The sequence below is a fragment of the Monodon monoceros genome, unplaced genomic scaffold (genome assembly GCF_005190385.1).
Source record: "Monodon monoceros isolate NGI ecotype Baffin Bay Population unplaced genomic scaffold, NGI_Narwhal_1 Super_Scaffold_22, whole genome shotgun sequence".
NCBI lineage: Eukaryota > Metazoa > Chordata > Mammalia > Artiodactyla > Monodontidae > Monodon > Monodon monoceros.
In genome coordinates, this window is record NW_021703779.1 from 115560798 (window position 1) to 115632886 (window position 72089).

General features: G+C 38.8%; 1 pseudogene; it reads left to right on the forward strand.

Annotated features, from left to right (window-relative positions):
- The first annotated feature begins 19732 nt into the window (after positions 1–19732).
- LOC114905902 lies at positions 19733–30760 on the forward strand (annotated as a pseudogene).
- Positions 30761–72089: the final 41329 nt, after the last annotated feature.

Genomic DNA, 72089 nt, shown 5'->3' on the forward strand with positions numbered 1-72089 from the left:
TGAGAATTTACAAGCTTTGTAAGCAGTGGAGCACAGTGCAAATTTAAGGGATGGTAGCCATGGCACAACAAACAAATTCCTTTACCTTGAGCTTTTCTTTATGAACAGAGCATAAATTTTCCTGGGAGAAATTCTAGTTTCTAAATGAATAAAACTTACAGCTCTACTGACTAAAATGTGTTCTTCTTTTCTTTTTTCTTTTTATTGAAGAAGTGTTGATTTACAGTGTTGTGTTGTTAGTTTCAGGTGTACAGAAAGTGATTCCGTTATATATATGTATTCTTTTTCAGATTCTTTTCCATTATAGGTTATTACAGAATACTGAGTATAGTTCCCTGTGCTCTACAGTAGGTCCTTGTTGGTTATCTATTTTATATACAGTAGTGTGTATATGTTAATCCCAAACTCCTAATTTATCTCTCCCCTGCCCTTTCCCCTTTGGTAACCATAAGTTTGTTTTCTATGTCAGTGGGTCTTTTTCTGAAAAATGTGTTCTTTGCATGGAAACATTGTCCAGCTGTCTCTAGAAATGTGTCTCTACCCCCTCTCTCTGACTTAGCTACCTTATTTCCAACTACTGCTCTCACCATGCAAATCCTCTCCATTCTTTCAGGCCCATTTAAAGCCTAGGTCTTCAGTGTTGATTCCACGCCACATTGATTTCTTCCTACAATGAGCTCCCAGAGATCTTATTATGGTCTAAACCATGTGATTAATGCCAGGTCCTCTAGCAATCCTTCCCTGACCGCCTCTACCAGGTCTAGGTTATGGGCCCTTTCTCTGTGTTCCCAGAGGCCCCTGGGCAAACCTCTTTTCTAGCACCTGTCACACTTCACGTTTTAAAGAGCATTATGCAATATATCTGACATGAAATTGAACAAAATGATATTTTGATTATTTATTTACTCATCATGCAGCTTAAGAAATAATGGCATTATCAATATACTGAAGCCTCCTAGGCACCCCTCCCAAACTGCGTCACCCTCCCTAACTCTCAGAGGTGGCTACTTCTTTGAACTGATGTCCATTATTCCATGCAATTCTATATCACTTAACGACAGCTAGATGTAGAACTATACACCATATAGTATTATTTGGCATATTTTAAAAACCTTATATGGAATTATACTGGAATGATCTTTCTGTGATGTTTGCTTCTGCTCAATATTGTTTGTGAGATCACTCCATGTTGTATCCTTGAGTAGACAACAATGTAGTCATCAGTTCTTCTAATTGGTAGACTATTTTTTCAAAAAATATTTTAAGATAATTATGCTATGAACTTTCTTAAACTTGTCTTTTGCTGCATGTGTATCTATTTTTCTGTAGAGCATATACATAGAAGTGAAACTGTTGAGTCATAAGGTATATATGAGGTAAGCTTTAATAAATATTGACAAATCACCCTCGAAAGTGGTTGTGTGAATTCACACTCCCATCAGAATTGTATGGGATTTGCCCTCAGTCTACATACTCTCCAACACTTCGTGTGGTTAGACTTGTAAAATCTGATGGATCTTGTGCCACTCCAGGTCCACACTTCATTCTTTTCTATCCTGCAGCGTGATCCAGGGGGTTGAACTCTATGCATGACCGCAAAGGGTTCCCTTGTCTTTGACTTCTATTTGGTTTCACATGGGGAACATCAGAAGGAAATTGAATGGAAGGTAGAATTTTCATTCCTTCAGTCCTCTCTCTGGGAGTCATCACATCATGAGCCAGAATTATACCTTCATAGCTTCTATTGAAGTGACATTTTCCTTACTGATTTGTAGGATTTCTTTACATATTCTGGATACTAATCCTGCTTTCAGTTATGTACACTGCAAATATTTTCTCCCAATATGTGGTATGTCTTTTTACTTAAAAAATATTTTTGTGCTAATTTTTTTTACAGTGGTTCTATTTATTAAGTTGTTCCCTTTATAGTGTATGTTTTCCTTGTCTTCTTAAAAAACTATTTCTCTACTCTAAAGTCATTAAGATATTGTCCTAAATTTTCTTCTAGAAGATTAATAAAAGTTTTGCTTTTCACATTAGACTTTTAAGCCACCTAGAACTGATTTTTGTATATACTATGGAACAGAAATCCACATTTACTTAATTTTCATGTGGGTAGCCAATTTTTCTAGAACAAAGTATTGAACTGCTATTCTTTCCCTACTATGAAACATTTCATGTTTCTGTTTCATGCTACCTTTCTCTTTGTCACTCCAGGTTTAGTATATGTGCTGATAAAGTGAGCACTCCCATTTCACTTTATTATCTGGTTCTGTGACTATCTCCCTGTAATAATTTTCCATTGCTGCTATAACAAATTACCACAAACTTGAAGCTTTAAAACAACACAGATGTATTCTCTGAACTGTATGTTCTGGAAGCCAGAAGAAGTCTAAAATCAATTTCACTAGGCTGAAACCAAGGTGTCAGCAGGGCCAAGCTCCCTCTGGAGGCTCTAGGGGACAATCCATTTCCTTTCCTTTTCCAGCCTTTAGAGGCCTTCTGAATTCCATAAATTCATTGGCTCATGACCCCTTCCTTCATGTTTCAAAGCCCAATAACTTCAAATATCTCTCTCTCTGCTGAGCTTGTCACATCGTCTTCTCTGTTCTGTAGTAGAATCTGCCTCTGCCTCCCTCTTGTAAGGACGTTTGTAGTTATATTCAGGGTCCATCTGGACAAACTAGGATGATCTCCCCATCTCAAGATTCTTAATCACATCTGCAAAGCCCCTGTTACTATATAAGGTAACATTCACAGGTTCCAGGGATTAGGACCTGGATATCTTTGGGGGCCATTATTCAGCCAATCACACTCTCCATGAATCCTATGATCTTCTTGAAGGCCTATACCCTTATTGGTCTTTAAACTCCTAGTGCATCAAAAGTAGCAAACGTTCAGCACACATTTTCTGAATAAATAAAATTTTGTTTCATCTCCATACTATTATTGTAAACTCCTTCAAGGAAGACTTTGTATCTTTAGCTTCTTTCATACCTTCCAATGTGTCTACAATAGCACAGATCCCTAATAAATTCAATACTCTTTTGAGGCAATATGGTAGAGTAGAAACAGATCTAGAATCCGGTCCTGGTTGTATCACTTATAAACAAGGAATTTTAAGGCAAATTCATTTTTCCTTCTCTGGAATTCTCTTTCTTCATTGATAAAATAAGACAAGGAAAGAGTAAGCCTAGATGATGAGGGCCCAAGCCCCCCACTTCTAATTCATTCAGAGCATTTCTGCTTTTATCTGTTTTATATAACTACTGAACATTTTTATACAAAATTTTGTTTGCAAAAATAAAAGGTTCTCTTCCTTTAAACCCTTTTGAAAATTACTGTCCTCATCACAGTCTACCATGGGAATACTGAAACTCAGGTGTACTCTTTGTCTCCTGAATTTATTTTCTGAAACCACTGCCTTGAAATTATTCTGTTGAAACCACTGCCTTGAAACCATTGTGTTGAAAAGACCACTAGGACAACTTGTGCCCTCGTCCTGGTGGTTGCTAACGTCGTCTCTTGTCTTAACATACAGATCCAACTGTGTAAGCTCTAAGATACCAAATGAATATGTGATCAGACACATATTTCCTACAGGAAAACCAAGATCTAAATCTGCTACACAGACTGATCAAATCGCAAACCACAGTGATCACTTGGGGAGAAGGGATAGAGGAACACCGAGTCAATCAATAGGCCAGGGAATTTACTGTATTCAGTGTAGAGGGGTATACAAAATGCTCCTTGAAAGTGAGAATGGTGTCTTATTCATATTCATCCGCACACATTTATACTGAACAGATGACACAGTATCTGCGCCCAAGGGACTTATATCTTAGTATCTTGCATCGTATGCACAACTTTAATCTACCTCCATCAGTAAGACTGCTAAGCTGATTAGATTGACTGTAGGCCAATATTTGCAGTTACTCAGATATGACTTACATTGTTTCTCTCTAAACTTCATCACAGAGCCCCTAGAGCACACTGCCATATATCCCAGTGATGGTCAATAAAATTACTGATAAGGAAGATCTTAGTTTTGTTGTTTTGGGTTTTTGTGTGTTTTTTTTTTTGCGGTACACGGGCCTCTCATTGTTGTGGCCTCTCCCGTTGCGGAGCACAGGCTCCCGACGCACAGGCTCAGCGGCCGTGGCTCACGGGCCCAGCCGCTCCGCGCGTGGCATGTGGGATCTTCCCGGACAGGGGCACGAACCCGTATCCCCTGCATCGGCAGGTGGACTCTCAACCACTGCGCCGCCAGGGAAGCCCGATCTTAGTTTTTTTTCATGTATTTCCATAGCTTTTCTGAAAAATAAAATAAAATCCCAGCCTCATTTTGTTATATGAGAAAGGATCATGTTTATGTATTCTGATAACTTACTATCTGTGTGACCTTAATCAGTCCCTTTCTACCCCTGTGCATCATTTTTTCCCATCTGAAAAAAATGAAATGAGAATATTCAGACTAAATGATCTCTGAATTCCTCTTCAGACTCAAGGCTTTACTATCTATTATTACAGGAGTAAATGTATCATTTTAACCCACTGAATTGGTTTTCTTAGCTGTCTGCACCATTCAATAGCTATTTATTTAATGCTTACTAGGTGCAAGAATTTCACTCAGAAAGAAAAAAGAGCAGCAGGAAAGTGTTGATTCTGTTAGTGATTGATAATATTATTCATTGGCACAAATTGTGGGGTTTCTGAATTTTGTTTTCAAGTCAAACAAGAGTAACCATGGCAAAATAGGTTAAGTTGACTATTGCCCTATGTTGAAGTGTCAAAGTCTTAAATTCCTCCTCTGCAGCAAAGGTAGGGAAATAAGAAACATGCCACTCTTTTCTGAAGCTCAATTAGTTAAAATTAATGCAGGAAGCTGGGTTATTTCAATCGACGTTTCAGAAATTCTGTGACAGATCATTTAAGGGTGGAAGTGCGATCCAACTACTACTGACAAAATTAGATTACTATTTTTTAACGCCCCGTTACAGCCATACAACTTAAAATCAATAGTCTGGGTTCTTGAGGAATGTGGTAATCAAGAAGAGATTAATATTGTAAGTTTTGTTATAAAAGTGAAGTCTGGTCAATTTTTTAAATGATTAAAATCAGGAAAGAATTTATATTTTAATTGCATCATAAATAGTATAAGAAAAGATGGATGGAAAAATCACATGATGTGTGAAAAAAAATGAAAAATAAACCAGGCATCATAAAAAAGAATTTTTTAAAAGGTAGAAAAATTTAGAAACACCACTCAAAAAAATCACTTGACATGTAAGTGAAATTAGTTACATTTGAACTGGTTATTTGTTTTTCTCTTGATTCTATCATTGTGTTATAGTGACTTTTTTCATTAGAAGATATATATTGGCAGTGTTTGTTAACAAGTTGCTTCCTAGATAAAGCTATTTGAATATTTCTTATCAGTTTCTTAGTATGACATGTTAGGAGTGATGACACTCTGCATGCTTTTCATGCAAAGAATTTTCTGAACATTTCCTACACAGGTCAAGTCCCTAATCCTTCCTTAGCTCTTCTTTACTCTCAATTCAAACTTTACAGAGAAGACTCAGGAAGATCAAAGCCATCTTTGGTGAGTTTCCTCGAGGTCCTTCCCTTCTACTTCTGAAGTCCTCTCTCTGTTCACTTACTCCCTCGTTTTCTTTTTGTATTTTAGAGAAAGAAACATCTCCTCACTATTTTAAGTCAAATTCATCCCTACAGTTTCTTTGATTCCATTACTCTCCACTGGTTCTTTCCTCCAAACATACTCATCTCTACTCTTCTGTATTCACTTCCTGTACTTCCATCTCTAGCACTCATCTTTCATCTAGGCTCCAGATCTAACCTTACCAACTGCTAGGTGGATATTTTCAGGTAAATGTTCCTTAGACTCTGTAAACTCAATGTTATTTTATTTTATTTTATTTTCCGCTAATACTGGCTTAGAATTTGTGCTTTTTTTTTTAAATTGGAGTGTAGTTGCTTTACACTGCTGTGTGCAGTTTCAGGTGTACAGCAAAGTGAATCAGTTATACATATACATATATCCCCACTTTTTTGGATTTCCTTCCTGTTTAGGTCACCACAGAGCACTGAGTAGAGTTCCCTGTGCTATACAGTAGGTTCTTATTAGTTATCTACTTTATACATAGCATGAATAGTTACTATAATTGCTCTCATTTTGCAAATTGGTTAAAAATACCTGAGGTCACACCACCTAGAGGGGTGGGATAGGGAGGGTGGGAGGGAGACACAAGAGGGAGGGGATATGGGGATATATATATACATATAGTTGATTCACTTTGTTATACAGCAGAAACTAACACACCATTGTAAAGCAATTATACTCCAATAAAGACGTTTAAAAAAAACCAAAAACTCAAGGCCAGTTCAACTCCTCCATGAAGACTTTTTCATCCTTCTGTTTGAAATCATTCCTTCTTGCTTTGCAATCCCTTCAAGTTCCACTTGTTCCTACGAGGCTTTCGTTCTAGTTGCTATGTTCCTACAAATCCTGGCATAGCATAGGCGCCTGTTTGAAGTGAATTGAATCAATACATAATTGATACAATACACTGAGCTATGATTATGGTAATATGTTATACCATGAGAAATCAGTTTCTCTTAGTAAAAAATGATTATCAGTTGCTTATTCCATATGGTTTAACCTAATACTTAGCTCTCTAATTGAATTTTCTACTATTAGTTCTTTTTTCTGGAAATGAATTTTTACAGTATAGATGGGTCGTGATTCAGTCTGAGTCCATGGTTCTCATAGTTAGAACAGAAAATGTCAGTTAGATCTTCTTATTTGTATTCCTGCCTTTTCAGCAGTCTCATTTTATTCCCTAGATCATGTCACCTAAGTCACAGCACTAAGGTCATGTACACTCAAGGCTAACAGCTAAACACAGTGTATGGCTGGAAAAAGGTCAGCACAGGCACTTAATGGAAAGCAGTCATTCTGGCCAAAAATAGTATGGCCAAACACCCTGAGTCATTGGAAAAGTTTAATTTTGCTCAGCTGATCTGGTTCCACCAAGAGGATCCTACCACATTTTTGCTGCACTTTACAAATGAACTGAATTCAAATTCCCTTCTTTAAATTCATGGTGATCTGTTCATAGGAATTACTAAAACCTTTTCACACATGCAAATTGAATACACTTGTAACCTCTCTATAATTCCCTCTACTCTGCGGAGCCCACCGAGGTAAATGATTTCCCGGAAATAGGTGGCTTCTCAGGATGCCAGTCCGTACATTTGAGTTACACTTTGCATTTCCCCAACTATCAAATATGTTATTTAGAAGTCAGCAATCAGTGGAAAGGATATAGTTTTATTCTCCTATATTTAAAGTATTCTATTTTTATTTTTCTGGTCAATTAATCTCTTTGATGGTTATAATCCATTTTTAACTATATCTCAGATGTTACATTGTTCTGGTCATTTTACATAGTAGCAAATTATGTTTTTGTTTTGTTTTGTTTTTTGTTTTTTGTTTTTTTTGTGGTACGCGGGCCTCTCACTGTTGTGGCCTCTCCCGTTGCGGAGCACAGGCTCCGGACGCGCAGGCTCAGCGGCCATGGCTCACGGGCCCAGCCGCTCCGCGGCATGTGGGATCTTCCCAGACCGGGGCATGAACCCGCGTCCCCTGCATTGGCAGGCGAACTCTCAACCACTGTGCCACCAGGGAAGCCCAGTAGCAAATTATGGAAAGGATAGAATGATTCTTTAAACTTGACTGGCTAATGTCCAATTAATTCTATACAAATGTTCAATACATTATAATTTGGAAATATATCGAGTTTTCTTATGTCATATATCCTTAAATACAATCAAGCATCTAATCACTGCCCCTTTGGAATCAATAAGGAAAGAAGTAGGTGCCTTGCCAGCTCGAATTCTGAAATAATTTCTAGGTTTAACCTATGTATCTGAGCCATCATGACACCCTTAAAAACTCTTTTCTCATTCATTGCCAAAGCTACCCGTGCACTGAAAAGAGGCTTAGTAAATTTCCCTAAGTTCTTCCTTCTACTCTCCATCATCCATTTTGCTCTGCTGCTACATTGCAGGTCCCTATCCCACTTCTTCACTCCTGGATTCTACCCATCTGCCTTACTCTCTTGTTTAGAATCCTTGTTTGAATTGTATGTTTTTCTGGCTTCAATTTGGATACTGTCATTCAGCACCCTATACACCACCAGCCAGATCCCTATGCCCTTGGGATTACAGCCCAGGTACAACACCCCAGGCTTCAACTTGTCCAAGAACAAAGTTCAGACACTCTGCCTGATCTAATATTGACAATTCTGCAGCCACAAAACCAAACCCACATACCAAATGCTTTTGAAAGTTTTCAAAATCCAGGAGTCAAGGCCAATGCATTTTGATAACTATATTAAAGATGTTAAAAAAACAAAAAAAAGAACAAGGGAGAAAGGAGCCAATCAACAAACTGATTTGGAGTCAGTGGATGTAAGTTTGAGTCCCTGCGCAGCCATATACTATAGCTGATGACACTGGACAAGTTCATAGTTTCTAGGGGCTTCTCTTCCTCATCTGTAAAATAGGGTAACACCTTTCCTGCCAATTTCTTAGGGCTGTCGTAAGGACTAAACAAGGTAACAGAAGCGGAAATGCTTTTCAAGCAAAGGAAAATTATCCTTACTGAAATAATAAGGACAAATAAGTAACATTTTGAAAGGCATAAAGCCTTTGACACTTTACAAAGTGGCTAAGAAAATAATTATCTAAAACATAAAGGTATCCCAGCAAATTCTAGTTTCCTGTGGCTCCTGGAGCGTCCTAGAAAAGTTAATTATTCATGCTAACTGGCTCTTGCCATTTTTTTACTAACAATTTCTCCCATTACTCCATCACTCTTGTTTATTACATGCAGAAATGGCTGCCTTTATATTTCATGTATTCTTTCCAATATCAAGACGAATACAGCACGGTGACATGAATAATAGCCAATCTGCCACAGCATACGCTACAGCTCATAACATGATTCAGTGATGCAGTTTTGGTCGTGCAATGTTCCTTGATTTGAAGTTCTGGAGGTCTATGGTTTCTCTCTATATTAACTTTGAGCATGTCCTGTCAGTATTCTAAAGCACAGTGGCTTTGGACTGAAGGGATGCTCTATTTTAAGGGACAAGGACTCTTAACATTTAGTATAGAACGTTTAGTCCGTAGACTAATTCAATCCTTTTCTTAGTTTTCATGCCCTTGTTTATATCAGAAATAACTTCCACACCACAGTTTACATAAATATTGGCTTCACAAAATCTTCCATTGCTTTTCCTTAATTTTCTTTTCCTAAAGAGTAAGGCTCAGTTAGTAGAGCTACCACCAAAAGCGTTTTAATTGAATGAGCAGTCTATAAAGTAATCAGTGGTCATGCTGAGGGCAGTCCCATTTATGGCTTGTCTGCTTGCTTGTAATTTAAAAAAAAAAAAACCAACAGCACTTTCTGGGAGATTCTTTCTTCAAGTCTCTGAGATATTCTCTTTGTTCTAGGACATCAACCATTTTCACATCCCCATACCTGTAAAGTCACGTATCTATAGAAGAGTCAATTCTCTATTTTTAGCGGTGCTAATGGTCAATTTTCACACAATAGAGCAACCTGACCAAACAGTGACCTGAAACAGCATGTTGAGACAGATGACATGCAGACTTTCTGTTACAATCCAAAATACTGGCTGTTAAAAGCTATATGTGGTAACAGTCAAATCCGGGCTGTTTAAAGATGGCAACCACAGCACAACTTTGGGAGAGTTATTTTCAGCTCAGCTTCAGATAGACATTGAATTCTTGCTCTGGGACAATGGAGCGAGCTCTTTTATGAGCCAAGGTTGACATTTCAACTGATTGATACATATTTCTTGAGCCCTTGCCATGGCTGTCAAAGTGACTGAATTGTTTGATTGAGTCAGAAGGCAAAAGCCAGGTTTTAAAGCACAAATTAAATTTATGAAGTGAAAAACTAAAATGAAAATGCCTGGGCGAACAAAGCTGAGATACCTTAAAAATTCCCCCAAACAGTGTGTCCAAAGAGCAGGCTGAAGGACAGCCAGCCACAGCAAGGGGCAGCGAGAGTCATGGTGCATATGGTCTCCAAAAGGGATGGGGAGATGTGGGCAGATCGCCAGGCATTCTGTCTGTTTTCTCCCGCAGCCACTGGCTCTCTTAGAGGGGAAAAATGGATACCTCTATTCTCTTTGGCAGACAGGCATTAATCAACTGGTAAATATGAAATGCCTACCGTGTATAGTATTCTCTAGGTGCTGTAAGAAGGGGATACAAAGAAATATGTAATACGAGCTCCAGGCTCTAGCTGCTTAGTTAGGGAGTGAAGATACCTCTGCATAACAATCCTACACTAAAAGTTTGTGCCATGTGCCAAATGAGAGGTATACCTTATGAAGGTTATGGAAGTTTGTAGTTCTCCATCTGTTTGGACCATTTCCACCTTCCTTCCCTGACTTCACAAGCTAAGGCAAGTCCTTTCAGTGTAGGCTTTCCCAGAACCTCCACTTTCCTTCCTAGTCCTTTTTTGGAGTAACTCTGTGATTATTTTGTTTCTTGCCACCTCCTTCTATAACTGTAATTAACATGAAAGACCAGGGCATTTTCCTGCTCAACATTTTCCTGTATCTTCAGTATTTAGCACATTGCTTAGTTTCCCTCTCATGTAACGTAGCATGTTTTTTGATATTTATTTTTAGTTAACTTTAATTGAATATGATTTACATACAATAAGCTAAATTCATTCAACGTACAGGTTTTGATAGATGCATACATCCACAACCAAGATACAGGCCATTTGCATCACCTCCAAAAGTTCCCTTGAGCCTCTTTGCAATCCAGCACTACCTCTGATCCTGGCTGCAGGCAACCACTAATGCTTTTGTCCACACTTTTTAGAATTTCTACAAAATTTCATTTTCTAGAATTTCGAGAGTTTCATATACATGAAATTATACAGCATGTACCCTTGTATCAAGCTTCTTTCATTCAGCATAATGATTTTTTAAAATAAAATTATTTATTTATTTTTGGCTGCGTTGGGTCTTCGTTGCTGCGTGCAGGCTTTCTCTAGTTGCGGCGAGCGGGGGCGACTCTTCGTTGCGGTGTGCGGGCTTCTCATTGCGGTGACTTCTCTTGTTGTGGAGCACAGGCTCTAGGTGCGTGGGCCTCAGTAGTTGCAGCACACAGGCTCAGTAGTTGCAGCTCACGGGCTCTAGAACACAGGCTCAGTAGTTGTGGCACACGGGCTTAGTTGCTCCGCAGCACGTGGGATCTTCCCGGACCAGGGATTGAACCTGTGTTCCCTGCATTGGCAGGCGGATTCTTAACCACTGTGCCAACAGGGAAGTCCCCAGCATAGTGATTTTTGAGAATCCTTCATGTTATTGTGTTGCCACAATAATTTTTATGCATCTTACAACAGTATTTTCTGACAAAGAATGCATTTCTGTTTTATTATCATGTTTCCCTCATATATTATTTCAGTCATTTTATCATGGCAAATGAACAAGTGTGTTCCAAGTAGTGTGTGAAATTTTGTAGTTTGTTAATAAGTGAGAATCCTCAACAAAGGCTGCACATTTTCATCATTGTTAAATGAACTTGGGTAAAGTATTGGAACGAGGATCACATGATTTTATACATTTGAAACTCTGGAGTTAACTTTTTTTTTTGGCTCTTTGTCATGTCTATGAGATGGTCATTGTTTTCACCTTGTAATATAGCTAAGCGCTTGTACCAGGACTAGGAAATGTGTCAGATCTGCCAATTATTTGTCATTCATTTCTGCTTATGTTATTTATATAAGCCCCAAAGCTGAGTTTCCTTGAAGGAATATTTTTAAGTGACTTATCAATTTTTCAAAAAGTTTCTTTATTTCCAGCTAGATTTTTGAAAATCCACAAGTTGACTTTTCCGGGCTCACAGAAACTGAAATTAGTTGGAATCAGGAGAAAGTGAAAGGATGAGCAAGGGCATCACCTTAAGGCCCTTTGTGGGGTGGAACGCCTTGCTTTCCTTGGGACACCTTGCCTCCCTTATGCAATAGATGGTCATGTAAATACCAAGGGAGGGTGCCAGTATATATGCATGTATTCAATGTCAATAGTTTTTTCTTTATTACTATTTGAGCTAAAATATATAAATAGAACATCCCTCATTTTGAAGACCATTGCTAGGCAGTGGAGAGTTATTGAGACTTGGTGAGCAGAGGAGTGACATAATAAAAACGGGTATTATCATTATATTAACTCAGTGCTACTATACAGAATGTGTCGCAAAGAGCAGTGACTGGTGGCAAGAGGAATAGTTAGAGGTTGTGTTTGTTTTTACTTCCATTTATTTATTTATTTTGGCTGCATAGGGTCTTTGTTGCTGTGCAGTCTTTCTCTAATTGCAGCGAGCAGGGGCTACCCTTCGTTGCGGTGCGCGGGCTTCTCATTGCGGTGGCTTCTCTTGTTGCTGAGCACGGGCTCTAGGGCGCATGGGCTTCAGTCGTTGTGGCATGCAGGCTCAGTAGTTGTGGCTCGCAGGCTCAGTAGTTGTGGCGCACAGGCTTAGTTGCTCCACGGCATGTGGGATCTTCCTGGACCAGGGCTCAAACCCATGTCCCCTGTAATAGCAGGCAGATTCTTAACCACTGCACTACCAGGGAAGTCCCTTCCATTTATTTTTTAGTTAATATATTTAAATAATATACACTCAAAGGACAATATATAAAGGAATAAAGAGGATAAAGTCCTCTTCCTCTCAACTTTCAGACCAACTCCTTAGCTAACTGTTAATAGTTTCTTGTGCATCCTTCTGGATGGTTTCTATGTGGATACAACATATGCACGCGTGCCTAGACTTGTCTATTTGCGTAAATGTGACTAACTGTTCACACTTTTGTGAACATTGATTTTTCATTTAACAATATACCTTAGACATCTTCCCACACGTGTAAATAGAGAACCACCTGATTCCTTTTCAGGGCTACTGAGTATTCCACTACATGGATATGCCATGGTTTGTAAAACAGCTCTCTTTTTTTCCCCTATTTTTATCCTTATTAGAAAAAACTCCAGTGGCCATATGTGTACATATGTCTTGCATAGGGTTATTTTTAGAAGCAAAATTTGCTGAGTAGAAGCACATATCGGTTCCTATTGTTGCATAACACACTGCTCAGTCAAACACTAGCTGTTTGTTCGTTCATGATTTCCTGGGTTGGCAACTTGGACAGGGCTCAGGGGGCGTGGCTTATCTCTGCTCCCCACGATGCCAGATGGACCCACTCACGCATTTTCAGTCTGTTTGTGGGTTGTCTGCTCCTAGATGTCCCTCTCCCCTGTCAGGGGCCTCAGCATTAAGGACTGGGATGCCTGGACCCCTCTTTCTCACCTCATGATCTCTCTCTCCGTGTGGTGTCTCATCCTCAGAATTCGCCCGGGATGATTCACAAGGTTGTAGTGATACAAGCGAGTGAGAACAGAAGCTGAAAAGCTTCTTAAGGCCTAGAGTTGGAAGTCACACAATTTTTTTTATACATTTATTTATTTGTTTGTTTGTTTGTTTTTGGCTGCATTGGGTCTTCGTTGCTGTGCGCGGGCATTCTCTAGTTGCAGCGAAGCGAGCAGGGGCTACTCTTCGTTGCGGTGCATGGGCTTCTCATTGCGGTGGCTTCTCTTATTGTGGAGCACGGGCTCTAGGTGCGTGGGCTTCAGTAGTTGTGGCACGCAGGCTCTAGAGCACAGGCTCAGTAGTTGCGGTGCACGGGCTTAGTTGCTCCACGGCATGTGGGATCTTCCTGGACCAGGGCTCAAACCCATGTCCCCTGCTTTGGCAGGCAGATTCTTAACCACTGCACCACTAGGGAAGTCCGGAAGTCACACAATATTAATTCTACCACATTCTATTGGTCAGAGAAAACTCATAGCATCCCAGACTAAAGGAGTGGGAAGATAAGTCACCTTTTGATGGAAGTTGCAACAATGTTACACGACAATGACACCTGTGTACAGAGATGGAAGAAGATGTTTAACCATCATTGTAAACAATTTTTGTAAACAATGCTCCCCAAAGAATGTGGACATTTTAATTTTGATATATCTTTTCAATTAGGAGAATATTGTAATATTCAGATCACTGTAGAATAATAATGCAAGAATGATACAAGACACATTGTAAAGGAACTCACTAACTGATTAGATATGAGGTGCTAGGCAAGAATAGAAGATTCTTTTAATGTTGTTCAGAACTAGGTCTCTAACGTCATTGACGAAGTTTAGAATATTAGGACTGGGGGAGACCATAGGACTAATTTGTTCCAACCCCATCTAATGTTGAGATTCCCTCTTCAAACACATTCCTAACGTACTTGAGCACCTCCATTTGTAGGCACATCTCTGTCTCCTAGGATAGCCCATTCCTTTTTTGAAGAGTCCTGCTAAATGGGTCTCTCCTGATTTGAGCCAAATATTGCTTCCCTCCTCAGTCCTGCTGTTAATCTGTAGAGGCCAGAGAATGATTGCATTCATCCTTTGCCATAAGGGCTTCAACAACTGAAGTTCACTACTGTGTCCTCCTTTAGTCTTTTCTTCTCTTGATTAAACTTGCCCAGGTCCTTCTCCCATTCCCCATATCACGTAACTTCCAGAATTGTCATCCTCTCTAAGGAGAGCAGAATTTGGATATGTTCCTCATCATCAATCTCTCTCAAACTACAGTGTCCAGAACAGAACACAGTTCACAAGGATGGCCTGACTAGCATATAACAAAGCAGAGCCATTAACTCTTTTTCTTGGACATGTCATTTTGGTTAATAAAACCAAGGCTGCACTAGCTTTTTGGGAAGCTACATCTTATACTTTACTCATTTATACTTTCAGTACTTTCAGTTTCTTTTTTTCCAAGTATACTCCTTTCAGTACTGTGCCAGGAGTCACTTGAAAAATCCTATCCTTCCAAGCCAGGAGCTTTCTGCTAATTTTCCATGCGACAATCCTTTATTTTTTAAAAAAAATAGGTTTAATAAACTCTCATTCATATTCCTACAGAGTGATATTACCAGTACTTGGCCATTCTTTTCCCAAATGATAATTTATGCATTGCACGCTTTACAAGGGAAGGGAACAAAACATGAGGTGCTCTGCAAAAAATGCTATATCTTGCTTTCTGTCCTGAGGCAATACGTATACTGGCTATTTTGTAATTTTTAAGTATAGAGGAAGCCCACTTCTCGCTGTCCCAAATGAGAAAGGAAAACTCCAATTAGACATTAAGACTAAGATGAAATAAACAGGTGATGCCAACGGAGCTTGGTTCTTCTGAGAGAGTGAAGAAGGGTGGGGTTTATACTTTTCAGCAAGAAACATTATAATTAGGATTGAAAAACCATCACAGGTCAAAACTAATTGCTCTTTAATATTATCTCTATTATCTTTTGTTGAAAAATTCTTTTTTTTTTGAGTTCAAAATCTTTCACTTGCTCCCTTATGAAAATAATCAGTTGATCAATTCAGAGCCTGGAAAGGAGAAGTATTCCCTCATCTTTGACTAAGAATTCCCCTAAAATAAGAACAGGCTTTTTCTCAACATAAATATAAAGTTTTATATTTATTTATATATCTGTATACATATAGCTGACTCACTTTGTTATACAGCAGAAACTAACACGCCATTGTAAAGCGTGTTAGACTCCAGTAAAGATGTTAAAAAATATATATTTATTTATATCAGTCAAGGTTCAGCTTTTAGATTCAGAGGAAGTGTTTAGCTTGGAAAGATCTTTAAGGCTCCTGATTATGTCACAAAAATACATTCACTGTCCTTACCAAGTTCTTGTGATGAGCAGATTTTATACATATGTTATGGATGTCCTCCTCCAAGTCATTAAAAAATTGTTGAACAGGTCAAGACCAAATTTTCAGCTCTGATGTATGACACTAGAAAGTTCCCTCCAGGATTGCAATGAGCCATAATCAGCATCTTTTGGCTACAGTAGATCGACCACAGCTGAATCCACCAAGCTCTACTGGGCATCCAGCCCATGCTTCTGTAACTCATCCAAAAGGACAACATGAAACACACCGATATCTGCTTTCCCAGTGCGATGCCATCTTTTTTCTTTCTCCCTGAATTCCTAGTTTTGAACTCAGCAAGTTTAAAGTTGTTCCACAGATTGGTGTTTATTTAACCCTTCATAAGGAAAGACATATCTAATGCAGAGATGTGTTTTTAAATGTCTGTAAAGTTCTCTAATTTAAAAATGCCAAATTCATCTATGCACCAAATAAAGTGAAGTAGCCCAATGCACACTATTCTTAGCTCAATCTGCCAAAGGACATTTGCATAATATCACAATGTACTGATTTCAGCTGTTTGTAATATCAGGCCCAGACGGAATAAGGCTAAGAAACAGAGTGGAAGTGGTGATAGATGCTACAATACTGCTTTTCATTAATGAGAAGTTTAAAGAATGACCTCTAAAAAAATAACACTTGTCAGAGCCTTAAATGGGTACTGTCCAAGGAGTATTGATTGATCTCGACTAGCCAGGAAATTAGAAAGAGGAGAGTCATAGTGGAACAATTCATCTTTGTCAATAAAAGGAATTTCTGTTTCTATTGGAAACCATCTCTCCCCTGGTTCATAGCATGCAGTCTTTAAGAACGGTATATTCTGTAGCAATTTTCATGTGTTACCTTGGAAAGTCCTCCAATTGCCATAATTACGTGTGCTTATACTTGTCACCTTAAACCACTCTTAATCACATTCACCTACCAACGTGAAGTGCCATAGAAGTGAAATGTTGACCCAATGCACCCAAGAGTTGTTTAGTATGGTAACATTGAAAATGGGGAAAAGTTGTCATTTATGTCAATGAAAAGTAAAAATTACATTCTGTTATGTTGTCTAGATGGTATTGTTTTCATTAGAATGTAAGTCCCATGAGAGCAGGGATGTTACTTTGCTCAATGACATGTCCTCAGCACCTGGCAGAGTGCCTGGCACATAGCAGACACTCAATAATATTCGTGAGATGAATAAATGGATTAATGGATAACTTCTTCAATACACATATCTACTGAATGTCTACTATGGGCAAGGCACCAGAAAACATGCTGTTGGAAGTAGTCGTTCATTTATTCAGCAAATATTGAATGCCGACTATGTCTCAGGCACTGAACTAGGTTCTAAGGGTATAACTATGGAGAAGATGGAGTGTGCCTTCTTCGGAGCTTATAGCCCAATGACAAGTAGCCAGGAGTAAAAGATAGATTCTCTGCTCTTGGGAGCTAGCTATTTAAAAAATCAAGTTGGGGAGGCAAGACATAAACATAAGAAAGTTAAATAATGAAGAATTTAACCTATATAACACAAAGACTATCATCCTTCGTTAATGTATGGTTCCAAGGCTTACAGACTCCACCTGCAACTAAGTTCATGTCCAGTTTTTTTTCTTTTCCTTTACGAGGGCTTCACACTATTTTATTTTCATTTATCATTTTTTCTTTCCTGCATACTATAAACCCCCGACCAAACAGGAAGCAAAATAAAGTGTGATACATCTTGTTTACTTTAAAACATCACAACCTTTCTGCCTACACCACCAAAAGCAATCATACTTCAAAGTCCGTTGGCTGTATCATCTCAGCACTTTTAATTTAGATGTAGTTACATTTGCATAACAGTTTAGCTGTGAATTTGGCAGGAAATCTCTGAAGAGTTATTTTGGTTCTACAGAGAGCGTGCCCAATGTCTAATAAGCAGATCTCCTGTGCAGTATTGCATTTTTATCTTCACAAAAAAAGTACCCTGGAGGCTCATACCTTGGCAAAAGCTTTTTTTGCTAACCAATAATATGATTAGCAGCATTGTTTTTCCTGAGAGTGATAATGTGGTAAAGCCTGTTGAGTTTTTGAAACCATAGTAACGATACAGGAGAAACTCAATGAAAGTGATATTTTAAAATTTTTGTACGGTTTACTTTTCTGATTATAAAAGAAATGCATATTCATAGTTATATATTTGGAAGATACAGAAAAATAGAGAGAGGATAAAAATCACTCATAATCCTACCACCTGAAGCTAAACAGTTTAATATATTGGAGTAAGTTGTTCTAGTTATTTTTTTTCGCTCTGTGTGTGTGTGTGTGTGTGTGTGTGTGTGTGTGTGTGACAAACTCAGAAGTGTATGCTACAGGCCAAGGGCAAAAAAACACGTTATCTCACATGTGCTTCTGACTGATTATTAGAGACTACTCATGGACTAAAGCGGATTCTAAGGCAAGGACACCGTGAGGATTAATAATGGCTGCCTTCTTTCCTTCATTCTTTCATCCTTTGTTTCCTTTTTAAAAATTTTTTTTTTAATTACAGAAAATTTCAAGCGTAAAACAGAATAAGCAAAATAATGGGAAACCCCATGTACCCATTACCTAGCTTCCACAACTATCAACATTCTGCCATTTTTGTTTCATCTATATCTCCCGCCCAATTCCCAAGCTACTTGATTATTACATTTGTACACTTCTTTTATTGGTAAGAATGGCATATGTTAAAATGTACGTATTTCAACTGCACAATTTTGAAAAATGGATACATCCATGTAATCTACACCCATGTCCAGAGTTCCCTTTGCAATCAATCCTGCCCCTCCTCCACGGGCAACCAGAATTCTGGCTCATCTAGAACTTCATATACATATCCAAATACATATACATAAACTTATACACAGACATAAACATATACATGTACATAAACATAAACATATACAGTATGTTCTCTTTTGTTCTTCATTCAGCATAGTACCTGTGAGATCCATCCATGTGATTGTGTGTTTCAGAAGTTCGTTTTGGTTTTTGCTGAATGTATGAAGATACAATGGTTTGTTTATCCATTTTTCTGAGCTATTTCCAGTTTGGGCTCTTATGAATAAAAGTGATGTAAACATTCTGGTGCACATTGTGTGTGTGCTTGTGTGTGTGGGTGGGTAGATATAATTTTATTTTTCTTGAATAAATACCCAGAAGAAGAATGGCTGGGTCACAAAGCAGGACTATGTTAGTTTTATAAGAAACGGTCAGACTTTTTTCCAAAGTGGTTGTAACCTTTTCCCACATCACCAACAATGTAGGAAAGTTCTAGTTGTTCTACATTCTCACACACATTACGTATTATCAACCATTCCAGAGAGTATGTTAGTGTTACATGCTGGTCCAGTCATCAGGATGACCTAACACCCACACTTCTAGGTTAAGGTCGCAATGTCTATGGTGTCGCGAGGGCTGCTTCCTGACCAGCTAGCGGCTGCGTTATGGAGACAGGGTTGGCGGGAATAAGCACCGGTGACGGTGTCTTGAAAGGCTCAGGCCAGCTGAACGATCAAGCTAGGTCTACAGAGCAAACCATCATGCTGGAAATAGAAGCTGTCAGAACTCTTGTGGGCTTAGGAAGCATGCACCCTCCTGCCGCACGGAAACCAAGCCACACTTCCCTGAGAGCCACGTGGACCACCGCGCGCACGAAAAGCGCTCTGCCCAGCACCTGAGCTTGTCCACGCAGGTTCTCCTCTCTGCCATTCTCTAATACATGAGCTCCAGCCACCAGCAACGGCAGGATTTGGAGGGCAGTGGCCGACAACTCGCAGCTCAGTCACCTCTTTGAAGATGACACCAATTCTCAGGTTCGTGAAATGTTGTATCGCAGGAAGGACAGCTGGTGCCTGGGCCCCAGCGCCCGGAAGGAGTCCCACATGGCCTCATCCAGCGCCAAAACCTCTCACGGCAGAAGAAGCCCTGTGCTGCTAACACCTGTCCAGGTTATTCAAGAATTTAAATCCGTGGGCGTGCTTGTGGCTCCTGTCACCTGTAATCCTACTAACTTGAAGGTGTGTGTGAGGCATCCAAGAGAAGATGATTCCACAGAGAGCTGGAGGGATAGAGGATGTGGTCAGTGGGGTGGGGGGGCTTGAATCAGGGGTTCCAGAGGAGCGGTTTCCAATGGTAACGGTGAGGGGAGTGACCCCGGCGGGGGGACTACCGGGTTGAGGTGGTGGGGAAAGAGGACTCCCTCATTGGCTCTGAGAAAGTAAGGGCTTGACACCAGGAAGTCGGCTGCGTGCATTGTAGGCACAGTTGACTTCCCAGAGTGATGGTGGTAGCTGAGGCGGAGCTGAACATGATGACTAGGCTACAGAAGGCCCCATTCGTAGTGGGCAAATGTCTACAGGTCAGAAGGGGACAGCAATGGGGATGGGGAGCAGAGGGCTGCACAGCAATTGGCATGAACTTGGGGCAGAGACTTACACAGGAAGATTGAGGAGTGATGGAAGAAATATTGGTTTGGCCAAAAAGTTTGTTTGGGTTTTTCTGTAACATCTTATGGTCATGCTGATTTCATTGATTATTTATACCCTGCCTCATTCCCAAAAAAGGGCTCGAAGCAGGGATTATTGGTTAGATAGTGCCATGATTCTTTCTGTGGAATATATCCTTCGGTCCTCTCTTGTGAAAACATAAATAGGAATATTACATATAAGCCACTCTCTGGCCTTAAGGCATGCAATTCAAGCAGTTCTTAATGATTATTAAATATTAATGAATGGATTTATTTCTTTTTCAAACTTTTTGCGTGCTGTCTGTCTTGCGGGATTTTAGTTCCCTGACCAGGGATTGAACCTGGTCATGGTGGTGAAAGAGCTGAGTACTAACCACTGGACCGCCAGGGAACTCCCCATGAATAGATTTATTTGTTAATGTATTCCATTGTAAATACAACGATTAATCTCATTCTCAGATGAAACACCAATAAGTCTAATGATCTTATATTTGATAGAGCACCATAGAATTATCGGTAGTTGAATAACTGTTTTAAAAAGTATAAGTATATTCTACGTAAATTCTGTTCCAAGTGGTGAACTCAAAAGAAAATACATAGGAGGGGTGGGGGAAGGAAGCATTGGGAGTTTGGGGTTAGCAGAAGCCAACTATTATATAGAGACTGCATAAACAACGAGGTCCTACTGTATAGCCCAGGGAGCTATATACAATATCCTGTGATAAACCGTAATGGAAAAAAATATAAAAAAGAATGCATGTATATGTATAACTGAATCACTGTGCTGTACAGCAGAAATTAACACAACATTGTAAATCAACTATACTTCAATTAAAAAAAAAGAAAATACAATTCTTAGAAACACTTTCATGCCCTGTATTAAGTTAAAAATAGCTGTCGAATTACATGGTGAGGAAATCTGAGATTCATTTTTATGAACAGTAACTATTCACCCTCCCCTGTGAGTGTCAACATTTGAGGTTTTCACTTGACCATCGGATGCTCAAAGACAACCCTCTGCTGCTTCTGGGCCTTTTCATAGAGGGCTGGTAAGAGGCTGTCCAGATAACCTGAATAACAGAATTAGATGGGCTGGGTTCAAGATAGCAGTTCACCACTTACTGGCCATGTGATCTTGGACATCCATTTATTCCCTCTAAACATGTTTCCTCATCTGTAAAATGGGAATAATAAGAGTTCCTTCATCTTTGGGTTTTCACAAGGATTAAGGCAATGTTTGCCTGTAAACTGCAGTTTAGCACAGTGCCTAGCACAGAGGACCCTTAACGAGTAGCTACATGCAGCTTCTTCCATAAATACTAGACGTTTAGGCGTGCTTCCCTAAGGTGCAGCTGGGTCCAGTTCTCACATGATGACTGGATGCTTGGGCCACTGGCTCTGAAAACCATACCCTGCTAAACGTCGTGGAGAGACAAAGGAGTGCGATGAAGGTAAGTCAGAGTTAGAACAGAGAACTAGACGGTCCAGACACAGGTCTCCTCTTGTCTCCCCACTGCCTGGTGATCTACTCTCTCTCTCTGCTTTCCACCACTTGTCCAAGCAGAAGGACCCATCTTGGCCTTTGCCTGCTACACAGCAGTCTCCTGAGAATAAAAGAAATAGTATTAGGATTGGCTTTACAGCTCTTTGCAATATGTGCTTGTTATAGAGCCAAGAAACCTTTCTTGCCACATAATTTCATTAAACACCATACTCATAGATCACTCATTGTCCAGATGTTCACACCACAAACTTGTGATTCGTTATAGGCACCCATGAAGCCCTCCTAGCATTAGCCAAGCCCAACCCTTACTCTGCTCTTCGTTGCAGTTGACAAGCAGGCCTGTGCCCAATAACTGCCTGTGGAGATTCACCTTCAAGACTGCTACCACCACCCCATCCCAAAATGAAGTATCTGTTTGTCCAGGGCATTGGTTTCTCATATTATGGTGCCCTTCAGCCTACAGTGAATGCCTCTATGGTGGGTAATGCCAGGAAATTAATCATTATACTAAGAACATAGCATGTTGGCTAAATAGCTAATTTTTTAAAACTGCTTTTTTGACCTATAGTTGTTGCTTGTAGCACAAAACATAATCTCCTGGATATGTCACTGAGCAACACAACAAAGGATATTAATGGTGTCAAGAAGCCATAGCTGGTGGGTAAACCATGTCAAGGTTAGCGATTCTCTGTGGCCAGGTCATCAGTCCTTACAGTCCATGAAGCGGCCAAGAAGTACTCCTGTAAGGAGGCAGGCTTCTGAGGTCTTTCAGACACCCTTTGATTTCTGTGGTGAAGCTTGGAAGCTGAGCATTTAGGAGCTCATGTTGGAAAGCCCTCTGGGGAGTCACATAGGTGTGGGAGAATCAGCAATACTACCATGCCTTTAAGGAATTATGTTTCAGCTATGCTTGTGGTTTTTACAGGAAACCTGGAGACCATGAGAAACATAGCATCTGGCCTAGAGCCTGCCTATTCATTTCCTAAATGGTATCTTGTGAGGAGGAGAACTTTTTAATTTTTATGAAATATAATTTTTCAATATTTAATCTTACTTTCTGTTAATATGGTGAATTATGTAGAATATTTTTACCTTATATTGCTAGGATAATTCCACTCAGTCATGAAGTAATTTATATTTTACATATTGCTAGATACAATTGCTAATACTTGATACAATATTTTTGGATTTGTGCTTCCCTTATTGGAATGCCTTTGACAAGTTTTAGTATCAGGGTTATTCTATTTTCTGAAAGACCTTGTGTAAAATTGTTATTATTTCTTTTTGAGATGTTCAATAGAATTTACCAGTGAAATAATTTGAGCCTGGGGTTTTGTTTGCATAGATGTTTCTAATAATAATTTCAATTACTTTGACACATATAAGGCTATTCAGATTTTCTATTTCATCTTGTATCAGTTTTGACTGTTTTGTTTTTCAAGTGCATTTTATCTCGTTTGTCTAATGTATTGGCATAATATTTCCCTTTTGACATCTGTAGAATCTATAGGGATATCTGCTCCTTCATTCCTAATACTGGTTGTTTGGTTTTATTCTCTCTCTCTTTTTTTTTTTTTTGGTCTGTCTTGCTAGGGTTTCATCGATTTTATTAACCTCTTAAAAAAACCAACATTTGACTTAGTACGATTTTTATGTTGTTTTTATATTTTTCATTTCATTGATGTCTGGTCTTATCTTGATAATTTCCTTTCTACTAACTTTGGATTCAGTTTGGTATTATTTTTTCTAGGATCATAAGATAGAAATGTAACAATTATTTTTACCCATTCTTTTTCTGTAATATAAGCATTTATTATGAATTAATTCCAAGCATGCTTTAGCTGCCAATAACAAAGTTTGCTATTTCGTATTTCCATTTTCTTTCCATTTGAAATATTATCTACTTTCCCTTTTGATTTATTTGTGCCATGAGTTATTTAGAAACATGTCGTTTTATTTCCAAATAATTAGAGCTTTTCTAGCTTTATTATTGTAATTGATATCTAATGTAATTTCATTGCAATCAGAAAAGTAAACTCTCAAAACAAACTTCTGAAATGTATTAAAACTTGATTTATGTCCTTGTATATGGTCTATGTTGGTGTACATTCCATACGTATGTAAAAAGAAAGGAGGATGTATATTCTGCAGTTGTTTGGTGTTGTATTTTATAAATGCCAATTTGGTTAAAGTGGTTGATAGTGTTCTACAAATCTTCTGTATGCTTACTTATTTTCTGTCTAGCTCTATCAGTTATTGAGATGGGGTGTTTATTTCTGATTATGTTTGTGTGTTTATCTTTTTCTCTCTTTAATATAGACAAATTTGTTTCATTGACATTTTTGGCTGTGTTTTAGGCACACGTAGAGTTAGAATTTTTATGTCCTCCTAATGTATTGTTTATTATCATTAAGAAATGCCCCTCTTTCTCTCTAATAAAACTATTTATTTTGAACTGTATTTAGTATAGTCACTCTGGATTTCTTATAGTATTATTTATATATTATTTTCCATCTTTTAGCTTTCAACCTATTTGTGAATGTTCATTTAAAGTTCATTTTTTGTAGATATAGGTAGGTCCACCTGTTGTTTTGTCTGTTTAAACTATATTTTTTACATTTCGCCCCAGCTTTATTGAGATATTATTGTCATATAATGTACATAAGTTCAAGGTTTACAACATGATTTGATACACATATATATTACAAAATTATTACCACCATAAGGTAACACCTCCATCCCCTCATATAACTACCACTTCTTTTCTGTGGGGAGAATATTTAAGATCTACTCTCTTAACAATTTTCAAATATATAATACAGTATTGTTAATTATAGTCACCATGCTGTGTATCAGATCTCCAGAACTTAGTCATATTTTATTTAGTTGGGAGTTTGTATATTTGACCAACATCTCTCCATTTTCCCTACCCCCCAGCCCCTGCAAACACCACTCTACTCTCTATGAGTTCAGCTTTTTCAGATTCTGCATATAAGTAAGAATATACAGTATTTGTCTTTCTCTGTCTGACTTATTTAATGTAGCATAATGCCCTCAAGATTCATCCATGTTGTCGCAAAGAGCAGGATTTCCTTCTTTTTTGTGGCCGAATAATATTCTAGTGTGTGTGTGTGTGTGTGTGTGTGTGTGTGTGTGGTAAATGTGATATATATATATATATATATATATATATATATATATATATCTCACATTTTCCTTATCAATTCATCCATCAGTGGACATTTAGGTTGTTTCCATGTCTTAGCTATTGTGAATAATGCTGCAATGAATGTGGTATGGATATTTCTTTGAGACAGTGTTTTCATTTCCTTCAGATGTACACCCAGAAGTGTGATTGCTGAATCACATCGTATTTCTATTTTTAGTTTTCTGAGGAACCTCCATACCATACCAATTTCCATTCCCACCAACAGTGCAAGAGGGTTCCCTTTCCTCCACACCCTCATCAGCACTTATCTCTTGTCTTTTTGACAACAGCCATTCTGACTGGTGTGAGGTGACATCTCATTGTGGGTTTGATTTGCACTTCCCTGATGATTAGTGATGTTGAGCAACTTTTCATGTACCAGTTGGCCATTCATATATCTTCTTTAGAAAAACATCTATTCAAGTCCTTTGCCCATTTTTGAATCAGATTGGTTAGGTTTTTGGTTTTGGGTTTTTGCTTTTTTTTTGCTATTGAATTGTATGAGTCCGTTGCATGTTTTAGATATTAACCCCCTATCAGAGAGATGGCTTGCAAATATTTTCTCCCATTCTATAGGTTGCCTTTTTATTTTTCTGATTTCTTTTGTTGTACAGAGCTCTTTAGTTTGATATCATCCCACTTGTTCATTTTTGCATTTGTTGCTTGCACTTTTGGTGTCATATCTAAAAAATCTTTGCCAAGACCAATATTAAGGAGCCTTTAAGCCTTATTAGAGTGTCCTTTACTCAAGATTTAGTATATCTCCTCTGCTATGGTGCTATCTTCCTGACAACTCTACCGTATGCCCTTTGTGAGATGAAGTTTTTCACTCTGGCTGGTGAGAACACAGAATATTCCCATCCCTATGGGAGCTTTGGAAATTGTTCAGCCTAATGGTTTACAGTGATTCTATTTCCTGTGCCTGGTAGTTTCCTCTCATGCATGCACAGGAGTAATAAGCCTAAGACTCAAGGGAACACTTCTGCAGACCTCTGGAGTTTTCTCTCTGCAGCTTTCTCCTCTCTGGTACTCTGTCCCATGATTACCAGCTGCTTAGGCCTCCCTGAATCTTGTTCTTTGACTTTTCAAATTCAGGCTGTGTTTGGGTCCCCCCTCACTCTGCGCTGTAGCTTGAAAACACCTCCCAGCAATAAGTTGGGGCAATTGGGGGGAGCACCTCATTTATTTCTTTTCTCTTTATGATAATAGTCCTGTGCTTCCTGTTGTCCAGCCTGAAAACAATTGATTCATTTATTTATCCAGTTTTATAGTTGCTTAAGCCAGGAGAGGAAATCTGATCCTGATCACTCTACTGTGGATGACTGTAGAACTCTGTGACAAATTTCATGGCTTCTTATTTCGTGTTGATCTTTTTTTAAAAAATTTTTTTTTTTTTTGCGGTACACAGACCTCTCACTGTTGTGGCCTCTCCTGCTGCGGAGCACAGGCTCAGCGGCCATGGCTCACAGGCCCAGCCGCTCCATGGCACGTGGGATCCTCCCGGACCGGGGCACGAACCCATGTCCCCTGCATCGGCAGGCGGACTCTCAACCACTGCACCACCAGGTAAGCCCTCGTGTTGATCTTTTAAAGCTTTTCTTTTCTTTCTTTAAGTACAGCAAGCGTAGCTCTTTTATAGTTGATTACACATTGTTCCAATTTCCCAGGTCTTTGTGGATTATGATTTTTCTATTGTTGTATAACAAGTTACTACAAATTTAGTCACTTAAATCAACAACCAATTACCAGCTCACAGTTCTGCCTGTCAGAAATTCAGGCAGAATTCTTTGCTTGGGGTTTCACAGATCTAAAATCCAGGATTTGGGCTGGCTGCATGCTCATGTGTAGCTGAGAGTCTTCTTCCAAGCTGACATTGTGACAGAATTAAATTTCTTGCAGTTGTAGGACTGAGTTCGCAGTTTCCGTGTTGACTGTCAGCTGGGGGGCGCTCTTGTTCCCAGATACTGTCTGCATCCCTTGCCACGTGGCCTTCTCCATCTTCAGAGCCAGCAACAGAGATTCTCCCTTGTGCCAAATCCCTCTCATGCTTCAAATCTCTTCATCAGAAAGAGTCCAGTAAATTATCCTCTGTAGGCCTGATTAAGTCAGGCCCACTGAGGATAATCTCCTTATCTTAAAGTCAGCTGATTTGAGACCTTAATTATGTCTGCAAAATCCCACTACAGCACACCTAGATTAATGTTTGATTGAATAACTAGGGCAGGAATCTTGGGGACTTAGAATTTTGTCTACCGCATTTGGTATGTTTCCATTGCCTATAGTTTCGCTTGATTCTTGCTCATGGTGTCCTGTTTCCTAATGTATCTAGTTCTAGTTGCCTGTTTTCTTGATATTTTATTAGAAGCTTTATTAACAGGAATTATATGAGGCCTAGAATGATAGCTTCCTCCTCCAGAGGACTTTTTGTTTGCTTACAGGAGGGGCCTGTGGGCATTACTTTTCCAGGAACACCTTAATACAAATTTAAGGTGTGTGTTTGTCCAGACCACCCAAGACCATTCGTGGTCTGGTTTACTTCTGGTTCACCTCTACCCTGAGGATATAACCCTTTGGTGTGGCAACTTAAGAGTGGCTGGTAATTTATTCAGTCTTTTCCCCGCTACGAGGACCCTGGGATTTGATCACTGTCCTCCTCATGCCAGGATGTTGCCCAAAATGCAGGGCTGTTTTTTCAGGTCAGTTTCACAGTTGTTTCTCTCACAGTGGAAAATACACTCAGAGCCAATGTGGCTCTGAGTGTTGGGATTCCCTCTTCGTTCTCCTCCTAGATTTTGGTTATTTCTCTAGTTCTTTTGTGCTTTAATAATATGTTTTATATTGCATCTAACTTGTTTTAGATGTACTCTATAGAAGATTATTCTGATTGTCTAGCTGCCAGTTATAGAAGTGGATGCTATCTCCATTGTTTTCTAGTTTTAATGTTATTTTTAAGGAACTTGATGCCATTTTGATTCCTGTTCCCTTGTATGTGACCAGTTATTTTTTTCTCCATGGAACATTTTAGGACCCAGCTCTGGTTTTGTATAATTTCATGATGATGTGCCTAGTATGGGTAATTTTTCCCATTGTGCTGAGCACTTAGTGAGTTCTTTTGATCTGGAAACTCATATCCTTCAGTTCCAGGAAGTTGTCTAATATACTTTGTAATTTCCTTGTCTATGATTTTACTATTCTCCCTTTCTAAAACTTTAAGTAATTGGATGTTTGGCTTCTTGTAATGATCCTCTAATTTTCTTGTCTTTATTCCCTTGTATTCCCTTTATTCCCCTTTTCTCTTTTTCTTCTATTTCACTGAGATTTGCTCAAATTTATCTTCCAATCTTTCATTAAATTTTCACATCAGCAATTACATATTTAATTTCTGAGAGCTCTACCTTGTTTTCAGAATATTCCTTTAAAATACCATCCTGTTTGGGGCTTCCCTGTTGGCACAGTGGTTGAGAGTCCGCCTGCCTATGCAGGGGACACGGTTTCGTGCCCCAGTCCACGAAGATCCCACGTGCCGTGGAGCGGCTGGGCCCGTGAGCCATGGCCGCTGAGCCTGCGCGTCCAGAGCCTGTGCTCCACAACGGGAGAGGCCACAACAGTAAGAGGCCGCAAAAACAAACAAACAAACAAAAAAAACCGTCCTGTTTATGCTCAGTGATGGGATTTTCTCTGATTATCAGGGGATATAAATTACAATGTCATTTAAAGTTTTCTTTTATTCACTGCATTATCTCTATTTCCTCCAAGTTCTTTACTTTTGTTCATTCTGAACTCTGTTGTTAATATTAGAGTCTTTGCTTGAATGTGTAGTGATTATTTGCTATCCATTCATATTTATTAGTGAGTTACTAAAAATCTCACTGGAATTTCTACATTTGGGGAACAAGACTTTCTGTATGTGAAATGACCATGAATCAGGAACCTGACTCTTGGTGGGAGACAGCTAAGTGTGTGTGTGTGTGTGTGTAGCATTTTGTTTAGGCCAGTTTTCACAAAGAGGATTTCTCTGATCTCTAATCTTTGGGGCCCCTGTTTTGGGAGCCAACAGAGAAAACGGGGCTGTGGACTCTCAATGTTCAATATGAAAACTTGTAACTAATTCCCTTATTTTCAGTATAGAACCTTACTTCAGGCCTCATCAGTTCAATCTGGTATCCTCCAGTCCAAAATCCCTCCTGTCATTTCACTCTTTTGTCTTTTCTCTATATATTTGCTTCATTCTTGTAGTGACAAAGTGACTTTCTCTGAAATCTCTTAGATTTCCCTCTTCCATATCATTTACTTGCATGAGGCTGTGGTATATCATGGCGGCAACTCCCAGCCAGCATTCTATTATATTTTTTTTCAATCATATAAGTGTTCCAGTGTATCGATGTTTCAAATTCAAGTTCTTAGGAAAAAGAATCAAATTAACCCAACTTAGACCAGGGGTTCCATTTTGGTCATATCAGCTGCAAGAGGGGAAAGCAGGTCATCTACAGCTTATAGAAACCTTTTAAAACTTCTATATAGCAGAAAAACGTCATAAACAAAATTAAAAGGCAAAGTACAAACTGGGAAAAAATTTGCAATCCATATAAGAGACAAAGGGTTAATAGATGCATAGATGAGGAGACAATACATACGAATAGAACTAAAATAAACACCTGATAGCAGAAAAATGGGTAAAGGGCTTGAAAATGCCATTCACACTAGTGACAAGTAAATATATGGGAAAACATTCAACACCAAACAGTAATAAAAGCAATAAAATTTAAACAGAAAAGTTTTTACCTATGACATAAAAAGGAATAATGATATTCAGGATTAATGGTAGCCCATGTAAGTAGTCACCCTCAGACACTGCTGATAAATTTGTAAATTGAAATTGGTATAATCTTTCTTGAGGCTTTTTGGTATCATATCTAAAAGGAATTAGAAGGAAGCATTCCTGGAGCGCTTGGTGTGCTGGGCACTTGGGCAGAGGCTGGGGGTTGGCTGCAGGGAGCTGGGGGGCGTGGGATGCTGACAGTATGCAGCTCTGAGGCCCGGTATGGGGCCCCAGGGACCTGAGGTGAGGTACCCAACCAACCACGATGGGGCACCAGTGCCGAGGCTCTCAGTGGGCTTTAGACCACCCTTCCCTTTGCTGAGAGTGCTCCTGGGGAGTCTGAGGACCTCACAGTCAAGGCCTTGCCCTTAGGATCTGCTAAGCCAAAGGTCCCATTGACTGCATCAATCATCATGGCAGGCACTTCACCTGGATAATCACATTTAACCCTCACAAATCCATGGAGTGAGTGCTACTATTACCGTGGGTCTTGCAGAAGATGTCAATATTACTTTTGAAGATCAACAAGAGATAATTTTGCATGGACTGACTAGAAGAACAGAGCTAAAGGAAGAAATAGAAGTGATAAAGCAACAATTCCAAAAGCTAGAAGATGCTCGTGATGACATCACGCTGCCAGATGACTACTTAATGACACCTTATCCAATTGGTGATGCTTTCACTAGCCGTTTTCAAGAAGAAACACCATAAATGGTAGAAGAAACATTTGCAAGAGGAAAATGACATCTTAGAATTCATAGTGGAATCAAATCAGCAAGTGTGAGCAGATTGGAAAGTTCAATTACATGCCAAAATTAGGATCAACATAAACCTCAAAGCTGATGAGCATTAAAAGTTCTATACCTTTTGTTTTGGCCATGCCACGTGGCATGCAGGATCTTACTTCCCCAGCCAGGGCCCGAATCCGGGCCCCTTGCAGTGGAAGCATAGAGTCCTAACCACTGGACCACCAGGGAATTCCCAATATACTTTAAAATTTTTATTTAATACATCCAAATATTGTTTAAAACGAAAAAATAAGCATTTCTTTTGACCCAGCAATTTCACTTCTAAAAACTGCATCCTAAGAAAAATAAACATAGATGTATATTAAAAGCGACACGTGTTCAACAGAATATTACTGACAATAGAGAAAAACAGTAAACAACCTTAATGTCCAACAATAGGAGACCGGTTAAAGATATGTATGGCACATGCATGCAATGGAATAATGGAATATAATATGTATACTGTATATAATAATGGAATATATTTATTCACTATGTACATACATATTTATTAACATTCATGTTCTGAACATATTTAATGACATGAATTATGTCATTTTAAACCTAAAAGCAAGTTACAAAATTTTATATATCTAACATGCTCTTATTTTTGTAAAAAATAGAATAGTGCATAAAAACGAAAGGCTATATATACATTCTCAAGCTAATAATAGTTATCTGTGACATTAGGAGTCATTTTACTTTTTTCTTTGTAGTTTTTTTAATTTTCAGAAATTCCACAGTGAACACATATCCCTTCTGTAAATATGAAAAACAAGTAAATGTTATTTTATGTATTAAATAAAGAGATCTTGTATTGTGGAACAATTTATTGGTTACTTCAAAGCACAGGGGGTCTTACAATAGGCAAACGCTTGTCCAATTTTCAGGTCTGTACAGACCTGGAATTTCTGTGCTAAAGGGCAAGTAGTAAATAAGAGATAATATGCCTTCCTGTCTTCTTGCGGGGAGGCCAGGCTACCCTGTTACATGGGGAAATGGGGAGACGGCTGCTGATGGGGAACTGATCATTTTTTCAGTGCTCAATCGGTCTCTCTCTCTCTCTTTTTTTTTTTTTTTTTTTTTTTGGCCACGCCGCATGGCATGCAGGATCTTAGTTCCCCCACCAGGGATTGAACCCGTGCCCCCTACATTGGGAGAGTGGAGTCTTAACCACTGGACCAACAGGGAAGTCACTCAATCAGTCTTATAATTGGTAGAAATTCTTTCCAGAGTCTGTCAGTAGGTTGTCTCTCAATCTTACTTTTCACTGCTGCTGAGTTTTCATCTTTTTATGTGCATTTTAGAGGGAAATTGTATGAGACTGCAATAGATATGCTAGCCAGAAATCCTTTTAAAACTAAATGTATAGGAAGAATTCTCTCTCTTGATCTACAACTTTCTTGTCATATATGTGATGGTACCTTAAGTGGGCCTTTTTTCTTTTATAATATTGCTTCACAGAGACCAGTAATTCCTCCCACTTCATCATCACTCTAGGAAACTGGGCATGGATTCCTGACATATTGGGGGGAATTGTCTTGTTTTTTGTATTTATCCCGGATCTCTGAAACAGAGGACCTGTAACCCACTCCCAGATGCAGAAGAAAGGAATGCGACAGGCAGGGACTGGGTTCTGGGAACAACGAGGTTTGTCATTTCCAAAGATCACCTCTGGGGGCTGAGGCTGCTTTGGCTCTGGTTTTCTGAATCGTGACTGAGATCTTTTCTGAAACGGGAACATTATTAGGAGCCCAAGTTGAAGGCCCTGGAATCAGTTCTGCTCTCTTGGTCTGCAGGAAATCCAGACACCTTGTAGTTGTTAACGTGTTTGGGGTAAAATCACCCTGAAAGTTTGATTACACCTATATAGAAATTAAAGTGGCTGCAAGAAAAAAAATAACTGTACACAGATCCCACTTCTGGCATATCATGTGTTGATAAAACCACTCTTCGAAATTTTTTGCTAAAGTGGTAATAAAATGGATGGACAAAATGGCTAGTTACATGCGGCTTTTATAGAGATTGGGAAGCGAGGCTTTCTTAGCAGGTCACTGCAATTTTCTCCTAATATAATTTGCTTTGACCTGTCAAAATAAAACTTCTTTTGAATTACATATTTGCTTTTAATCCTAACACCTTATGTGTGCTCTCCTGCAAATGTATCATTAAGTTATACAGTTTTAAGTTTGAAATGGAGCGAATTGAAAAAATGTAAAAATTATCTTTCGAAAATAATGATGTAGCTCTAGAGAGGAGTTGTGATTCAGTTTTGTGTGTGTCTTTGATTTATTCTCACCCAAATTCACAAACCTGAAAAATCCTGAAAGCCACTCTCAGATTTTTTTTTTTTAGATTGAAGGAAGTTTGGATATCATCATCTAAACCTAATTCCTAATTTTATAGAAGAGAAAACTAGGATTCCCTAAGATTAAATATGTAAACCTAGGATCATACAGCAGAGTCTTAAAATCACTCTTCCCAGCATATTTATGAGATAATGAAATGAACGATACGCAGCCTGCAGGGGACGCCACTGCAAAATCCCATGATAACGAAGTCCTGTACTCATTTGTGGAGCAAATATTTTCTTTCTGCGAAGAAAGAAGAATCAGAGCATCTACTGCTTCTGCTATCCCTTAGCTATAAATTGAGCTCAGAATTTTTTTCAAAAGCCTATTTGGTAATTGCATAAAATCACAATTAGGGATGAGTCCCTCTACACTCAAGCAAACTTTTATTGAGATTAATTTATGCTAATCAAGGTGAATGGGCTGACCATAAGCAATGGTATTAGCTAATGTAGATACATGGTCAAATTATCAGAGTGGTGGTGCTTTTACTAATAAGACAGTTTTTAATGAAACAGGCTCCCTCAACCCCTGCGCTACCGCTATAGACCTGTCAGTCCTTTACACCCCCTAAGGCCTATTCTTCCTAAGCTTTGACGTTAGCTAGCAGAAACTAAAAACGATTTCATAATTCTTTCACAAAAATCTTTCTGGCATTTAGTGTCTCGTTAGGCACCTAAGCAGTAGATAAATCTCAGCTTCATGGAATCCAACTGCCTCTGTCTCTAATGGAGATAAAACTAAAGAAAAAGACCATCGATTTCTGACACGATCATGATTTCCTGCAAAATTATGTGAATATATTATTGTCCTTCTGATACGGACCCCTCTAGTGGCTTCCTTGTGGACTTTTAGAGAATAGTTACTAATAGACTTCCCTGGGAATGCACTGGTTGTCTAATGATGCTTCATTTTTCCATATAGTCCCTCCTTTTCAGAATGTGTTTATTGCCCCCAATTCTACAAGCACTGCCACCCCCATCTCCTTACCCATCTCTCAGCCAAAAAATGCTGCAGTGACTTCAAACCAGTACACAGTTTCATTTGATTTCATCTTGAATACATGTATGCATACCTGAAATATTTAAGAGGCCAGTTTGGATTAATGAAAATTTGATATTTCTGAATGTTTTAGATGACTAGCAATAAAAAAAATTGTGTATGTAGAATGCTTTTATGCTTCCAGAAGAATTTCAAACCCATTGTTTCATGTGATCTCAGAACCTCACTGAGAAGTTCACAGCACAGTTATTAGCACCCTCATTTTCCATGTGAGGATCCAGAGGCTGAGAGGCTGAGTGATTTTTACCAGCTTATTCACCGAGTAAGTCTTGTAGTAGAAACTGACACCTACGTACCTTAACTCCTACCTAAATGACTTTTTCTCTACATGCAGCTAAAATGTTTCACTTTTTAGGCAATCTCATTGGTATTGGTGTTAGGCAATTTGCACCAAAGAATTGAACGATATTATTTAAATGAACTTTACCATAACTAATAACTGAGTATTTCTAAAGTGTTTGAAAAGAGTTCATGAAAATTGTTATTACAAAACTATTCCTGAGATACTTGGAATTCTAAATAGAAAAAGTAAGAAGTCAGAGGATTCTAGGTAGAAGGGGAGAAAACAGTCCATCATTTTCTGATCCAAAGTTGGCTTTTTAAAAATGACAGCATGAGGTTAACCGGATTGCCATTCCCATTTAGCACACGGAAACGATTGTTTCTAGCGGTGAGTGCAAATCCATGAACGTTGAAGAATAAGACATTTTCACTCTTTCGTAAGACATTGTGTGTCCTCTTTACTTCTCTCTCACTTAACTGTAAGTCTTGGACCTAGCAAGCTGGCTCTATTTGGAAGCTTTTCTTTTCTGATTCTTTGAACTCCAGGGAAACACATCCTGTGCACTGCAGCTGGTACTACTGGGCTTAGAACCTCCTCCTCGTCTCATATTTATTAGTCATATATCTCACTCCTTACCTTTATTGTGCTACCTTTCAAGGGGGTGGCAGTATAGTGTACTTATTAAAAACATAGGTTTAGGGGTTAGATCGCATGAGGTTTGATCTTATTACTTACTGCCCTCATCAGTTTCTAGACATATGACCTTGGATTTCTTACTCAGGGTTACTGATTCCTTTTCTGTAAAGTGGTGTTCACATATTAATCTGCAGGTGTCTGGATGAAGCTCTCACATAGCGGGTGTATGGCTGAGACAATGCAGGGATGAGTCCTAAAAGTAGCTCAAATTGATCATTAAGCCAGACTGTTTAGACTGAGGAAGGCTGTGTCACTTGGTTGCTATAGCAACCGAATTATAGATAGGTAGGTAGATAGGTAGATAGATAGATAGATGGAAAATAGACAAATAGACATAGATATCGATAGACAAAATCTACATTCCACCATGGCTAATTAATTATGCTACCATCCAAGTATAGAAGTTTCTCCCATATATGTGTGTTTTTCAAAGAGTTTCTGCAGTTCATTCAACTTGAATTCTGCTGGGACGCTAGTTAGGATATTTAGGTTGCAAGTAACAGAATACCTGACTTAAAAAATAACTTAAAATATCGGGATTTATTATCTCACTTAATAAAACTCCATAGTTAGACTTTCCCTGGGGTTTGTAATGGCAGGACTCCCACTTGATTTCTCTGTAATTATTTTGGCTTCCCCCTCATGGTTGCAAGATAGCTGCCACAGCTCAATATATCAGTTTGTCAGAGGACTCATCAAAAAGTGAGAAGAGGACACTTTCTCCTACTGCATCCTCTGCTCTTCTTCAGGAAGGAAACCTTTCACAGAAGTACAAAATTCTCACCCTGAAAGAGTTCCCCTTACATTTTTTTAGACAAAACTGGATCACATGCTCAACCCTAAACCAATCACTGGCAAGAGAGCAATGGGGTTACCATGCTTGGTTTAGATTGGAGAGGCACCCGCCTTCTCTGGGCACTTTGCTACCTATCCTGAACAAAATCAGAGTCTGTTAGCAAGGTGGCAGTGGAGCATGGCTGTTCGATAGGTAATAACCAGCAGTATCTGCCATGGGGATGCAGAGACTGGTATCTGGCAATAGATTTCTGTCTGATGTAACCTTACACAAAGATCAACCTTCCCTGTGTCATAATACTGAAAAGGAAAGCCCATGAGATTTACTAAAAAGTGATGCTAATTATGGACCACTGCTTTGTGTTTTTTCTTTCTTTTTTGATATAGAAGTGAAATTTGATATACAAAACCACATAGGCTAAAGCTGAAGTTGGGAAGGAGGGTAATCTGGAATATTAACAATTCATAGAACTTTTCAAGATCGGAAGGAACATTAGAAAATATCTATATTTATAACTCAGAATCCTTTGTCCAGTGTTTGTTTTCAATAGAGCATCCATGTCAAATAATTTTTCCCCTCTTCTTGAACACTTTCAATGATGGGCATCTCACTACCTCATGATGCAGTCCAGTGCTCTTTTAAACAAGTCTATTAAATATTTCAAGTTTATGCTGACCCCCAAATCTATCATCTTCAGCCATTCATCCTAGTACTTGAATCCAGCACCATACAGAACTGATCTAATCTCTCTTCTAAGTTCTAGACATCCAGAAATTGCTTGGTTCTTCTTCCATGTAACAACGCTGCAAATATTTGAAGAAAGCTATTGTGTGCTTTTATGTCTCCTCTTCATGAAGTTATTTGTCCCCAGATCCTGCATGTTTTCATAGCCCATCACCATCCTGGTCCCTTGCTTGTAGCCTTTGCTCATCTTAAAGGAGGCAGCCAGAGAAGGATAACAAGCGCAGAGGGGAGCTTATCTCCTTCATTCGAGATACTAAATATCTATTAAGGCAGTCCAAGTGGGCACTACATTTATATTTAAACTGTGGACTTATACTAAAATAGAGACTTAGTATACCTAAGTCTTTTTTTTATGTGCAAATTTTCAGCCTATCACCTGTATCCTGTAAAGGTACTATATTTATTATTTGCGGTATTTTAAAGGGAGGGGTGTAATTTGAGGAAAAGGTGTTAAATTGATTTGCTTAAATTCATCTCATCAGATTAAGATTTCTCTTCTTACAAATCTTATGCCTTTTTTTTCCTTTTTTTAAAACATCTTTATTAGAGTATAATTGCTTTACAATGTTGTGTTAGTTTCTGCTGTATAACAAAGTGAATCAGCTATATGCATATGTAGAGTCCCATATCTCTTCCCTCTTGCGTCTCCCTTCCACCCTCCTATCGCACCCCTCTAGGTGGTCACAAAGCCCCGAGCTGATCTCCCTGTGCTATGCTGCTGCTTCCCACTAGCTATCTATTTTACATTTTGCAGTGTATATATGCCAATGTTACTCTCTCACTTCGTCCCAGCTTACCCTTCCCCCTCCCCATGTCCTCAAGTCCATTCTCTACATCTGTGTTTTTATTCCTGTCCTGCCCCTAGGCTCATCAGAACCTTTTTTTTTTTAGATTCCATATGTATGTGTTAGCATACAGCATTTATTTTTCCCTATCTGTCTCACTTCACTCTGTATGACAGACTCTAGGTCCATCCACCTAACTACAAATAACTCAATTTCATTTCTTTTTATGGCTGAGTAATATTCCATTGCATATATGTGCCACATCTTCTTTATCCATTCATCTGTTGATGGACACTTTGGTTGCTTCCATGGCCTGGTTATTGTAAATAGGGCTGCAATGAACATTGTGGTACATGACTCTTTTTGAATTATGGTTTTCACAGGGTATATGCCCAGGAGTGGGATTGCTGGGTCATATGGTAGTTCTATTTTTAGTTTGTTAAGGAACTTCCATACTGTTCTCCATAGTGGCTGTGTCAATTCACATTCCCACCAACAGTGCAAGAGGGTTCCCTTTTCTCCACACACTCTTCAGCATTTACTGTTTGTAGATTTTTTGATGATGGCCGTTCTGACCAGTGTGAAGTGATACCTCATTGTAGTTTTGATTTGCATTTCTCTAATGATTAGTGATGTTGAGCATCTTTTCATGTGTTTGTTGGCAACCTGTATATCTTCTTTGGAGAAATGCCTTTTTAGGTCTTCTGCCTATTTTTGGATTGGGTTGTTTGTTTTTTCTATATTGAGCTGCATGAGCTGCTTGTATATTTTGAAGATTAACCCTTTGTCAGTTACTTCATTTACAAATATTTTCCCCCATTCTGAGGGTTGTCTTTTCATCTTGTTTATGGTTTCCTTTGCTGTGCAAAAGCTTTTAAGTTTCATTAGGTCCCATTTGTTTATTTTTGTTTTTATTTCCATTTCTCTAGGAGGTGGGTCAAAAAGGATCTCGCTGTAATTTATGTCGTAGAGTGTTCTGCATGTGTTTTCTTCTAAGAGTTTTATAGTGTCTGGCCTTACATTTAGGTCTTTAATCCATTTGGAGTTTATTTTTGTGTATGGTGTTAGGAAGTGTTCTAATTTCATCCTTTTACATGTAGCTGTCCAGTTTTCCCAGCACCACATATTGAAGAGACTTTCTTTTCTCCATTGTATTTCCTTGCCTCCTTTGTCATAGATTAGTTGACCATAGGTGCGTGGGTTTATCTCTAGGCTTTCTATCCTGTTCCATTGATCTATATTTTTGTTTTTGTGCCAGTACCACAACTGTCTTGATTACTGTAGCTTTGTAGTATAGTCTGAAGTCCGGGAGCCTGATTATTCCAGCTCCGTTTTTCTTTCTCAAGATTGCTTTGGTTCTTCAGGGTCTTTTGTGTTTCCATACAAATTGTGAAAGTTTTTGTTCTAGTTCTGTGAAAAATGCCAGTGATAGTTTGATAGGGATTGCATTGAATCTGTAGATTGCTTTGGATAGTATAGTCATTTTCACAATGTTCATTCTTCCAATCCAAGAACATGGTATATCTCTCCATCTGTTTGTGTCATCTTTAATTTCTTTCATCAGTGTCTTATAGTTTTCTGAGTACAGGTCTTTTATCTCCTTACATAGGTTTATTCCTAGGTACTTTATTCTTTTTGTTACAATGGTAAATGGGAGCGTTTCCTTAATTTCTCTTTCAGATTTTTCATCATTAGTATATAGCAATGCCAGAGATTTCTGTGCATTAATTTTGTATCCTGCTACTCTACCAAATTCATTGATTAGCTCTAGTAGTTTTCTGGTAGCATCTTTAGGATTCTATGTACAGTATCATGTCATCCGCAAACTGTGACAGTTTTACTCCTTTTCCGATTTGGATTCCTTTTATTTCTTTTTCTTCTCTGATTACTGTGGCTAAAACTTCCAAAACTATGTTGAATAATAGTGGTGAGAGTGGGCAACCTTGTCTTGTTCCTGATCTTAGTGGAAATGGTTTCAGTTTTTCACCATTGAGAATGATGTTGGCTGTGGGTTTGTCATGTATGGCCTTTATTATGTTGAGGTAAGTTCCCTCTGTGCCCACTTTCTGGAGAGTTTTTATGAAAAATGAGTGTTGAATTTTGTCAAAAGCTTTTTCTGCATCTAGTAAGAATATCATATAGATTTTATCCTTCAATTTGTTAATATGGTGTATCACATTGATTGATTTGCATATAATGAAGAATCCTTGCAGTCCTGGGATAAAACCCACTTGATCATGGTGTATGATCCTTTTTTTTTTTTGTATGATCCTTTTTATGTGCTGTTGGATTCTGTTTGCTAGTATTTTGTTGAGGATTTTTGCATCTATGTTCATCAGAGATATTGGCCTGTAGTTTTCTTTTTTTTGTGACACCTTTGTCTGGTTTTGGTATCAGGGTGATGGTGGCCTCGCAGAATGAGTTTGGGAGTTTTCCTCCCTCTGCTATATTTTGGAAGAGTTTGAGAAGGATAGATGTTAGCTCTTCTCTAAATGTTTGATAGAATTCGCCTGTGAAGCCAGCTGGTCCTGGGCTTTTGTTTGTTGGAAGATTTTTAATCACAGTTTTAATTTCAGTGCTTGTGATTGGTCTGTTTATATTTTCTATTTCTTCATGGTTCAGTCCCAGAAGGTTGTGCTTTTCTAAGAATTTGTCCATTTCTTCTAGATTGTCCATTTTATTGGCATATAGTTGCTTGTAGTAATCTCTCATGATCCTTTGTATTTCTGCAGTGTCAGTTGTTACTTCTTTTTCATTTCTAATTCTGTTGATTTGAGTCTTTTCCCTTTTTTACTTGATGAGTCTGGTTAATGGTTTATCAATTTTGTTTGCCTTCTCAAAGACAGCTTTTAGTATTATTGATCTTTGCTATTGTTTCCTTCATTTCTTTTTCATTTATTTCTGATCTGGTCTTTATTGTTTCTTTCTTTCTGCTAACTTTGGGGTTTTTTTGTTCTTTCTCTAATTGCTTTAGTTGTAAGGTTAGGTTGATTATTTGAGATTTTTCTTATTTCTTGAGGTAGGATTGTATTGCTATAAACTTCCCTCTTAGAACTGCTTTTGCTGCATCCCATAGATTTTGGGTCATCGTGTTTTCATTGTCATTTGTTTCTAGGTAGTTTTTGATTTCTTCAGTGATCTCTTGGTTATTTAGTAGCATATTGGTTAGCCTCCATGTGTCTGTATTTTTTACAGTTTTCTTTCTGTAATTGATATCTAGTCTCATAGCGTTGTGGTCAGAAAAGATACTTGATACGATTTCAATTTTCTTAAACTTACCAAGGCTTGACTTGTGACCCAAGATATGGTCTATCCTGAAGAATGTTCCTTGAGCACTTGAGGAGAAAGTGTCTTCTGTTTTTTCTGGATGGAATGTCCTATAAATATCAATTAAGTCAATCTTGTTTAATGTGTCATTTAAAGCTTGTGTTTCCTTATGTATTTTCATTTTGGATGATCTCTCCATTGGTGAAAGTGAGGAGTTAAAGTCCCCTACTATTATTGTGTTGCTGTCGATTTCCCCTTTTATGGCTGTTAGCATTTGCCTTATGTATTGAGGTGCTCTGATGTTGGGTGCATAAATATTTACAATTGTTGTATCTCCTTCTTGGATTGATCCCTTGATCATTATGTAGTGTCCTTCTTTGTCTCTTGTAATAGTATTTATTTTGAACTCTATTTTTTCTGATATGAGAATTGCTACTCCAAGTTTCTCTTGATTTCCATTTGCATGGAATATCTTTTTCCATCCCCTCACTTACAGTCTGTATGTGTCCCTAGGTCTGAAGTGGGTCTCTTGTAGACACCATATTGTGGGTCTTGCTTTTGTATCCATTCAGTGAGTCTGTGTCTTTCGGTTGGAGCATTTAATCCATTTACATTTAAGATAATTAATGATATGTATGTTCCTCTTACCATTTTCTTAATTGTTTTGGGTTTGTGTTTGTAGGTCTTTTCCTTCTCTCATGTTTCCTGCCTAGAGAAGTTCCTTTAGCATTTGTTGTAAAGCTGTTTTGGTGGTGCTGAATTCTCTTAACTTTTGCTTATCTCTAAAGGTTTTGATTTCTCCATCGCATCCGAATGAGATCCTTGCTGGGTAGAGTAATCTTGATTGTCCGTTTTTCCCTTTCATCACCTTAAATATGTCCTGCCACTCCCTTCTGGCTTGCAGAGTTTCTGCTGACAAATCAGCTGTTAACATTATGGGGATTCCCTTGTATATTATGTGTTGCTTTTCCCTTGCTGCTTTTAATATTTTTTCTTTGTATTTAATTTTTGATAGTTTGATTAATATTTGTCTCAGCATGTTTCTCTTTGGGTTTATCCTGTATGATACTCTCTGTGCTTCCTGGACTTGGTTGACTATTTCCCTTCCCATGTTAGGGAAGTTTTCCACTATAATCTCTTCAAATATTTTCTGAGACCCTTTCTTTTTCTCTTCTTCTTCTGGGACCCCTATAAGTCGAATGTTGGTGTGTTTAATGTTGTCCCAGCGGTTTCTGACACTGTCCTCAATTCTTTTTATTCCTTTTCCTTTATTCTGCTCCCTGGCAGTTATTTCCACTATTTTATCTTCCAGGTCACTTATCCGTTCTACTGCCTCAGTTATTCTGCTATTGATTCCTTCTAGAGTATTTTTAATTTTATTTATTGTGTTGTTCATCACTGTTTGTTTGCTCTTTAGTTCTTCTAGCTCCTTGTTAAATGTTTCTTGTTTTTTCTCCATCTGTTTCTGACATTTTGGATCATCTCTAATATCATTACTCAGAATTCTTTTTCAGTAGGTTACCTATTTCATCTTGATTTATTTGGTCTTGTAGGTTTTTACCTTGCTCCTTCATCTGTAACATATTTATTTGGTGGTGGTGCTGTATTCCTGTCTTACTGGTTGTTTGGCCTGAGGCGTCCAGCACTGGAGTTTGCAGGCAGTTGGATAGAGCTGGGTCTTGGTGCTGAGATGAGGACCTCTGGGAAGCCTCACTCTGATTAATGTTCCCTGGGGTCTGAGGTTCTCTGTTAGTCCAGCGGTTTGGGCTTGGAGCCCTCACCATGGGAGCTCAGGCCCGACATCTGGCCTGGGACCCAGGATCCTGCAAGCTTCGTGATGTGGTGAAAAAAGAAAGAAAGGAAGAAAAAAGGAGCAGTACAATATCAAAGAATAAAAAACAAAATAAAATTAGAAAGATAAAAAATATATTAGGAAAAATAAAACTGTAATTGAAACAACTGGTTGCTGGGGGTTCCTCCCATCTCCTTAGGTGTCCGTGGTCTCCCAGCAGTGCCTGGTAGGTGCCCTAGTTGTGCAGAGATGCGAATTCCATGTCCTCCTAGTACGCCATCTTGACTCTTCCCCCCCCTTGTGTGTTTCTCAGTTCTTTCATGTATTCACTTTTTTATTCCTTTATTTATTTTTATTTAGGGGGCTCAATTTTCTTTTCCTATGGTGAAGAAATCATTTCTTGTGTTCATTGTGGTTGTCAAGGCCAATGAGCACCAGATCAAACAGGCTGTGAAGATGCTCTACAACCTTGATGTGGCCAAGGTCAACACCGGATCAGGCTGTGTCCTAATGCTAGGCAGCAAGCCACAGCTCCCAGTTGAGACAGGAAGTAAGGGGCATGGCACAACCATTAAAAGAATGACACAGCCCAGCCATTGACGATACGACAAAACTCCTTATGCCTTTTTAAATGCAGCTGAGTTGTGGTAACTGTTGAAGTTCTGTAAGAAAAGGGGCTTTCAAATTTGTTTAGGTTGGGAATCTCAGTCCTGGCTACATAATATCATCTGGAAAATGGAAAACAAAACAAAACAAATCAAAACAAATATCACAAATAAAACCCTTGATGTTCAGGCCCAACCCTACACCAATTTAATCAGAACCTCTGGAGATGGGCCTGGGCATCACCAGTTTTTGGAAAACTTTCCAGATAATTCTTATGAATAACCAGGATTGAAAATAATTGCTTTATAGTGACACAAGGCCAGAAGTTCTGGATACATTAGGAAATGGGTCTCTAATTTTAATATTATAGCCTAGTATCTTAGAAACAAGATAGTCTTCTCAGGTTCAGACGTTTTTCCAAATTTTTTAAATATTTTGGACAAAAGTTAGAAACCCCTTACATTTATTCATGTACAGTAGTTCCCCCTTGTCCATGAGAGGTACGTTCCAAGACCCCCAGTGGATGCCTGAAACCACGCATAGTACTGAACCCTATATAGACTATGCTTTTTCCTATACTAACAGGCGGGTAGCATATACTGGGTGGATAAGCCACCCAAAGGGATGAATTACTGGCCCAGAGCAAGCAGGAGCACGGGAAATTTTATCACACTGTTCAGATGGCACTCAATTTAAAACTTATGAATTTCTTATTTCTGGAATTTTCCATTTAATATTTTTGGACCATAGTTGACCTGGGTAACTGAAACCATGAAAAAGGAAGCCACAGATAAGGAGGGGGGTAATCCTTTGTAAATATATAATCCCTTTTCCTCTCTAATATAACTACTAGCATTTTTGTATGTTTTCTTACAGTTTCCCATGAATCTCTTTTTTATAGTTTGAATCATAATGATATTAAGCCAAAATATTTTCAAGTATTATTCTTTATACTTATCTTTTTAATGAATGTATAATATCCTAATGAAAGGATGTATCATACTTTCTTTACCCATTTCCCTGCTGTCAGACATTTAAGATGGCTGTTTTAGGTAATGCTATATGGACTACTTTCATCCACATAACGTTTACTATATTTTGAAAAATTTCCCAAGCATAAGTCCCAGAAGTGGAAGTAATTAGTCAAAAGGCATAAATATTTTACTGCATATTTTATAATTGCTTTCCAAGAGATCTCTAAAATTTGCAATAAAAGTTTTTACATATGATAATACTGGTTCTGCCACACTGTAGTCAACATTAGGACTAACTTAATTTTTTACAACTTAATAAGCAAAAATGACTTTACATTGTTTTTTTCAAATTGCCTTTCCTTGATCATCCACATAATTAAATGTGTGCCTCCTTGTAAATATTTTCCCACTCTACTATTTTCTTTGTTATATTGGAGTAAAGGGGTAAGATTGAGGCGGAAATAATAATAGTAATATTTTTAAAGTGACCATGGGGCTTCCCTGGTAGCGCGGTGGTTGAGAGTCCACCTGCCGATGCAGGGGACACGGGTTCGTGCCCCGGTCCGGGAAGATCCCACATGCCGCGAAGCGGCTGGGCCCGTGTGCCAATTTTGGCATGTTATATTTTTCCAGAAATTAAGTCAACTTGTGTAAGTTTTAAAATGCTATTTCTTAGTGAATGTTTCTCCTAGTACGTATCCAATGGATAGATCCAATTTTCCTCATGCATGTTTTTCACTGGTGGTTTCAAGATTTTACATTTTATTCTTATTGCTGTCAGATGTCTCTAGATTCACATAGATATAAGCCTAGACTGTTTGATAAGAAGTGTTTAAGAGCTGGGTTTCCCAATGCTGAAGGGATACATGGTTCCTGGACTCTGTGAACGTTGAGACTATGTAGTATTCTTGCATACAAAGTTAGGAGTTGTCAGGCTTTTTCACAGGGGTACTTGTGTAGTAGTTGCAAGGGACTGATCTCTAGGCATCACAGCTTTCCAAGGGACAGTGGATATCCTGGTGGCTGAATTTCTCTCAGAAGAATTGTAGGCTGTGAGCAGAACTGACAGTATCTGAATGTATCATATAGCTGCATAGGTTTCACTTGATTTTTTAAAAAATAAAGAAATGCACTGTTACTTTCACGCAAGTGCCATGGAGCAAATTCATATGATGTTATTGATGTGTGTGTATGTATATATATATATATATATATTTATATTTATATTTATATTTATGTATGTAATAGATAGATGATAGACAGACCTATTTCTTCCATCTATAGGCTCCCATTGTATTAATAGCCTGTATCAGTTTATTCATTACTTACATTTTTATATTCTCCTCTTACCTGCCCCGCTGGGTTGTAAGTACCTCAGTCACTAACATTTACTCCTTTTTCTGCCACTGATTACAGCCTTAAGCCTTTCCTTCTCTGATTGTGAGTCATCTGTATATTGGGCATTCTCATGGTCATCTGTATAATGAAGAAGGAGTGTAGAAGCTCCATGTAGTGTCTTCCAAATCTAATGTCCTAGAATTACAAAGCTATCTTTGATGAAGAGCAGGTGTTCAAAAACTCATGTTGATTTCATTATCACTTTGTGGCAGGGGAAGCTGATGTGAAAGATCGTTAGCATCCTTTTCATGCAAATGTCATGTTTCTCACTGTAAGCTGGGAATCATAGAAATATATAGGCTTCCACACTGATAGCAATCCATGCCACTGAGCTGAGGAACTCAGAGAATGAAACTAATCCTCAGATCTGAAAGTCCATTGGTCATTGAACATTCTCCACAAAGCACTGTGTTCAGTGCTATGGGTTGTACAATATATTAGTCAGAATAGGCTTGTTATGCTGCAGAAACAAACAACCCCAAAATATGAGAGCGTCAAAATGACAAAAATATGGTTTTTCATTCATGCTACGTGTCCATCACATGTTGGCTGGGGAAAATCTTCTGCATCTCATCCTCACTCACAGGCTAAGGGAAGCTCTACCTCTGTGCTTCCATAATTTCTGAGCCAAAAAATGAGAATGTGGTGGATCATATCTTAGTTCTAAAGCCTTCACTTGGAAGTGACACGCGCACTTTCCACTCACATTTAATTGACCAACAAATGATGAGGCTGGACTTAACTTCAAGGGCACAGGGAAGTGTCACCTACCTCCTACCATTTCTGGAAGGAGAATCAGAAATATTTGGTGAATAGCTATAATGACTACCATGTTTGATGATTAATATGAGATAATATATACCTTTGAGGAACTCTAAGTTTATGACTCATACCCACAAAAAACTACAAAACAAGGCAGATTGTAATAAATGCCAAAAGAGAAATGAAATCAAGTATTGTGGGGCTTTAGTGGAGAAAAAGATCTATTTGGCCATGGTGGTCTAAAAGCACACCATTCCTTTCTGTAAAGGTACCTCTTTTACTTCAAGTTTGTGGAACCAAACTCATCTTTATGGGAATCATGTCCACTATCTAGATGTGGTCTTCAGATACCTCACACTATATATAAGCACAAGATTTCCAGTAGTACTGCAGAGGAAAGGTAAAAATAAATGTGAGATGGAGTCAGAAGCTCCATCAGCCATTGGGCTTGATCTATGATTTAGCTTAGGAGAGAGAATAAATTTTTGGTTCATGTATGCAAGTCAGTTCAACTGCTGTTACTGTGATTATCTATTTCAAACTTTCTTCCAAATGTGCGTTTCCCACCAACACTGGCAAAGTGAAAGTGAATCTCATAGTAAACTTTTCAGGATGGTAGTTAGACCTTGGGCATCGAAACTGATTATACTTGGAAGCTTTCTATTTGCAGTACAAGTTCACTGAATTACTGCTCAATTCCTTTTAATCATGCTCTGAGCACTTCTCAGTGGATTTGAATTGAGGCATGTTTTATTTATTCATTTATCATTGATGGAGCTATTAGAATGCCAATTCCAAGCCTCATTATATATGTAGCTTCTTAGATGGTTTTGCTTTTGTATCTGTGGATTTCTAATTCTTTCATTATTTTGTAACCCTTGATAATTCTTAGCTGACCACCCAGCCAATTCCTGCTCTCCAGTTCTGACTGAGGCCAGGTTACTTCAAATTACACTGACTGGACATTAGTAGACCCAGATATCACAGCTCACAAATCCTAATCCCAGTTCCAGTGTTTGTCTCAATAGTGTGAGCTCTAAATGCCAAAGTTCCTCTATGACATCCTCAAATGCATATTCTTCTCCGTATTATTTGTCTGTGTATATGGTCCTCACAGATAGATCCTGCAAAGAGAACTTCCTGGGAACTTCTGTGGCAATTCTATTTAGCTGTGGTAAAGTTTATATTTATTAGATCTTTATGTAATTTAGGGAGAAGGATGCACAGTCTAAAAGCTTAAAGGAGCATTTTGATAACAGCTGAAAGAAATCAGAGTTACTTTGTACTGGCAACGGTTTTATTGTTCGCAAATATATGAACTGTCTTTCTACCATAGGTTAATTGTTATAAAAGATTGCATATCACTAATTTAGTTTCATTGTCTCTCTTCATTCTTAGGTGGTGACCTTCCTTCTTTTACCGAGAAAATAGAAGCAATCAGAAAAGAATTTACACATCCTCCCACTGCCAAATCCACTAACCCCACTACATTGTACACAAACACAGTGCCTCATCCTTTTTTCCTATATAACAGCAACCCTTCCGCCTCAGTCCAGGATCCCTACACAAGGATTATAATTAGTGTCCCTCTCCACTGCATCATTGTATGCTGATGAGAATGATCTATGACAAACAGAAAAAAAGAACATGCTGTAAAATCTCTCCATTAAAAAGGAAACCCTTCTGAGACATCCTCCCCACTCCTCCACCCCCGAACTTGTTATCTTTTGCCATGTAACAAAGTCTCCTAACCTTGGTAGCTGAAAACAATATGGATTATCTCACAGTTCATGTGGATCAGGAAGTTGGGAGCAAATGAGTTGGCGGCTTTAGCTCAGGTGATCTCCGGAGGCTGTCATCAAGCTGTTGGCCAGGGCTGCAGTCCCAACTCTACTGGAGCTGAAGGGTTCACGCCCATGCTCAATTCCCAGGTTGTTGGTGGGCCTCGATTTCCCGTGGGCTATTGGACGGAGGTCCCTAGTTCCTGGCCACACCACCTGGTCTTCTCCATAGAGAAAGAATGGCAGCTTGCTTCCCCCGTGCCAGTGTTCAGAGAGACAGAGAAAGAGAGAAGCTACAGTCTTTATGTAAATTAATCTCCCAGAAGTGACACCCTATAACTTCTGACGCATTCTATTCTTAGGAGTGAGTCACTAAATTCAGCCAGAACTCCAGGGGAGAGGATTACACAGGGGCGTGAATACCAGGAGCCGGGGAATCATGGGAGAGCAGTTTAGAGACTGACTACCATACTCCCCTAGGTATTGCCATAGTCCTCTGCTTCCCTTTCTAGCTCAACTCAAAGGAGTATCCAATACTTACTGTCTTTATTTTCTCACCTCCCACACCTGTATGGTTTTTACCCCCTCCACCCCATTGAAACAACTTTCACCTTGTCAAATCTAATGATCCATTTTCATTCCTTATATTAAGGATTTATCAACAATATTTGGCCCAATTAATTAGTGTCTCCTTCTTGAAACAGTCTCTTCACTTGGTTTTTAGAATTCCTTAGTCCCTTGGTTCTCCTGACACCCCACTGGCTTTTCCATGTCAACCTCCTTTGTTAGTTTCCCTCCTCTTTTATCTAATCTCTAAATCCTATCTCATCTTATCACCTAGATTATTTCATCCAGATTTACATCTCATAAGCATCTAAATCTTAAAATGTCCCAAACAAGACCCTTGATTTCAACCCACAAAATTAATTCCCCCAGTGTTCCCCATCTCGCTGAAGAGCACCTCCACAAGCCAGATTGCATAAGTAGAGCTCTTAAGTGCCTTCATGGCTTATCTCCTCTTCGGACACGGATTCAGTGTTTCAGCAAATTCAGTGTACTCCACCTTCAAATACATCCCAAAATAAACCCCTGCTCTCACCACTAGCATTTTGGTGTGACATACCGAAACTTAAGAGATGGACTTAAGCAGTGCCTAAAGGGAAATTTATAGCTGTAAATGCAGAGTGCTTATCTCTTTATTGATATTCTCTATTTGATGATACATGGGTCTCCTGGTGTCCTTTTGTTCTTCATCCACACTTTGCTTTAGCTCTTGAGCATATTGAAGATAGTTGATTTAAACTGTGCTAAAGTGCAACATCTGTGCTTCTTCAGGGCCAGTTTCTCTTGACTACTTCTCTTGCTGTTTGTGGGCCATACTTCTTGCTTCTTTGCATGTCTCACATTTCTTTGGTTGAAAATTGGGCATTTTACATAATATAATGTGTCAATGCTGGAAATCAAATTCCTCCTCTTCCTTAGGATTTGCTATTTCTGCTGTTGTTGTTTGCTGGTTTAGTCACCTTCCTGAGCTAATTCTCTAAAGTCTGTGGGGTTGTTTTTGTTTGTTTGTTTGTTTGTTTTTGGCCATGCACTTTGTGGCATGCTGGATCATGCGGGACCTTAGCTCCCTGACCAGGGATCGAACCTGTGCCCCTGCAGTGGAAGCACGGAGTCCTAACCACTGGACCACCAGGGAGTTCCCAGTCTGTGTTTATTATAAGGAAATCATTTGTTGTGTGTGACCACTGAAGTCTCTGCTCAGTTGATAGTCTAATGGTTGGACTAATGATTAGACAGAGATTTCTTAAACGCTTGCATTGTGAGCCCAGGGGCTCTGTTCTCATGCTCGGCGCGCTGTCCACACTTAAGCAGGTAGTTTCCAATTCTAGTCTTTACTTCCTGCTTGTGAAGAGCCTTAAGTTCAGCTCAAGGTGAGAGCTTAGGACCTTCTCATGTCTTCCCTGAGCATTCGCACAGCCCTGGGGATGCACGCAGCCCTACCCATGTGCTTAGCCTTCTAGATTTCCAGGAATATATTGGAGCTTTCCAAAGCCATCTATGGACATCTTGTTCCCAAGCTTTCCTTTTAAGCTTTTTGGTTAGCCTCTCGTTTGCCCCAGCTGTTAACCACATCTTCAAATAGCTATGATTTTAAACAACTGCTGTAATTGTTTTCAACAAAGACCTTCAAGAAAAGGTAGTTAGCATTGGGTGAGTTCTGAGTCAGCTCAGATAAAGATAAGCTTTGGGGGTTTGTATCTACCAGGGAGCCACCAGGTAAAATAATGACGAGAATGGGGCTTTCACAGAGCTCCAATGCCACTCTGTCCCCTCCAGTGGCTGCCAGAATTTTTTGGCTACTGTGGAGAAGAGGGGCTTAGGAATAGGGCTAATTGAAATGCCACAAAGCTCGCTGTCCTTACCAAGATTCAACTACTTTTCTTGAACAGATGCTCCCAGATTGTTCTCAGCCTTTGGTTAATTTTCAGAGTTCTGAAAAAGTTGATTCTGATAATGACAATCTTTTCATCGCTTTTATGGAGAAGAGCGTTTTCAAAGTTTTCTTACTCCATCATTCCCACTGATGGCACCTAATTGCTGTTATTTTGACTAGAACGTTCCTTCTCTCAATTTTTGCATAGTTGGCTACCTCACTTCGGTCAGGTCTTTGATAATATTGTAACTCCTCAGAGTTACATCCACTCTTCCTGAAATACCCACCATCACCTTACCCTGATATATTGTCCTGATAGTATCTGGTATTGTGCTATATAGTGATCGTTCGCCCTGTAGAATGTCACTCTATAAGGATGAGAACTTTGTAAATTTTGTTTACAGCTTTAACTCCCTCATGTAGCACCATCTTTGGTACATAGTATAAGCTCCATAATTATTTGTTGAATCAATCAATAAATTGGACTATTTAATTTATTATTCCCCATAATAAAATATCTGGCTTAATGACATCTGTTTTTAATAAAATAATATTCATGGTTTTGTATAAATATTAATGTAGTATATACTAATTAAAGTATGGAAAATGTAGAAACATAACCATAGATGCTCTTGTGAACATTTTGGTATATATCAAATCAATTTGTTTTGTAGAACCGGATTGTTTTTACCTGAACACATTTCTGTATGTGGATGAACCATAATTTATTTAACCTTGATGGACATTTAAGTTGTCTCTAATATTTTTTTGTTAAACTGTGGTGAACAGCTTTGTAAAATTTTTTCATTTTTATGGCTATTTCCTAAGATTAAAAGCCTACAATTAAATTTTCTGATCATGGAATATATAGAATGTTAAGTCATTTTTATACGTATTACTAAATTTCTCTCAAGAAATGATTTTATTAACTTTTACTAACTTATACCCTCATTAACAGTGTCGTAGTTTTCCTATTCCCTCAAAGCATTAACTTTACTTTTATATTTCCTTTATCAATTCTTAGGCCAATAAAAAATGATGTCTTATCTTAATGTTCATTAAGATAAATACTAATGAGGCTGTGCAGTTTTATATGTTTATTGAAAATCTTTAATTTTACAATTATTCACACTTTGACTTTTAAAATTTTTTTATTATTCAATTTTTCCTTATTGATAAGGGAGCACTCTATTAAGCAAATAATTCTTTATTGAACATATAAGCTCTTTGTTAGTTTCTCCTTTCTATTTTTATGTAAATTTTAATGCTTTTATTTCTAATGCAGCCAAATGTCACAATTTTATTTATGCAAACACTAAACATTATTTGTTGTGTTTAATAATTGATACTTTCTATTTCCTTGCTACAGTGAATAGGACTTTTGTCCTTTATATTTTTAAGTGATTATATTGGTATGTAAAAAGGGTATTGATATTTATTTAATTTTAATAAACCCTCTTTTATATTCTAGATAGTGTTATTTGTGATGTCTCTTTAAGGAAAGCTAAGAAAATATAAAAGTACTTACTCATATGGAAAATAAGCAGCAAAGCCTACCCCATTATTTATGGCTTGACTTCCTAGGCAGATTCTTAAGCTATAATACTCAAAGTGAAACCGAGCATGTGGTTAAAATGTAATACAGAGGGTATTTACCTAACTGTCCATGTGCTTTTCTGAAGATTGCAAGTTCCTCTTGCTCCAAAATTTATAGAACCAACTGCAGTAGCTCTGGATTGAAAATTCTCACCCCCCAAATCTGCAGCTACTCCATCCCTGGCCAAAAAAATAAAGCTCACATTCTTATCTTGCAAAAATACGATCACTATATCCTCTCACTAATGATTTGTCCATTGCAGTTCCTTTCCTTTCAATATTTTACCCCATCCCTGTTCTATTTTTTCTGCCTCATTTCTATTTTTCATTAACTTTCACTTCTTTCAAGCTCTTACTCATTTTTCCTCTGTTGCTCTTAAAACAGATCCTCTTTTATTTTTCTTAACAATTTATCAGTTTTTTTCTCTTTTTTATTTCAATTTTAATTACAATGTCACTTGAAAATAATGATTTACTCATCCCTTCTTTCAACACATATTTATTCAGTACCTACTCTAGGCCAGACATTGTTCCTCACACTGGGGATATGTCCCCAGCTACAAAACAAGACAGACAATAACTCTACACTCACAGCAGAAACAAGATAATGATCAAACCAAACCTTCTACAGTATATCAGTTGGTGATGTGTTATGAAAAAAAATCAGCAGAGAAAGAGGATATTGAGTGATGATGGCAAAGAGAGGTTACAATTTTAGGTAGGGTGGTTCAGGAAGGATGCTCTGATAAAGTGACATTTGAGAAGAGACTTCAAAGAAGGCAGAGAGGGACTTCCCTGGTGGCGCAGTGATTAAGAATCCGCCTGCCAATGCAGGGGACACAGGTTCGAACCCTGGTCTGGGAAGACCCCACATGCCGTGGAGCAACTAAGCCCGTGCGCCACAACTACTGAGCCTGTGCTCTGGAGCCTGGAAGCCACAGCTACTGAGCCCGCGTGCCACAACTACTGAAGCCCACGCACCTAGAGCCCATGCTCTGCAACAAGAGAAGCCCCTGCAATGAGAAGCCTGCGCACCCCAACGGAGAGTAGCCCCCGCTCGCCGCAATTAGAGAAAGCTTGTGTGCAGCAACGAAGACCCAACGCAGCCAAAAAAAAATTGTTTTAATAAATAAATAAATTTTTTAAAAAAAAAGAAGAAAGAAGGTAGGGAGTCAGCCATGCAAAGATCTTGATCTGGGTAAGCAGTGTTCCAGATAGAACAGCTTGTGAAAAGTGCTGCTCTAAATCAGAAATGAGTCTGAAAAGTAAGGGGGCCAGTGTACCTTGTGCAGAGTGAACAAGGGGGAGAGAGTTAAGAGATGAGGTCAGAGAAGTAGTAAGGATGGTAATGTGTATAACCTTGTAATGTGGTTATAATGTGTATAACCTTGTAGACTTTTACCAAAGTGTTTAACAGGTTTCAGAAGTCACATGTTCCATTTTGGGGGCTATTCATTTTGATGTATATCACTTTGGCTGATGAACAGAAAGGATATTTTGGTCATTTTTTTCAGTTATGCCAAGGCTCAGAAATTACACCTATAATAATAAATTACTTGAGTTGATAATATTTGACTTAAAACATTTCTCTCAAAACTATGTCTGGGCTTCCCTGGTGGCGCAGTTGTTGAGAGTCCGCCTGCCGATGCCGGGGACGCGAGTTCGGGCCCCGATCCGGGAGGATCCCACATGCCGCAGAGCGGCTGGGCCCATGAGCAATGGCCGCTGAGCCTGCGCGTCCGGAGCCTGTGCTCCGCAACGGGAGAGGCCACAACAGTAAAAGGCCTGCGTACCGCAAATAAATAAATAAATAAATAAATAAATAAACTATGTCTGACATTTCCCCAAATCCATTCTATGAATGTGGAATACCAATCACTATTACACGAAAAAAGGGAATTCTATGGTCAGATGAATTTGAGGAACTATGGACTTAAAAATTAAATTTGTGTGGTTTCTTTGCCATACAAATTCTCAGAATTTTAAAATATATTGAATCTGCTTTACTGAACCACCAAAACAGACACATACCTGCTGCATTTCATAAACTTCTTTGATCAAACAAACAAAAACCCAAAACATTTTTCTGATGGAGAATGTCTTGGAACTTGCTGAAGCAAAAAATATTTTGGAAAGTTGTCTTCCAAACAAGCTCCATTATCTTCCATAAGCCTCAATAATCTGAGGCCAATCTGATTTTTCCTCCTCTGCAAATTCACTATATTTTCCTGCATGCTTGCTTTCTTGACTATAAAAATTAAAAGTTTTTGCCTGATTTTTTTCCCCATATCTTCAAAGAAAAGTCTTTCAGTTTGCAGATCCAGATCTTTACTTCTTCAGAAACATTTTCCTTCTTGAATCTTGCTTATTTTGGTTTCTCATCTTGTTCTGGTTCCTTGTACAAGAGCATGAATTGTCTGCATTTGCCTGATCCCTCATACCCACCCTTCCTTCCCTTTGCATAATCATCTTTTTAACTGGCAGAACCTCGATACCGTTGTAGTGTTGTTCTGATTGTTGTCACTTCTTCTAAAGATTCTAATTCTCTTGGTGAATTATGATTTTCCTTATATGTTTTCATTATTTCATCCAATTCCTTTTGATTTTTTCATTCTCTTAGCCAAAGACTTTCCATAAGTTTCTTTTCTTATACTCTCATATTTAATTTCTTATTTTATACTGTCCATTTTTAATAATACCCATTAAAAATGTTTTCTTAAATGTACTTTTCTTTTCTTCCATAAATTCTTTTTTTTCTATTTAAAAAAAAATTTTTGCCCACGTCATACAGCATGTGGGATCTTAGTTCCTGACCAGGGATTGAACCCATGCCCCAGACCACCAGGGAAGTCCCCATTAATTATCTTTTAAAATATGCCCTTTCTCTTGAAAGAGGAGAGGTCGTCCATGATCACTATTTCCCCATTTGCAATGTGTGACTGACACAGGGGATGTGACATCCCAAAGACGTTCATAATACCCTTTACCTTGTCTTTCTTCCTAGACTTCCTTGCAGCTGAGTGTGGCCACGTGACACAGTTTCCAGACAATGAAATTCAAGCAAATGTGTGTCTAGGGGAGTAGGGCTTGCTGAAAACTTTTTATATGGAGCATACTAAGTTGGCATGTCCCATTGACACTTTGTGTCTTCCTGCCTGAAATTCAGATGTGAGGCTTGGAGATCAAACAGCCACCTTGCAACCAGAAGGCGAAAAGCCACACACTAAGAAGACAGAAAAAGCTTAGATTTTTTATGACATCCCTGAGTATATCACTGAAATAATAGACTCATCTTTTTAGACACTGCTAGTCTGTTTCCTGATACACACAGACAAATGTGAGTGGATTTTCCTTTTATACATTTACTTTTTACCAGTTTGCTATGCAAGGGGACAGGCTGTTATATATTCAAAAACACTGTGTGATGGAGGAGAGTATGGAGAAGGAGCTGGTGCTTTGGGAAGTCCCAGAAAGAGATTTCCATCTCACTGTGATATCTTCCTTCTGTTTCGTAAAGACATTGAGCAATGGGACAGCTTTATATATTCAGATGTCTTTTAGCTTAGCCTCCATTCCAGTTCTTTGATGGCTCTGTCTGGCCTTCTTCCCAGGGCTGTTGTCAGAAATGCAGCCATCTGTACAGCTGACTATCTGCTCCTGGTAGCTCTGTGCCTCCTGGAGCTTTCCAGGGTAGTTGTCGATATTATGGCTCTTTATTGGCAAAGGGGTCTCAAGGAGGCTTGTTTCACATCTGCCCTATGTTTCTTCCTTGCCTGCAGCCCTTGTCCTTCCAAATGAGGTGGTCACTGTGATACCGAGCAGGACCCTGTGGGGCTCCTGGGCACAAAAGCCTTTCTGTGTCCCACGTTTCTTGATTACAGGAAATAGGCTTCATTCAGCCTCCATGACCTTCCCTGAGTTCCAAAGGGCAGGTTCAAGCAGTTGCTAATTAGGGAAGGGAGGGGATGCGGAGACAAGAGAGGAGCAGTTCAGAAACAATAGTGCATTTCTGCAGTGTCAGTTGTTACTTCTCCTTTTTCATTTCTAATTCTGTTCACTTGAGGCTCCTCCCTTTTTTTTGATGAGTCTGGCTAGTGGTTTATCAATTTTGTTTATCTTCTCAAAGAACCAGCTTTTAATTTTATTGATTTTTGCTTTCATTTCCTTCATTTCTTTTTCATTTATTTCTGATCTGATCTTTATTATTTCTTTCCTTCTGCTAACTTTGGGGTTTTTTGTTCTTCTTTCTCTAATTGCTTTAGGTGTGAGGTTAGGTTGTTTATTTGAGATTTTTCTTGTTTCTTGAGGCAGGATTGTATTGCTATAAACTTCCCTCTTAGAACTGCTTTTGCTGCATCTCATAGGTTTTGGGTCATCATGTTTTCATTGTCATTTGTTTCTAGGTATTTTTGGACAACTACATGTAAAAGAAAGAAATTAGAACACTTCCTAACACCATAGACAAAGATAAACTCAAAATGGAATAAAGACCTAAATGTAAGGCCAGACACAGTAAAACTCTTAGAGGAAAACATAGGCAGGACACTCTTTGACATAAATCACAGCAAGATCCTTTTTGGCCCACCTCCTAGAGAAATGGAAATAAAAACAAAAATAAACAAATGGGACCTAATTAAACTTAAAAGCTTTTGAACATCAAAGGAAACCATAAATAAGACAAAAAGACAACCCTCAGAATGGGAGAAAATATTTGCAAGTGAAGCAACTGACAAAGGATTAATCTCCAAAATATACAAGCAGCTCATGCAGCTCAATATCAAGACAACAAACAACCCAATCCAAAAATGGGCAGAAGATCTAAATAGACATTTCTCCAAAGAAGATATACAGATTGCCAACAAACACATGAAAGGATGCTCAACGTCACTAATCATTAGAGAAATGCAAATCAAAACTACAATGAGGTATCACCTCACACCGGTCAGAATGGCCATCATCAAAAAATCTACAAACAATAAATGCTGGAGAGGGTGTGGAGAAAAGGGAACCCTCTTGCCCTGTTGGTGGGAATGTAAATTGATAGAGCCACTATGGAGAATAGTATGGAGGTTCCTTAAAAAACTAAAATAGAACTACCATATGACCCAGCAATCCCACTACTGGGCATATACCCTGAGAAAACCATAATTCAAAAAGACACATGCACCCCAATGTTCATTGCAGCACTATTTACAATAGCCAGAACATGGAAGCAACCTAAGTGTCCATTGACAGATGAATGGATAAAGAAGATGTGGCACATATATACAATGGAATATTACTCAGCCATAAAAAGAAACAAAACTGAGTTATTTGTAGTGAGGTGGATGGACGTAGAGCCTGTCATACAGAGTGAAGTAAGTCAAAAAGAGGAAAATAAATACCATATGCTAACACATATTATATGGAATCTAAAAAAAAATTTTTATGAAGAACCTAGGGGCAGGACAGGTATAAAGATGCAGACATAGGAATATACTTGAGGACATGATGAGGGGGAAGGGTAAGCTGGGATGAAGTGAGAGAGTAGCATTGACATATATACACTACCAAATATAAAATAGCTAGTGGGAAGCAGCCACATAGCACAGGGAGATCAGATCGGTGCTTTGTGACCACCTAGAGGGGTGGGATAGGGAGGGTGGGAGGGAGATGCACGAGGGAGGGGATATGGGGATATATGTATACATATAGCTGATTCACTTTGTTATACAGCAGAAACTAACGCAATATTGTAAAGCAATTATACTCCAATAAAGATGTTAAAAAAAAAAAGAAACAATAGTGCAATCTTGGGGCAGGGTCCTGGTTCCCCCCAAGTGATATACATAGCAATATCTTTGAACTGTTTTGCAGATACTGAAATCTCCACCAGGTGGGAGAAATTAACGGTATGCTCCCCACAAGCACGTCGACCCCAGACCAGTTGGAACCAGAAAGTTGATGATGCTGACACCTACTTACCTCACCACCAACCAGTCTGAAGAAAGTCCATGAGCTGATCACAACCTCTTTGAACCATTTCTATAAAACTTCTCACTCTCCCCTCCATGTTGGGACACACAGTTTTGAGGGCATTAGCCCACTGTGGCCCCCTTTGTCTGGCAAAGCAATAAAACTACTCTTTTCTACTTCACCCAAAACTCTGTCTCCAAGATTTAATTCAGTGTCGGGGTACAGAGGCCGGATTCAGCTTCCACTGTTGCCTTTTTCCATGATGGACTCTCCATATGACCATAATTCTCTGATGCCTTTTCAGAAGAAAGTTAAGACCAGGATTAGCACTTTTCTTCAATATGCTGACATGTTCATAATATTTAGAAGAAATTTCTTAAAATTTCAAGTACGTGAATAGCACCCTTACCTGGTTTCCAGAGATGAAATAGATCCCCTGCCACCTTTGTTTATTCCATAGGTGGATACTCGGGAAGAAGTAGACACTTTTATTCAAGTCCCATCTTAGGCAGAGTTCCCAAAGTTTAGTTTAAACTTATGAACACACATAAACATTCAGAAAGGAAATTAAATTTCTCAGTTCCAAATATAAATGTCCTGTTACATGACATTTGCCACTTAATCTAATGCACCTCAGTCCAATCAGTGAGGTACAGTCTGAAGTGCACTGGTCTGGGACCGGGAGGGTCACGTAACGAAGTTTGTGACCAAGGTAAAGGGATTTAATTTTCAATTTCTCCTTTTTCTCATCTGTAAAAAAAAATGTTTGGATTAGAGTGAAGTTCTCAACCAAACTATACAGAAGAATAGGAAACTATCCAATATCTGTACTGTGAACCTGAGGAATGAACAAATAGGATACAAGGCAGAAGAGCGGAAGAGGGTATGTTTTCAAGGCATGAAATAGAAGGTACTAAATAAACGTTCCTTCTAGCTCTGATATTCTGCTACAGCATGTGTTTTAGTGTGTGACAAGACATTTCTTGAAATTACCACACTCTCATCAAAAATGGGTTCCACATTCCCAAGTGGGAAAAGTGTATATATGTATTTACACACACATACCATAGTGGTTATTTATTTTTATATTTTTAGAAAGTTTATGCCTTTGTACAGTTCTCAAATTTTCTACCCAGCCATATATTACATATTTTATAATTAAAAAAAGAAAATGATCATTCTCTCCCCATAATGACATACTCATTTGGTAGGGGGTTGTCCAACAAAAACCAATAGACTACATAATATGTCCCTGTCAGTTTCCAAAAGGGATCATATAGCAGCAGCAGCAATAATGATGATAGAAAACATTAAACTCTTATTTGAGCCCCCCTTTTTGTTTTATACCTCTATTTTTGTGTTATATAATACAGTGAAACTTTCTTATTTACCATCTGCTAGGCCCTGTTCTAAGCTCTTTAATTTAATCTTCATAAGAAACCTATAAAAAAGGCACTATTATGATCCCTATTTAATAGATAAAGAAACCTAGGGATATGGAGTTCTACAATAACAGAATGACACACCAGCACATGAAATAGCAATGGGGGATCACGTCAACACAAAGAACTCTGCCAAGGTGAAGTCCACTTCTCTGTCAGCAGAGCATTAAGGAAGTGCTTTCTCTCTTTGTTCCCTAGAGCTGTGGGTCTCAATTGTATTGACCTGACACATAAGTTTTGAGAGATGTGAGACATATTTTGTTACTAATACTAGTTCAAAGACCAAAGTTTGCTAATTATGTACTTTTTATTTTATTTTATTTTTACTTTTGCTGTGCCATTCAGCTTGCGGGATCTTAGTTCCCCAACCAGGGACTGAACCTGGGCCCGGGCAGTGAAAGCGCAGTCTTAACCACTGGACCTCCAGGAAATTCCCAATTATGTACTTTTTAAAGCTAAAAAAGCTGTGTACAATTTAGTGGGTTTTATTATATTCACAAAGTTGTACAAACAACACCACTAATTCCAGAATATTTCAACACCTCAGAAGGAAATCCCATACCCATTAAAAGTAGCTCCTCAATCTTCCTTTCCCCCAGCTCATGGTAACTGCTAATCTACTTTCTGCTCTATCAATTTGCCTACTCTGGACATTCCATATAAATGGACTTGTACAAATATGTGTCCTTCTTTTTTTTTTTTTTTTTTTTTTTGCGGTACGCGGGCCTCTCACTGCTGTGGCCTCTCCCGTTGCGGAGCACAGGCTCCAGACGCACAGGCTCAGCGGCCATGGCTCACGGGCCCAGCCGCGCTGCGGCATGTGGGATCTTCCCGGACCGGGGCACGAACCCGTGTCCCCTGCATCGGCAGGCGGACTCTCAACCACTGTGCCACCAGGGAAGCCCCTATGTGTCCTTTTTTGTCTGCCTTCTTTCTCTTAGCATCTTTTCAAGGTTCATTCATGTTGTAGATATGTCTGTACTTTGTTCCCGTATGGCTAATAATATTCCATCGTATAGATACACCACATTTTGTTTATCCAGTCATCAGTTGGTGGACGTTTGTGTTGTTTCCAATTTTTAGTTATAGTGAATAATGCTGCTGTGAATATTCATGTACAAGTTCTTGTAAGCTACTATATGTAAAATAGATAACCAACAAGGACCTACTGTATAGCGCAGGGAACTATATTCAATATAGTTGAATATAGTTGTAATAACCTATAATGGAAAAGAATCTGAAAAAGTTTTATATATATATAACTGAAAAAGTTATATATATATATATATATATATATATATATATATATATATAAAACTAAATCACTCTACTGTACACCTGAAACATTATAAATCAACTATACTTAAAAAAAAAAGTTTTTGTGTATATACCTAGGAATGGAATTGCTGTGTGATATGGTAACTTTATGTTTAGGTTTCTGAGGAATTGCCAGACTTTTTTCCAAAGTGGCTGCACCAGTTTACATTCCCACCATTGGTGTATGAAGATAGCAGTTTCATCACATCCTCACTAATATGTGTTATTGTCTTTTAAAAAAAATGTAGCCATTTTACTGGGTGTGTTTACTGCAATTTCATTGTGGTTGTGATTTGAATTATCTAAATGACTAGCAATGCTGAGCATCATTTCATGTACTTATTGGCCATTTTAATGTAGTCTTCAGAGAAATAACTATTCAAATCACTTAACCATTTTTAAGTGGGTTATTGTCTTTTTATCGTCAAGTTGTAAGAGTTATTTATGTGTTCTGGTTAATTTCCAGAGTTCTCAAAAAGTTGATTTAGAATTTTTGCCAGTGCTCTCATGGCTTTTATGAAAGAAAATATTTTCATAGGCCCTAGCTCCAACATTCCCAAAGGCCTTCCCTAATTAGATACATTTTTTAAAATAAATTTATTTATTTATTATTTTTGGCTGTGTTGGGTCTCTGTTGCTGCATGTGGGTTTTCTCTAGCTGCGGCAAGCAGGGGCTACTCTTCGTTGTGGTGTGCGGGCTTCTCATTGTAGTGGCTTATCTTGTGGCAGAGCATGGGCTCTAGGCATGCAGGCTTCAGTAGTTGTGGCTTGCGGGCTGTAGAGTGCAGGCTCAGTAGTTGTGGCTCATGGGCTTAGTGGCTCCATGGCATGTGGGATCTTCCTGGACCAGGGCTCGAACCCATGTCCCCTGCATTGGCAGGCAGATTCTTAACCACTGTGCCACTAGGGAAGTCCCACTAATTATATACTTTTAATAACCAATCACTGGAAGATAATTTGCAAGCTATATAACTGCCAAAGGATTCATACCTAGAATACATAACAAACTCATAAAACTGTATGGTAAATTTTTAAAACTCCAATAGAAAATAGATAAAAGTCATGAACAGACACTTCAAAAAATAGGATATAATAAAATGGAAAATTAAAACATGAAAAAAATGTTCAATATCATTAGCCACTAAGGAAAATGCAATTAAAATCATAATGATATATGTTATGCACCTATCAGAATGGTTAAAATAAAATAGAATATTGACAACGGCAAATGCTGGTGACGATGCAGAGAGTTTGGATCACTGTATGTTTATGGTGGAACCTATAATAATGCAGCCATGTGGAATGTAGTGTGTCAGTTTCTTTTAAAACTAATTATCAGGGGCTTCCCTGGTGGTGCAGTGGTTGAGAGTCCGCCTGCCGATGCAGGGGACGCGGGTTCGTGCCCCGGTCCGGGAAGATCCCACATGCCGCGGAGCGGCTGGGCCCTTGAGCCATGGCCGCTGAGCCTGCGCGTCCGGAGCCTGTGCTCCGCGACAGGAGAGGCCACAGCAGTGAGAGGCCCGCGTACCAGAAAAAAAAAAAAAAGAAAAAACAAAAACAAAACTAATTATCATATGACCCAGCAATCACACTCATGCATTTAGCCCAGAGAAACAAAAACTAATGTCCACACAAAATCCTGTATGTGAATGTTCATAGCAACTTTATTTGTAATAGCTGAAAACTGGAAGCAACACAAGTGTAGTTCAGCAGGTTGATAATTAAACCAACCGTGGCACATCCATACTCAGAAATACTATGCAACAATAAAAAGGAATGCACTATTGATACATGTAACAACGTGAATGAACCTCAAGGGAATTTGGCTCAGTGGGAAAAACCAATCTCAAAGTGTTACATTATGTATGATGGCATTTATGTAACATTCTTTTTTTTAATGTAACATTCTTGAAATAACAAAATTATAGAAGTGGGGAACAGATTAGTGGTTGCCAGCTTTTTATGGATGGGAAGGATGAGAGGGAAATGGATGTGACTATGAAAGAACAATACATGGGATCTTAGTGGTAGTTACACGAATCCATACATGTGATAAAATTACATGGATCTTCACACACACGAGTGCATTGTAAAACTGATGAAATCTGAATAAGCTCTGTAGATTGTACCCATGTCAATTTCCTTGTTTTGATATTGTAGGATAGCTCCCATTGGGGGAAGGAGGTAAAGAGCACACAAAGTTCTCTGTACTCCATGCATCTTCCATGAATCTATAATTATTTCAAGACGAAAATATAAAGAAATCAACCGGAGAAGACTTGTGCTTAGTCCTACAGCTGTAATGTTGCCCTCTACATTCTGATAGCTTCCCTAAAGTGCAGAGAAGAGGTGAGAAGGAGTCAGAGCTAGTAATCAGGAAATTGAAAGGAACCACAATAGATCCATGTGAGTGAATATCATGGCAGAAAGAAAGGTTCAGAAACTCCACCTTCTGTTATCAGAGAGTAAAGTACAAGGATAATGTAATAATGGGGGAGAGCTGTGAGAGTATAAGTTTGCTTATTTATGTGTCTTTGTTGTTAAAATTTTACCCTGTAAATGTTTTAATAGTGGATTTCAAAATGACAGTCTCTCAACCTCACTAAGGGTAGTTTTAGATCTAGGGCATTTTCCCACTATATTTCTATTTTATACTGTGGGAACAATTCTGGTTCTGAGAAAATGTAAAATCTTTGATGTGTTCTCACACTAGCAATGCCAGGGAAGAAGAGGCAGATGAGTTTTCCTTAAAAAACCCAAGGGACTGAACTGACTCTAGCTCCATAATTGGTGGCAGAAACTCTATTATTTGCTATGATATTGCTAACATCAGAACGTGGTCCTCGAACACTTTCTAAAGATTATACCTAGCATTCTAGTCAATAGGGTAATTAAATTGTAGACATCCTATCTTCCTCATTAGATTATATTCTTTTCCAGGACAAGGATCATATTTATTTCATCCCCATATTCTGAGCGCCTACGTAAGGCCTGGACCTTAGTAAGAGCCCAATACGTTTTTGATAAATAAATGATTGAGTGTAGCAGATGAGGTCATCATTCTTGGAAAATGTTTCTTTTGGGGTCCCCAGTCTTGATAGTAAGGGTAGCATATTTCATTCTCTTTACCATTTCTGTGAGTTTTACTTTCAGTGTTTGAGGTCCAAATATGGTCCAGTGATAGAATAGTTCTAGATCCAGGGCCAAGGTAATGTATGAATAGACTGGAAATTGCCTACGTACCATGTTTTGAGGGAAGGACTTCACACCCAGTTACCCAGAAAGCCTTTATCTTGGTCCATTCTGGTTGCTATAACAAAATACCACAGACTGGTATTTTCCTGGTAAAAAACAGGAATTTATTTCTCACAGTTCTGGAGGCTGCAAGTCTGAGATCAGGGTGCCAGCACTGTCAGGTGAGGGCCCCTGTTCTAGGGTGCAGATTTCTCGTTGTGTCCTCCTATGGAGGAAGGGGTGATGGATCTCTGTGTGGTGGCTTCTAAAAAACACTAATCTCATTCAATAGGCGTCCACCCTCATGACCTAAGCCCCTCCCAAAGGCCCCACCTCCTAATACCATTACACTGAGAATTGAGTTCAACATATGAAATTTAGGAGGGACGTGTTCAGACCATAGCAGCCCTCAGTAGACTCCTAGACTGGGTTAACTGGAGTATTCTTAAACATTGACTCCAAAACCCTCATCTTCCAAATAAAAAACCTGAGAGAGAAGTGACTCATTGTAGATCATCAAGCAGGTGAGGGAGATGGCTAGAACTGGAGTGTCTATCTCCAAAATTCTAATAAAATAATGAAAACCACACTCAGCTTCTTTCTCCAATGATAGGCATTTCTTTAAGAAACAATGAGCTGGAATGGTCTGGAGCATGGACTGAGGGATGCAGTGTGGGATTAGACATGTATAAAATACAAACAGGAAACTTGTCAGTATTTCCTAATGCACATTTTGAAAATAACTTCCTTGTTGTCATTAGAGCAAGAGAACAAAAGAATGAATGCCTAAAGTGTGCTCCCTACAGAAGTGTCTAGGAACACAACCAAGAGAAAATTCCTGTTCAGCATCCTTGGTCATGTCGCAGAGGACTTGAAGTTCTGATGGTCAGACTGGTCAACGACATGGTCAATGCCGAGTAGAAAGTGACAGCACAATGAAGGGGTCTAAGGTGGCTCTGGGAGCTTTAACCATCAACAGATGCAAGAATACTTTGAAAAGGTGGGACTTATTGGTTAAATAATCGAAGTTTATGCTGAAATGATTATTGAAAAGTGAGAACATTTAATGTAGTGTGGTTACTAAATAATAGGAATGGTTTTTTCCTTCTGACCTGAGAAAATTTTTTGTAGCTACACCTTGTAATATCTGCAAAGGCTGAATTTTATGGATTTAGAAAAACATTGTTGAAAGGCTCAAATAACTACCAGATAGCACCTTTATTTATAAAGCCTACCAGGAGAGGAGGTGAGAGAGTTGGAGGAAGACCACACGTGGAAGAGCCTCCAAGGGCCAAATCCAGAGGTTTAGAATTGATCAGACATTGTCTAATAAGGAAATAATATGGCCTAAAGGATTTTTAGGACGTTTATCTAGCTGGGATAGGAAGGGGAGATAGTGGGAGACAATAGCATTAATTCAGGTGGAATGTTCCAGAGAAGGTGGCTGTAAGAATGGTTAAAAAATAGAAAACAAAAAGCAAATAAATATTTGGCAACCCTCAATGATTAGCCATGGGAGATGAAGAGGCAATGCAAAGAACTTGTTTTTCTGAGCTTGAAGCTGGTAAGAATGGTCTTACTCCTGATTTGGGCCAGCTTGTGGGAAAGCCTAGTGAGTTCAATTCGTTATTGATGTGGAGAAATAGCTAAGCTTTAGGGGAATGTCTACATGGGCTTGGGGCATGAATTAGACTTAGCCAGATATTACGATTTGGAGATTCATTAGTCAGCAATGATTTGTGAAAACAGGAGATCAGGTGAGCACTTGGAGTGGATGGAAAGGTAGAAGATTAAAGTGCAAGCCTGTGGGACATCTTCAGCTACCCAGATAAGGACCTAGAATGTTTAAAAGCTACCTGGGAAAGAAGAACAAAGTGGAAGGAATTATTACCAGACTTCAAGACCTACTACAGAGTTACAGTAATTTAGACAGTGTAGTACTGGCATAAGAATCAATAAATATACCAGTAGGACTGAATAGAGAGTCTGGAAATAGACTCACACATATGTGGTTATTTGATTTCTGTCAAAGACACCACAGCAGCCTAATGTGGAAAGAAAAGTCTTTTCAGCCAGTGGGGCTGGATATCCATATTTAAAAATTAACCTCAACTAGGACCTTACACCATACACAAAAATTAATTTGAGCTGGATCATAGTTGTAAATTTAGAAGCTAAGGATAAGACACAAAAATCAATAATAAAAAAAGGAAATTTATAAATTAGATTTTATCAAAATTAAAATTTCTGCTCACGAAAAGACACCATTAAGACAATCAATACAAAGGCCATAAACTGGAAAAGAATATTCACAAATCATATATCTGACAAAGAACTGGTATCTGGGTTATATAAAGAATTCCTACAGATCAATAATAAAAAGACAACGCGATATACATGGGCAAATCAGGGGAGCACACACGTCACACAGGAGGATACATGAATGGCCAATAAGCACATGAAAACGTGCTTGACATCACTAATCATCGGGGAAATGCAGATTAAAGCCAAATGTGATACCTCTACACACATACCAGAATGGCTAAAATTAACAAGACTGGATACACCAAATGTTGACAAGGATTTGGAGCAACTGGAACTTTTATACACTGTTGGTAGGAGTGTAAAAGAAAGTACTACTTTGGCACAAGTTCTGACAGGCTCATAAAATGAACCATACACCTACTCTAGGACACAGAAAATCCACTCCTTGGTATTTACCTAAGAGAAATGAGAGTCTATGTCCACAAAAACTTGTGTAAAACTGTTTATAGCAGCTCTCTTCCAAGCAGCCCAAATTTGGAAACAGCCCAGGTGTTGTCAACTGGAAATGGGTAAGCAAACTGTGGCTATAGTCATATTTTGTAATACTACTTATCAGTAAAAAGGGATGAAAGACTGAACACACGACAACATGGATGGATCTCAGAAACATTTTCCTGAGCCAAAGAAGTCTTACAGGGCTCCCCTGGTGGCACAGTGGTTGAGAGTCCGCCTGCCGATGCAGGGGACACGGGTTCGTGCCCCGGTTCGGGAAGATCCCACATGCCGCGGAGCGGCTGGGCCCGTGAGCCATGGCCGCTGGGCCTGCGCGTCCGGAGCCTGTGCTCCGCAACGGGAGAGGCCCCGACAGTGAGAGGCCCGCGTATCGCAAAAAAAAAAAAAAAAAAAAAAAAGTCTTACACAAAGAGCACATATGTATGACAATATTTGTAATAAGTTCAAAAACAAGTCATCTAAGGTGAAAAAAAATCAGACCACTGGTTGCCTGTGGGTGGTGGGTGCATATTGACTGGGAAGTGGCACAAGAAAATTTGCTGTGGTGCTGGAAACGCTCTGTATTACAGGAGTTTGCTTTCCATGGTGTATGCGTTTGTCAAACCAAACTAATTGGTACACTTAAGAAGTTTGTACATTACATTATATGAAAATTTTAGCTCTCCTTCCCAAAGAAGTATACAAATGTGTGTGTGTGTGTGTGTGTGTGTGTGTGTGTGTGTGTATGCGGGCATGCGTAGGTGCATGTATGTGGTGGTGTATGGAGAGGGAGGGAGAGAGTTTATTTTAAATAAATGTGTAAATCTGAAAATTCCAAATAAACTGTATTCAAAGGAAAAATCATTAAAATGTACATTTTAGATGGAAGGAATTTGCTTGAAGAAAGTTTTCCTTTCATTATCTTGCTGCTGCTTTTCTTTCTCTATATGATTGTACTGGTCAAACAACCCATATTGCTTGACAGATTCTTTTTAGAGCAGGCAAAGAACAGATTGTTCAATAGAGAAGGGGGAATTAGTAAGACCCATCCACTCCAGTCTAATAAGCAAGGCTGTGAATCATACTTTGCTCAGACAATTATCTTTGATTTTTGTCTACTGAAGAGAGTAATTTACTCATCAGGTTTTTACAAAACATATAGAGCAACTAGGTTTCAAAGACAGGCCAATAATCCAGGCTTAGGTGGCTCACAGCCTCTTTCTGGCAGTGAGACATAATGGAATGAAGCATTGCGGGGAGGTTATTCTTCTCCGGAGCAACACTTGCATAGCAGGGGCTCTGCCTCCTATCGTCCAGCTACACTAGGCTAACTAATGTTTTCTGGACACTCAATGCTATTTAATGACTCTATGCTTTGCTTATATTGTTTTTTGTCCTAGAGCCACCTACACTACCTTTCTAGCTCATCTTTTAAGACTCAACTCAAAGATCAACTCCTCTTTGCAACTTTTTCAGTTTCCCTAATCAATTTCTTCCTCCACTGTGTTCTCCTGACACCTTGATTATACGTTTTACAGTGTTTATACTAACTGACTAAATTTGATAGTTGCATGTCTACTATTCTAGACTGAGCGTCTCTGGAAAGTAGAACCTGTGTATTTGGTTCCTAGCACAGTTTAGTCACACGATATTCTACTTGATGCAGGTGACTCCAAGGAGATTTGAAGACCTCCTGACTGAAACCTCCGAGAGCAGGTAGCAGGACTCTTTATTCACTGCCCTGGCCGCTACACACACACACGCACACACACCATAGGGCAGTGTTTTGTGTGGATTTGGCATACAGTATGTTGGTGAACGTAATGATGATGTACTTTGAAATGTCCCTAAGACCCAGGAAACTCAAATGTTGTGCAAGCTGTTTTGTTCAGCTGTTTTATATTCAAGGAAAAACTGTAGTACAGCCAGCCTTTGAGAACTAATTGAACCTAGTTTTGCAACTTTTAAAGAAGAAAAGAACACTTGGGTTGTGACCATCCAGTTTGTACCAGGGTATTAGTGATGGAGAGGTTTACATATATGAAGAATGTAAAGCTGAACAATTATTTCCAGTTGGAATTCCACTTTATTAATTCCAGTAAGGAAGGGAAATTTCCACGTTGCTAAAACCCCAGAATCTCTCTTTTTCTGCAAGACTGACTCAGTCTCAATCCATTTGTCCTTGCGTGAATGCTTTCTCCACGGCTCAGCTACGTGCCGCGCTGCACTGACAGCTTATAAGGTGATAAATATCCACTGAGCCAACGACCTGAGCAATTGACTCCAGGAAGCCAAGCTTTTACTCATTCATCGCCCTTGTACATTTCTCTTACTTTAAGCATTAACTTTACAGAATCAAAAACAAATTATTCTAAGAGTGCACACAATTATTTAGAGTACAGAATGTTGCAGGCATGCTCATTTGTTGTGAGGACACACCTGGGCAATCCTCCTTAGTGAACAGAAGTGTCATAGCTTCAGAAGCCATCTTACTTTATTCTTCCTGGTATTTTTTGAAGTAGAGCTGACATATAATATTCTGTTAGTTTCAGGTGTACAACATAGTGATTGATATTTTTATACATTATAAAATGATCACTATAAGTCTAATTACTATCTGGCCCTGCACACAATTATTAAAGTATTATTGGCTATATTCTTTGTGCTGTACATTATATCCCCGTGACTTGTTTATTTTATAAGTGGAAGTTTGTACCTCTTAATCCCCTCACCCCCCCTCCCCTCTGGTAACCACCAGTTTGCTCTTGGTACCTGTGAGTCCGTTTCTGTTTTGTCTTGCTTTTTTTGTTTTGTTTTTTCCGTGTTGTCACAAATGGCAAGATTTCATTCTTTTTCATGGCTAGTATTCCACTGTATATTTATATACCACATCTTCTCTATCCATTCATCTATCAGTGGGCACTTAGGTGGCTTCCATATCTTGGCTATTGTCAATAATGCTGCAATAACCTTAGGGGAGCACATATCTTTTTTAGGTTATCTTATTCACATTCTTTTTTTTTCAGTTGAAGTATAGTTGATTTACAATGTGTTAGTTTCAAGTGTACAGCATAGTGATTCAGTTATACATACATATATATATTCTTTTTCAGATTCTTTAAAATTAGTGTTTTTGTTTTCTTTGAGTAAATATCGAGAGGTGGAATTGCTGGATCATATTGTAGCTCTATTTTTGACTTTTTGAGGAATCTCTATACTGTTCTCCATAGTGGCTGCACCAATTTACATTCCCACCAACAGTGTAGGAGGATTCCCTTTTCTCCACGGCCTCACAACTCTTATTATTTCTTGTCTTTTTTTTTTTTTTTTGCAGTACGCGGGCCTCTCACTGTTGTGGCCTCTCCCGTTGCGGAGCACAGGCTCCGGACACGCAGGCTCAACGGCCATGGCTCACGGGCCCAGCCGCTCCGCGGCATGTGGGATCTTCCCGGACCGGGGCACGAACCCGTGTCCCCTGCATCGGCAGGCGGACTCTCAACCACTGTGCCACCAGGGAAGCCCTCTTGTCTTTTTGATAATAGCCATTCTGACAGGTGTGAGGTTAGGTATCTCACTGTGGTTTTAATTTGCATTTCGCTGATGACTAGTGATGTTGAGCATCTTTTCATGTACCTGTTGGCCATCTCTATGTCTTGAGTCCTGGCTTTTGAAACTTAGCTGTCCCAGCCTCCCTACTGAATAGACATACGTCATCTTCCCAGAGGAACAGAGCATCTCTGAGAACTTTCGGGGGCACATCTATGTGTGTGTGTATGTGTGAAGCGACTGACGAGAGACAGAGAGGCAGAGTGTGTGATACAAAAATTAACAGAAAAGGAAATATTGGGTTGATATTTGGTAAATTAGTTTAGAATCCTAATACTGAAAACCATCCATTGGGTGTTCTAGAAAGACTTCCTGCATAATGACAGAATTGCAGCTGTTACAAACCTCTTCAAGAATGCCCACATAGAAAATGAAACATTCCCCTAATGATGCCATGTACCTTTCTGTATTTATTATCAGAGTAACTGTGATGAAGAAAATACCATGTACTCATGTGATATTAGCAAAAGGGCTGACTGATTTGGCATAGATTATTGTTCTCTTTGCAACAAATTCAAACTAACCCTTAAAGAGCAGTACAATGTTTAGCGATTAAAGAGGTCCAGGATGTGATGATCCATGAAAGAATAGCACTCAAATGCTATTTCTCTGTCTGGATTTTTCTCCTTTTTTTTTTTTTTTTTCCCATTTAGAGCTAAAGAGCAGCCCAGAATTTGAGGCACATTCTGTTGTGTGTACATGCTTGTAGCATTCCCATTCACTAAGGGGGAAAGAGTGTACCCAAGGTGACAGAACAAGCTAGCACGGCGGCCGGGTGTCTTCATTCCAGGATAGCTAAACACATGAAGTCAAACCATGGGACCACATGTTGGCATATAGAGTAATGGAAAGTATGAAAAGTTGTCATTGTCAATAAGGTTAATAATTTGGGGCACAAGTGGCCTACCCTAGCTACAGTTCTCCACTTGTTTTTTGTTTTTAACATCTTTATTGGAGTATAATTGCTTTACAATGGTGTGTTAGTTTCTGCTTTATAACAAAGTGAATCAGTTATACATATACATATATCTCCATATCTCTTCCCTCTTGTGTCTCCCTCCCTCCCACCCTCCCTATCCCACCCCTCTAGGTGGTCACAAAGCACCGAGCTGATCTCCCTGTGCTATGCGTCTGCTTCCCACTAGCTATCTATTTTACGTTTGGTAGTGTATATATGTCCATGCCTCTCTCTCACTCTGTCACAGCTTACCCTTCCCCCTCCCCATATCCTCAAGTCCATTGTCTAGTAGGTCTGTGTCTTTATTCCTGTCTTACCCCTAGGTTCTTCATGACCTTTTTTTTCCCCCTTGGATTCCATATATATATGTTAGCATACGGTATTTGTCTTTCTCTTTCTGACTTACTTCACTCTGTATGACAGACTCTAGGTCCTCCCACGTCACTACAAATAACTCAATTTCACTTCTTTTTATGGCTGGGTAATATTCCATTGTATATATGTGCCACATCTTCTTTATCCGTTCATCTGTCGAAGGACACTTAGGTTGCTTCCATGTCCTGGCTATTGTAAATAGAGCTGCAATGAACATTTTGGTACATGACTCTTTTTGAATTATGGTTTTCTCAGGGTATATGCCCAGTAGTTGGGATTGCTGGGTCGTATGGTAGTTCTATTTTTAGTTTTTTAAGGAACCTCCATACTGTTCTCCATTCCACTTGGGTTTTCAATTGGAAATGGTCATCCATTATGCCTCTGCCATATCCCTGTAGAGATTTTGGTACTGTAGTGGGA